Raw genomic sequence first — 72,089 nt, 5'->3', positions numbered from 1 at the left:
AGGCGCCGAGGACCTGGGTTTGATCCCGGTCTTGGGTCATTCTCAGTGTGGAGTTTGCACATTCTCCCTGTGTCTGCGCGGGTCTCACTCACACAACCGGGGGCAGCACGGTAGAATTGTGGATAGCGCAATTGCTTCACAGCTCCAGGGTCCCAGGTCCGATTCCGGCTTGGGTCACTGTCTGTGCAGAGTCTGCACATCCTCCCCGTGTATGCGTGGGTTTCCTCCGGGTGCTCCGGTTTCCTCCCACAATCCAAAGATGTACAGGTTCGGTGGATTGGCCATGGTAAATTGCCCTGAGTGTCCAAAATTGCCCTTGGTGTTGGGTGGGGTTACTGGGTTATGGAGATAGGGTGGAGGTGTTGACCTTGAGTAGGGTGCTCTTTCAAAGAGCTGGTGCAGACTTGATGGGCCGAATAGCCTCCTTCTACACTGTAAATTCTATGAAAACCCAAAGATGTGTAGGGTAGATGGATGGGCCATGCTAAATTGCCCCTTAATCTGAAAAAAAAAAGAATTGGGCACTTTAAATTTTAAAAAAAGACTGAGATTGATGTATCAGCAAGGGCCACAGGAGAATAATGCACAAAAACAGTGTTGAAGCGGAAGATTTGCCATGATCATATTGACTGGTGGAGTGAGCTCGAAGGGCTGCATGCTCCAATCCTCCTCCTATTTAGGAAAAAAGTAGATGAGTCTGGCGAAGGTGCGTAAATAGTCTGGGTCACATTGAGATCAAAAAGGAGGAGATGTTGGGCGTCCTGAAAAACATTAGGGAGATAAGCCCCCAGGGCCTGATGGGATCAACCCCAGAATACTGAGGGACGGCAATTGTTGGGGCCAAGACAGAAATCTTTGTATCCTCATTGACTAGAAATGAGGTCCCAGAGAACTGGAGAATGGCTAATGTTGTTCCTTTGTTTAAGAAGGGTAGCAAGGATAATCCAGGAAATTACAGGCCGGTGAGCCTTACGTTAGTGGGATGGAAATTATTGGAGAGGATTCTTGAAGACAGGATTTATTCCCATTTGGAAGCAAGTGGATGTATCAGTGAGAGGCAACGTAGTTTTGCAAAGGGGAGGTCATGTCTCACTAACTTGATCGAGTTTTTTGAGGAAGTGACAAAGATGATTGATGAGGGTAGGGCAGTGAATGTTGGCTACATGGACTTCAGTAAGGCCCTTGGCAAGGTCCCTCATGGCAGACTGGCACAGAAGATGAAGTCACACAAGAGATCAGAGGTAAGCTGGCAAGATGGATACAGAACTGGCTCGGTCATAGAAGACAGAGGGTAGCAGTGGAATAGTGCTTTTCTGAATGGAGGGTTGTGACTAGTGGTGTTCCACAGGGATCAGTGCTGGGACATTGGCTGTTTGTAGTATACAAAAATGATTTGAAGGAAAATGTAACTGGTCTGATTAGTAAGTTTGTGGACGACACAAAGGTTGGTGGAATTGAAGATAGCGATGAGGACTGTCAGAGGATACAGCAGGATATATATTGGTTTGAGACTTGGACGGAGAGATGGCAGATGGAGTTTAATCCGCAAAAATGTGAGGTAAAGCATTTTGGAAGGCCTAATATAGGTGTGAAATATACAGTAAATGGCAGACCCTTTAAGAGTATTGCCAGGGAGAGGGATCTGGGTGTACACGTCCACAGGTAACTGAAAGTGGCAACGCACATGGAGAAGGTACTTGAGAAGGTGTATGGCATACTTGTCTTCATCGGCTGGGCATTGGGTCTAGAAATTTGGACGTCATATAGTGAAGTCAGCTATATAGAACCTAAATTCGACTACACTTGTAATATAGTGTTCAATTCTGGTAACCACACTACCAGAAAGATGTGGAGGCTTTGGAGAGGGTACATAAGAGGTCTATGTACCTTGATACGTTGTGTGATATAAAGGGCATTAGCTATAAGGAGAGGTTGGAGAAACTCGGTTTGTTCTCACTGGAATGACAGAGGTTGAGGGGTGACCTTATAGAAGGCTACAAAACTATGAGGGGCATGGACAGGGAGATAGTCAGAAGCTTTTTCCCAGGGTGAAAGAGTCAATTACTAGGGGACGTAGGTTTAAAATGCAAGGGGCAAAGCAGATTTTCGAGGGACGTTTTTTACATAGAGGGTAGTGGGTGTCTGGAACGTGCTGGCATAGGAGGTGGGGGGATGCAGGTGCGATAGTGACGTTTAGGGGGCGTCTTGTCAAATGCATGAATAGGTCGGGAATAGAGGGATGCAGGCCGTCGAAGTAGAAAAGGTTTTAGCTCAGACAGGACGGATGGTCAGTGGTTCATGTTCACCGGCCTCTTGATCATATCGAGGCCCCACTGTTGTTTGGGTTGCACAAGTCATTACTCCTCCTGGCCCTGTGCCAACCTGTGTTGCACCCTACTTGCCTTCATCTGGATGACAGCCATTGCCAAGGTAGGGTTGCCTGTAGCCTGTACCACTTGGAGGGCTGAGGGGCCTGTTCTGTGATATACTTTTCTTTGTTCTTTGTTCTAAAAACAGGAGGCATGTTTGGCATATTGGTCTGACAGGGCAGTGCCTCATAGAACCGGAAAGTCCAGCTCTTGAACTCAACAAGAAAGTGAAGCCCCCCCCCCCCCCCCCTCCCCCCCCCCCAACCATCATCACTAGATTCCCAGATAGTAGGACCTCCCCTCTCTCAATGGAGTTCCCAAGAGGCCCTACCCCTGGTGGCCCGCTCTCTGGCAGTACCAACCAGTCAGTGCCAGATGGCAGTGCCAGGCACTGCCCAGCCATGTCCCTCACTGTCCGAGGGCTATACTCACCTGTGAGCCTGGCGTGGTCATCATGGCTGATTTCCATTTTCGGAAAGCAGTAGTGATTCATGCTGATGTGTCGCCATGCAGGTGGGGTGGAACATCCGACGATCGTGGAAGCAACAACATTCCCATTAAGCATATTCAAATATATGATGATCAGGTTCCTTCCCTTGCTGGACATGACCCTGATTACTTCGCTGGCGAGGGGTGGGGAAAATCTCAAACTGCGATTGCTAGCTGTCATAATGGGGTTGGCACCTGTGGCAAATGGGCCCAGAAAGTTGCAGCCAGTGGCTGCTGGTAAAATTTTCCATTCTGGAGATTAAGCGTGGTAGCAGGCGAGAAAGTTGGCATGATTCCGGCTGAGTGGTGAGGCGGATGAACACATGTGATCTTCTGCTTTTCCGCTCATCAACTTTGCATCTGCGCGAAGTTAGGAAAATTCAATAGCAGCATGGGTTGGAGGTCAACCGCCCTGCCGTTATCTCACAGGATCAAAGCTCTTGGCACCATATTCAAAAAGCACACAGACAGACATTCACTCACTGCAAGCCTGGAATTCCGGATTACTCCTTCAAAGTCCTGGTGACTTCTGCTCGTAATGGAGAAGCTTGCCGATGTGAGCAACCGCATTCCAAGATATACGAGGGTGCCTCCAGCATTGCCTTTTGCTCATCTCTAGATAACAGCATTGCTATCAATACACCCATAGTACGACAAATGCTCACCATTGTGTGGTTCATGTTCACCGGCCTCTTGATCTTATCGAGGCCCCACTGTTGTTTGGGTTACACAGGTCATTTCTCCTCCTGGCCCTGTGCCAACCTGTGTTGCACCCAACTTGCCCTCATCTGGATGAGAGCCATTGTCAAGGTAGGGTTGCCTGCAGTCTGTACCACTGATGCCTCAGTGGAAGTGTGAACAACTTGAAGTGAAATATTAATCAAAGATGTTCTTTACAGGTTTTCCGCCATATCAAAGCGCTGAGCACTTCACCTGGCCTCCGTCCAGGCATGACATCCATACTCCACCCCTTGCAGGGAAAAGGCATCCTGGAGGACCAGATATGTGAGTTCTCCTGTATATATTTAGTGAGGGCTGCATAGAATCCAGCATGAGTTTGTAGAGTCAAACAGAAATTAATTTTATTTACAACAATATGTGCACAATACCAATAGTTCACTCCTGGTTCCCTCTCTGGCAGATACCACACTGGCCAGCTCTATTTACACAGCTGCACTGCTAATGATTTCCCCATCCCCCTCTCTGGGGGAGCTCATAGAATCATAGAATTTACAGTGCAGAAGGAGGCCATTCAGCCCATCGAGTCTGCACTGGCTCTTGGAAAGAGCACCCTACCCAAGGTCAACAGCTCCACCCTATCCCCATATCACAGTAACCCACCCAACACTAAGGGCAATTTTGGACACTAAGGGCAATTTATCATAGCCAATCCACCTAACCTGCACATCTTTGGACTGTGGGAGGAAACCGGAGCACCCGGAGGAAACCCACGCACACACAGGGAGGATGTGCAGACTCCGCACAGACAGTGACCCAAGCCGGAATCGAACCTGGGACCCTGGAGCTGTGAAGCGATTGTGCTATCCACAATGCTACCGTGCTGCCCCCTCATATTCCCCTTGGAACATGGCGCAACCAATTGTCCCCAGCCAATAGTATCCGGGTAGGTTTGATTTGATTTCATTTGATATATTGTCACATGTACCGAAGTACAGTGAAAAGTATTTTTCTGCGGCCGAGGGAATGTACACATTACCACATGTACACGATGTAGACAAAAGAAAATCAACAGAGAACATTGATAAATGGTACATTGCCAAACGGTGATTAGGTTACAGTGCGGAACAAGGGGCCAAACAAAACAAATACATGAGCATGTTATAACAATATACATGAATTGGATATGGAGACATTGCTCTTTGACCAGAGTGGGAAATGCCATCCACAAGAAGCCTCGAGTGAACACTTTTCCACTTGCCTTCACAAGTCTCAATATTCCACAGAGACCATTGCCTTGGCAGCATTGAAAGACTAATCACATGATCCCTTGTCTGCCATGACTAATCATCCTTTCTGGGTGTTAATAGTCACATAAATTCTGGAAGCATCATTCAAGTCCAACTATTGATATGCATGGCTCATATCTAATGTTGCATATGACTGTCCTCCAGCCAGTCTTGTATATAAATCCTTTACCTATTGGATAGGCTATCTGTGCAGCTTTGCTGATTGGTATGCTGTTAATTGATAGTCCCTGCAGATGCGGACTGTTTTTAATCGGGTTTTACCACAGGCACTATCCGGTTTGCCCATCCTGCAAACTAGACTGGATGATACCCAGTTCTTCCAGCCCTTTTAGCCCAGACTCGACTTTCTCCAACAAATCATATGACAGAGGTCAAGCCCTGAAAAATATTGGGTGGCTTCTGGATCCACATGAATTTTTGCCTTTTAGTCATTACTTTCTCTTTGTTCATCTTCAAAAATGCCCTGATACCTCTGGATTACTTCATGCAGGCCTCCTTCCTTAATTCTGAAAATTTACAACCAGTTGAGTTTACTTTCTTGGAGCAAGTCATGTACCATTAGACTTGGTCCTGACACCCCAATTGATGGACGTTGGGCAGATTATTTCAATAGCTCACAAGTTTTTAGGTCATCCCCACTATCTTAAATGTTTTAAGATAGTGATAGATAGTTTTTTGAAGAATAAAGGGATTAAGGGTTATAGTGTTCGGGCCGGACAGTGGTGCTGAGTCCACAAAAGATCAGCCATGATCTCATTGAATGGCGGAGCAGGCTCGAGGGGCCAGATGGCCTACTCCTGCTCCTAGTTCTTATGTTCTTATGTTCTTAATGGCCTCCCATTAAGGTAGTCAATCTAATTGATGTGTTTTGCAAACTCAGAGGCTGAACCCTTCTCAAAGATATCTGTAGGTCTGCTCCCCACGAAGGTAGCAGACATTCCATAGAATTCATAGAATTTACAGTGCAGAAGGAGGCCATTCAGCCCATCGGGTCTGCCCATTGGGTAGGGTGCTCTTGGAAAGAGCACCCTACCCAAGGTCAACAACTCCACCCTATCCCAATAACCCAGTAACCCCACCCAACACTAAGGGCAATTTTGGACACTAGGGGCAATTTATCATGGCCAGTCCATCTAAACTGCACATCTTTGGACTGTGGGAGGAAACCGGAGCACCCGGAGGAAACCCACGCACACACGGGGAGGATGTGCAGACTCCGCACAGACAATGAACCAAGCCGGAATCGAACCTGGGACCCTGGGGCTGTGAAGCAATTGTGCTATCCACAATGCTACCGTGTTGCCCCTTTCTGCATCCACATCCATTCTTATATTTGCCATTGACCAATAATGCCACTGTAATGTGGCTTCCTTGCCTATTTTCACATTATTTATCTGAAGAACGTTCACAGAAAGATTTTCAACACTCTGGACAGATGGTGGACTGTTCACTTTATTGCGATGAGGCAGGCTCTGCTTACTCTTGTCTTTGTGCCTCAAATGACCCTTCAGGTGGCACATGAAGCATTCCTCTTCCTTGAATCTGCTGATCTCTGGGGAGTGATTTTCCCCACACCTGTAACCACTCTGTACTGATCCTAGGCTGTTGATTCATTCTCCTGAGTCTTCTGACTCGATCAGCTTCTGTATTTATTCCTCTGTTTAGCCTGGCATCTTTGTTTTTGGTGCCACTACTGTCTGCAGCTTCCTGCCCTAACTGATGGACCATGCCACTCTGCATGCTCTGAAGTTCATGGGCACCCTTCTAGTGCTCTCCATCGCTAACACTATTTCCAGTGTATTTTTAAAATTAATTTCATTTTTTGCAGAAATCTTCTCTCTATGGCCTCAGCAATGATTACACAAACATATCATTTAGTTTTTTTTCCCAAAGTCACAATCTTAAACAATTTTCCCAAGCCTTGCTTTGTAGGTTGAAATGGTCTCGCCTGGGCTCTCCCTATGGAATTGATTTAAATCATTGTATTGTGTGACAACTGATTAGGATTTATTAACAACAATCTATTAGGACAATTAGCACTTACTCTAAGGGAGTTTGAATCTATACAGTGTAGGATAGTATACAAAAGCAATTTTCATAAAGATGTTAGCTAAAAGCTATTGTGGCACCATCTGCAGCAGCTAGCATAAGGATCAAGCAATATATTCTAGTCAACTCAGATTTCAGTGACTTTGAACAGTTGTTCTAAGACAGTCTACAACAGTCAGCATAAAGGTTAACAAACATGTTTTCCTAACTCGACCTAAGGACCAGACACATCTATTTGGTCCAGCACCAAGTAGGGAGGTTAGGGAGGGATCCATAGAAAAATGTAGGGTAGATAACACTCACTCTGCCTTATTGCACATGCATAACTTGTTTAATGTAAATATTTAAAACTGATACGATCCATTGTAAACAATATCCTTACCTACATAGCTACACTTTTTTATAAATGTCACCTGATTCTTTACGTTGGCAGAGTCAGCGCCAGAGGTATATCTCTGAAGCTGGCCTCTCCCAACGTATTGGTCAATAAACAATTGTTCTGTACCCGAGACTCCTCCGTTTATTGTGTGGAAAAGAGAAAAAACACGATAATTGGCACTGCAAGCAGGGTACTCATATTGTTTCCTCAGGCTCTGCAAGAGGCCGAGCATATTTTTATCTATCGCCCATAGTTAGTGCAGCAGGCATGTCTACAATGATCTGGATGAGTATCAAATAAAAATCTGTTTGGGAGGTCTCAGAGCAGTGAGAGGTGCCAAAGCAGGTGGTAGAGCTGTGCATGTGGGCTTGCGGAGCCAAAGTGACACAAGTCGGCCAAAGCCACTGCTGAGTATAGGGTGGACATGAGGGGCAGAAATTAAGCTGCACAGGCATGTTAACACTCTAATTAGCGTCAGTGAAGCTGCTCAGACATAACCGCGGCAATTGGAAGCCACATAGGTGTAGTCCATTCAGAAAGCCACACAGTCAGCGCTCATAGGAGCATCCATTCAGTAGCCACACAGGTGTAATTGGCACCACTGGAGCTGCCACCCGAGAGCAGGAACATAGACATTGTGACGGAGTTGAAGCCACGCAGGTGTAACTGGGACAGCCACAGTCCATGCAGGCGGGATCAGCGCTCACTCGAGCGTTTGATCCCACTGTGCAGGCATAGCTGACATCACCAGAACTGCACGAATACTGCATCTTCTTACCTTATAGATTGCTGTAGAGGTAAAAATTTAAAGTAAAAAATCACAGAGGGATATGCGTGAGAGTGTCCATTTACCAAATCTATGATCTCTATAAATGAGCTTGCATAAGACATGTTTGGGGATATAAGGTGTTGTGGAAATTCTAATAAAGGCAAATTCCTCGAGGTTCGATTTCAGGAAATTTATTTACACAAGTATATTTGCGGAGAGAGAGTGTTCTGGCTGCATAGCCAGTGTACCGTACTCTGAGATTCGATTGAAGGAAGCATATCTTTATAGTCTGAAATAATAGTTAGAAGTAAACAGCCATGTTTATATTCAATAGACCCTGGAAAGTACGAAAGATGAAATACGTAGTACTTGTTCTTGCCCTTGGCTAAAAACAACTCGAGTACACATTTTGTTATCTTTCGGAGGACAATGTGTTATCATAATAAGGCCAAGACCAAAATATTAAGCAGTATTTTGTTTATGTTACCTGACCTACTTATTTTCGTTCAAAATCAGTGTTCACCTATATAGTCAAGCATTTCCCAGCATGCTTCTAAGTTGGCTACTCATTAATTTCCCTTCCACATAAGGCTATAGATTAAGTTATAGGCTGAATAATATCTCCTTCTTCTTTCCCTCCACATATCCTCCACTTGCTTTGAAGAAAAATTCTAATCACTCAACATACTGTACCCAATCTTCAGCAGTGGCACCAAAGGGATTCACTGTACCAAATACAGGCATCTCTGCAGCTCTTGTCTACTTCACAAGCTTGACTTTGACTAGACCAGTTTCTGAGATGATGATCTTGCAAGTGCACTTGCTGCTTTTTTTTAACCTGTAGTAGAACATAGAACATAGAACAGTACAGCACAGAACAGGCCCTTCGGCCCTCGATGTTGTGCCGTGCAATGATCACCCTACTCAAACCCACGTATCCACCCTATCCAAGTACCTTGGGTCTACCAGCGATGAATGGACTATAAACATTTATTAATACTACAACTATTTCCAGGGCGAAGCTGATTCAGTGATATCAGTCATGTTTCTGGGATCTAACTGAACAAAAGCCTGCACTCTGCTTGGATGATTCCGTACGCTTGTTACCGATTGGATGAGCAGGTCACCTGAACCTTCAATAGATCGCTCCTTAAAAGGGTTAGCTACCACAGAATGGGTTAAGTTTGCCTGAACTAAATGTCCCCACTTCTGAGTCTCTGGCACCAGTGATCTTAATATGTAATGACAATTATAATTTCCTTGACAGATCCCTTTTTGAATTATGGAGTATCTTTTCTCTGGGTGGAGGAGTTACACTTTGTTCCTCACATTAGAACAGGACAGGGTAGTAATGGATACTTTACCACTCTGCCCAATTGAAGGAAAATCAGGTGGGTTGGATAAGGCAGAAGATTCATTCATATCCTTGTAGTTTCCACTATTCCCCATTGCCTCCATTTAAATCGAATTTTATCCTCCTCATCTCAGAGAATATTTGAGGAAATTAATTTCAGATAAGGCAAGGAAGACTGAGTGACACATATCCCAGATACTCAAACCGATCATTTTCTGATTGCGCGTCAGATGCTCAGTTGCACTTCAATGTTCTTTCTTGGTTCTATTTAAACTTGACCACTTAAAATGCTCTGTAAGTAATGAAGTAATTCGATGCTCCTCTCCTCCTGATCAATCGGTAGTATAATGTCAGATTGGGTCAGACAGCTTCCTGCAATACATGGTGTGACACAGACACATTAATTGTGGCATTGCTATATTGATTATCCACCCTTTTCACGTTCCCCTGCGTGGTGATTTTTGGGGGTAATTATGTGACCTATTTGAGTCAATCAGGCTGAGTCCACAGGGATCCATGTGAAGTGACATTGGTCATCAACACACATTAGATACAAATTGTACACTACAAAATGATAGATTTCCTGTCTTGAATGGTGAAAGGCCCTCCGAGTCAGAACAGTGGCACAGAGCGTCCTCAATCCATCATTGTCCCACTCTGACAATTCAAAAGCCTATTCCACTTCGGCAATGGATGTTACTTACAAAACTGAGCTGCGTATTAAAATCTGAAAAAACACAATTAATGCTGGAAATGCAAATTGTGTAATTCCAATTAATGAAATGTGTCCTAACTTGTCCATATTCGGACTTCTCTCTGTAAGAAACTCACCCTTCAAATAAAAAGTGATTCCTTTTTTAAATAAATGTAAATTGGGAACATCTCTGATAAGTTTTCTGCCAGTGACGAAACTGTAATTTTGTTGCAAAATGTTTTCTCCACCGACCTCAATTCTGGCCTCTTTTTGTACCCATGTGTACAGTATGTTTATCTTTCTTTTGTTATCTTTTTTTCCCTAAATTTAGAGTACCCAATTCTTTTTTTTCCAATTAAGGGGCTAAATTTAGCGTGGCCAATTCACCTATCCTGCACATCTTTTTGGCTTGTGGGCATGAGACTCACGCAGAAACAGGGAGAATGTGCAAACTCCACACGGACAATAACCGGGGCCGGGATCGAACTGGGTCCTCAATGCTGGGAAGCAGCAGTGCTAACCACTGTGCCACCGTGCTGTCCATTTTCATTTCTTAATGAGATTATGCAATTTTTGATCTAAATTATTTTTTGAGATAAGAACAACTTGCGTTGATTTCAACAGAATCGAAAATCTTATGATTTGCTTTTCAACTATCTCCTGCTTTGCAATTTCAGTCATTCCATTTGTCTATTACATGATGTAATTCCCTTCCTTATAATACAGTGGGCGAAATTATACAGAGGCTTCATGGCCCCCACTCCAACGCTAAAATGTTGAGGTGGGAGAAGATGTCCAGGGGAAGAATGGCTGTCCTGCCACCATTTAATGGTCAATTTTCCGCTATTACACTGTGGGGGCAGAAATTCCGCCCCTCAATTACAGAAGTTTCACTTCAGAGAGTTGCTTGCCAATCAGAGGCAGGTAGCTCTCAAGTATTGGCAGCACCAACATGAGCAGTGGCCAATGCTGGTACTGCACTTGGAACTTGAGGAATGGATCAGAATTTTGTAAAATTCTTGGGATTCAGCAGCGGGGCGGGGGGTGGGGGGTGGGGGGGGGGGCTTGCGCAGGAGCTGTGGTGGTGGTCACCGAGTGTGTTAGGGATGGGGCTTCATCAGCCATTGGAGTGGAGGAGTGGAGATTTCAACCATGGGCGGGTCCTCCAATGGGCATAAGGGATTAGTTAAGAAGGGAAACCTTGCTGCCCACTACCAGTTCATTCAGGGAAACCTGCCAGGTTGGCTGTTTCGCATGGTCCTCCTGCCACTCGGTGGTAGCCATTAACTGGGTATAAGTTGCATAGTTAAGGGCCTCAATTGGCCCACTGGCGGGTGGGCAGTCTGATGCCACCTTGTCACAGGAAAAACTGCAATGGGTAGGGGAGGGTGAGTCAGTGGCAGGTATCTACTGTATTTAACATGCTCTCTCCCCTCTCCCTCCCATCCCACCATTTCCTTCAAGTGCTTGGGCAGGGACTCATGCCTCACACATCTGGTGCTAATATTAATTAGTGATGAATGTGGGGATCCCCCTTCATTGCAACTTCATAGCTTTCTTAGAAAAAGAAATGGAAATTCGGCATTTAAATGATGGACTCTTTTGACCTAAACTCAGTGGTACAATTATCTCAATCAACCTATTCAGATATAAAAAAAGACAAAGTAGAAAAATAGGTACACATCAGAACTATATTCTGGGCCCATCTTACCAATGCGTGGCCCAATATATCACTTCACTATTTAAATCTCGAAGGAAACAAAGAAAAGCTTGAATTTAAATAGAGCCTTTTACAATCTCAAGATATTCCAAAATGCAGCCAATAATGTACTTTTGAATTGCAGACACAATTGCAGTGTTGGAAACAAAGGACTAACTATGTGCAACAACAATTATGAAATGAGTAACCAGATAAGCTTTTTTAAGCAAGTTAGATGAGAAATAATTGTTGTTGAGGACTCTGAGGAAGTCTCCGATTCGGGTAGTACATATGCATCCAGCTGAAAGGGCAGCTGGTGCCAGTTTCATCTGTTATCTGAAAGATGGCAGAGTACAGCACTTCCTTACTACTATACTAGAATGTCAGCCAAGATTACACGCTCAAGATTCTGGAGTGGAATTTGAACTTATACCTTCTGACTCAGAAGCCATGGGCGAGATTCTCTCAGCACGAGCCAGTTCGGAGAATTGGCGGGCCGTGCAGGATTCGCGCGACGCCGGTCCGCCGATTCTCCGGTCACCGGAGAATCGGTGTCATTGGCGCCGGCGCGGTCGATGTGCCGCCGGTCAGGGGCCGCTCAGCGCGAGACCTCGCCGATTCTCCGCCCGGCATAGGCTGAGTGGCCGCCAAGAAAGCCCGAGTCCCACCGGCGCTTGTCACATGTGGTCGTACCCGGTGGGACCTCGGCATTCATTCTGTTGGGGATGGCCTGGTTTGGGGGGGGGGGGGGGGGGTGGGGGGGGGGGGGGGTCCGACCTCGGGGAGATCTCCGCTGTGGCCTGGCCACGATTGGGGCCTACCAATCGGCGGGCCAGCTTCCCCTGCTGGGGGATCTTTTACTCCGCGCCAGCCCCTGTAGCCCGACCTCATGACCTCACGGGGCCGGCGTGGAGAAGGAAGCTACCGCACTTGCGCTCATTCACACTGGTCGCAGTGCAAATATACACATTCCCGATGGTCGCAGTGCACATGTGCAGACCCGCGGCATACGTTTGCCACTGGCATCGGCAGCTGGATCGGCGTGAGTCACCCCAGTGCCGTGCCGTTCTCCTGTAGGGCAGAGGATCGCAACACTTGGCGGTCCAATGACGCCGTCGTTAGACTGTCCAGTTTTTACGACGGCGTCAACACTCTGCTGTCAGAAGGGAGTATCCCGCCTCATAATGCTCCCATTCAGTCAAGACTGACACCTAGGGTGGGATTCTAGCAGCCCACGCCGGGCCGGAGAATCGCCGGGCCGGGCGCGAATCGCATGACGACGCCCTGACGCCGGGTCTGTCGATTCATCGGTGAGGTTTCAATGTGCTTTGATCTTCTCAAAATGGTTTTGTAACTGACATAAGGCAAAATAAATTTCCCATAATGCCAAAGAAGGAAATGTGAGGGCAGATGAATGGAAGCTTGGCCAAAGGAGATGAGTGAGGTGGAGCACTAAGGGAGGAAGTTCCAAAACTTCAGCACCAGACGGCTGATGGTATTACCAATATTTATCCCCAACCCAACAATATTAAAACCTGTGATCTGATCATTTACCACGAGTGAAATTTTATCGCCCCACTACAGAGTGAATGAGACCTGAAAATGTGGCGAGCCATTCAAAAGTCCGTTGACTTTAGTCAGAGCGTAAAATCCTGCTGGCAGAAAATTCCATCCCACATGGCTGATTGTAGGATCCTCCTTTGTACAAAAGGGTCATAATGTTTCAATGGTAAGACAGCTATTGCATTTTAAAAGTACTTAATTGGCAGTAGATCACTTTGGAACTTCATGAGATCATGAAAAGGACTGTATAATTGCAAATGCTTCTTGTTTTTGCTAATTGAATGTGATTGCATGAGGTTCCCTCACAGCTTAGCGAGTAATCGCACTGCTGAGGGTAGACTAAGAGGGTCAAAGTTTAAATCCTGGACATAGATTTATCTAGTTGATTCCCATCATGATAGCAGCAGGGTCTTAATATGTTGCCACAGTGTCCCTTGGCAAGAGAAAAGGAGAAACTGACTGAGGTGTCTTTTCCTGTGTGCTATTCAATATTGGCTTTTGGTAAGGGTGCTGCATGAGCAAGAGATAAAGGTGGAATTAAGCTGTGCTTTAATTTGTCAATGGACCACTGATGTTCAGGTCCAGATTTTCAACCACAAGGTGGTAGTAGGGCCATTTCCTGAGTTTATGATTCAACCTCCTGCACAGTAGTGTCAACCCATGCAATTTTTATCTCTGGGGTGAAGTCACAATTGCCATCTCATATCCCCTATATGCACTTATATTTCCAATGGTCCTCCATGTCCCGCATGCATTTGCCATACCCTGTGACAGTTGAGGAGTATTTATCTAAGATCTTCCCGATTAGTCAAGGTTGTAAGCTACTAGACAAGGTCTTCTGAATATCTAAAGTAAGACTCGCTATATGGGAGATCTAATTATAGTATACACAATGTGCCTTGCTTTCACTACCTTCAGTGTACAGGATAGACTGTGACTTAGATTGCTATCTTTTCCTTAACTTCAACTAAATATTTCTAATTCTTGAGGGGCATGGGCAAGTGACCCTCCAGATAGCCTCAGAGGGTGAGAATATGATGAGTCTTAGTTAAAAGTCACTCTTATTTATTGAAGTAGACACGCATCTATATGGCAAAATATATACGCAATTTATTTAAAGAAAAAATACAAGTGTTTTGATAAATGATACAGTTTGACAGATACAGGATACATGATGAGTTAGCCTCTGAGCTTCTTTAACTACACATTTGCTTAAACTACTAACATTTCATACTTACAATGACTAGTAGTTCTCGGAGCTCGATACTCAATAAAGAGCAGAGCTCCACGAGTCGAGATTGCAGTTTAAACACCCAGTAATATCCTAAACAGCTCTCCAAGCGAAACTCTAACTTTCACAGCTTTTGCTTGAATATTTATATTATTTTTACACACAGGGAGAGCTAGGGAGTTCGAGGGGAGTATTAGCATAGCCCCTTCTTTTGAAAAGCAAGTTAACTTCCCACAGTTATTTAGAGGCAAAGAACCGTCTCTCTCTTGGTTGGCAAGGCCTTAATTTCAGGGAGGCCTATCAGGGCACCTGTTTCAAAAGATACGAGGTTGATACCTTCGGTAGCTATCTCCAGAAAAACACAAGCGTCCTTTTTTGGCGGGGTCTCTTGCCAAGCAGTAGCCTCCCTTAGTAGCAAGGCCACTAGACTTAATGAGTTCACTGAATCTGGACTCTTACAAAGATAATACATGTTAAAAAACATTATTGCGATAAGAAATGGTTTACATTGAAAATGGACTCATCAAAAATCAGTTGTTAATATAGGGTTAAATACATGATTTAACATAGTATCAGCTGTGATCAGCTTTTAATTTAAAATGAATATATTATTTAATATAAAATCACAGCAGCACGGTAGCATAGTGGTTAGCACAATTACTTCACAGCTCCAGGGTCCCAGGTTCGATTCCCGGCTTGGGTCACTGCCTGTGCGGAGTCTGCACGTTCTCCCTGTGTGTGCGTAGGTTTCCTCCGGGTGCTCCCACAGTCCAAAGATGTGCAGGTTAGGTGGATTGGCCATGCTAAATTGCCCTTAGTGTCCATAATTGCTGTTAGTGTTGGGTGGGGTTACTGGGTTATGGGGTTCTGGGGATAGGGTGGAGGTGTGGGCTTTGGTAGGGTGCTCTTTCCAAGGGCCGGTGCAGACTCAATGGGCCAAATGGCCTCCTTCTGCACTGTAGCTTCTATGACAGTTCTGATCAGCCTTTAATATAGGTGGATACCGCCACAACACACTCACCCAGTATCCACTTTGGGCAGAAATTACTAGCCCTTTAATTATGCTGGGATGTCTTTTAAATGCTCATAAAGCAGTCAAAATATAAAAAAAAACAGCCATTCAAATTCCCCCTTGAAAATGATTTAAATCTTTCAAGTGTTCAGAAAAGTATCGAAATAAACAAACGGGCATTCCAAAACCACTTCAAAGAAAATGATACTCTCAAAAGCCCATAAAACTGGTTTGGATTTGTTTATTGCCACGTATTCTGAGGGTCAGTGAAAAGTATTTTTCTGTGTGCAGCTCAAACAGATCATTTAGTTCATGAAAAGAAAAGAAAATACATAATAGGGCACCACAAGGTACACAATGTAAAAGAGAAAGGTTAGTGATAGTGTTAGTGTTAGAATTACATTTTAAGAGAAGAGTATGGTTATAAGAGATGGAAAAAGAAGATCATACATGCCTGCTATCCTGGGAGTGTGGATGCCAGCTAAATCCTGACGCACCTGGAGATCCCCATCAAGGTGCACCCCAGGATGTCAGGCTGGCTCGTGGGGGACAAGGGCTGACTTCATAGCAGATTAAATCAGTGCAAAGGCCTGAGACCAAGGTGGAGGCCCGGTACAATGAGGTTCACATTGCCATTCATGCTGTCATTGAGCGGTGCATCGGGCTGCTAAAGATGCGGTGCTGCAGCCCGGACCGTTCTGGCAGGGCTCTACAATGCACCCCCGAGAGGGTTTCCCACTTTGTGGTGGTCTGCTGTGCCGTCCATATTTGGGCACCGCAGTGGGGCAACAGGCAGGTTGAGGAAGAGGAACATGCAGCCTTATCTGAGGAAGAGCAGGAGACCCAGGAGAGGCTGGAGGACAAGTCCGAGGAGGAGCCGGAGGATACCGGATGGGCGGCGGCAAGGGTCCGACATGCAAGGAGGACCAGCGAGGCCCTTATAGGTGGCAGATTCCCCTGAGACATGGCTGCACCATCAGCTCAGCATCCCCCCCCCCCCCCCCCCCGCAATCACACTCCTCTTCCCCAGCCATCCAATTTCCCACTCCAAGGTTCTATGCAACGTCACTCCAGAGTGATGGGCCTGTGTTGGCACTGTCAGTGGGTCACTATACAAGGCAGGTGAGTGATGGCCACTCGCTGTGAGTAAAACTATGGCGCTCCTCAGGATCTGATTAAGTCTGACTCCTGTCTTTCTGCTGACAACGCGCTCACACCCTCATGTTGGAGTCTGCATCGGGGTCTTTTGATCTTGGAGCACTGTTGAGGGTGGGGGCTTTGGGTGTGAAGGAGTGGAACAGGGGTGGGGTGCATACAGGCCCACTGTGAAGAAAAAAGTGATTGATGTATCAGGTGAGAGCCAGCACGGGGGCACAGTGGGTAGCACTGCTGCCTACGGTTCTGAGGACCCGGATTTGAATCCCTGCCCTGGGTCACTGTCTGTGTGAAGTTTGCATATTCTACCCATGGGTGCGTGGGATTCACCCCCACAACCCAAAGGTGTGCAGGGTAGGTGGATTGGCCACGTTAAATTGCCCCTTAATTGGAAAAAAATAATTGGGCACTCTAAATTTATTTAAAAAAAAGATGTATCAGGTGTGACATGTTTTAATGGAGAACATTTTAATGTGACAGATTTCCATTCCCTCGAGCAATGGATAGTGACCACGCCAGGCCCACTCAGTGCTCCACACCCTTTTTGATCCTCCATGGTCTACTGCTACATCTAGGTGTGTCCCCAGAATGCACAACAGAGGTGGAGGCAGCCTGCTGCACTCCATGCCCCGTGGCTTTTGATGCCCTTAACGGACATCCTTTCGAGGCGTCGCCGTGCCACTCTGTTCTTGCTACTGCCCTTGAGATGTGCCAGTGTCAGGAGGGGAGCTTCAGAAGAACAGGAGACCACCTGCTTAGACATCTTGGTGCAAAGCGCCGGGATGGTTTCCAGTGTTTCTTCCTCCCTGAGGGTGCCCAAAGGTTTTTGGGTGACTGTATGAAATGGTGGGGCAGTTGGAGTGAGCTCCAGAGCCTCTGAGCCAGCTGGCACTGCTAGTCCAGGAGGCTGCCCATTGTCTGCACCATGGTGTTGATGCCCTCAGCAATGGTCCTCAGTGACTTGGTCACACTCGAGAGTGCCTCGGCAATGTCCACCTGTATTTGGGACATGGCCCTCATTGACTGGGATATGAAGTCGAGGCCTCAGCCATGATTGCCACAGATTGAACCATGCCATGGACACCACCATTCAAGGTGCACATGTTGTGCTTCAGGTTTTCCACTGGGGTCACCACCCTGGCAATGTTAGCCTGGGTGCAACACATTGTCGGCATCATCACCTGCATCTGAAGGATTTTAGACTCCTCCAATCGGCCTTTTAGTCACTTAAATGTCACTGATACAGCCTCCTGAATGTCACAGCGGTGTCCTTTCATATGCAGCTGCTCTTGGAGAATCTAGTCCAGAGGTTCAACACCTGGGCCGGGATTCTCCCTTACCCGGCAGGGCGGGGGGGTCCTGGCGTGTTGGAGTGGCATGAACCACTCCGGCGTCGGGCCACCCCAAAGTCTCCGCATCTTTAGGGGCCAAGCTCTCACATTGAGGGACTAGGCCCGCACTGGAGTGGTTCCCGCTCCGCTGGTTGACGTGAACGGCCTTTGGCGCCACACCAGCCGGGCCGAAAGGAGTTGGCTGGCCGGCGTAAGTCCGCGCATGCGCCGGAGCGTCAGCAGCTGCTGATGTCACCCCGGCGCATGCGCAGGGGAGGCGGTCCCTTCCGCCTCCGCCATGGTAAAGACGACGGCGAAGGCGGAAGAAAAAGAGCACCCCCCACGGCACAGGCCCACCCACTGATCAGTAGGCCCCAATCACGGGCCAGGCCACCATGGGGGCACCCCCAGGGGTCAGATTGCCCCTCGCCCCCAGGACCCCGGCGGCCCGCCCGCGCCGCCTGCTCCCGCCGGTAAGGTAGGTGGTTTAATCCACGCCGGCGGGAGATGCTTGACAGCGACGGGACTTTGGCCCATCGCGGGCCGGAGAATCGCAGCAAAAGGGCCAGCCAACTGGCGCGATGTCCGCCCCCGCCGAATCTCTGGTGGTGAAGAATTCAGGACACTCGGGGGCGGGATTGACGCCGGCCCCGGGCAATTCTCCGACCTGGCGGGGGATCGGAGAATCCCGCCCCTAGTTGGGACCCAGTTGTGTCCTGGGATCCAGCAGGCATCCAACATCAATAATGACTACTGGATGACAAAGAGGCACGTCATTCTGCCGCTCTAACACATTAGATCTGAAAATAAATAAGGAGAACATGTGCTGACATGAGTGCTATGGTCCATTTGTCATGGAAGTGTACCACGAACCAAGTTCATGATGATGGGGAAGAGAATTGTATGAGTATGTTCTTGGTAGTCCCACCAAAAACACAGGAAAGTGAAGATAAATTTGGGTGGGCAGCTGCTGTGCCTAATCTGAAAAAAGCACATGATGGGCTGAGGAGATGATCCATCTCATCCTCAGCTTGTTCCATCCCACCTCACACTTACAGTCCTTTCACAGGAAATGCCACTGACGCTGCAGCGGGTATTGCCTTTCGTATTTGGAAATTAAACTCCAGAATGAGGAGAATCCAACTCCTAGACCCTCCTCCCACTTTCATCAATGATCTTTCAGGGTTTTGTGAAAGATTTGTCTCCACAGGTCTGTACTGAAAATGTTTATGTGTCACTGCTGAGTTTGCTGAATTCCCAGTGGACTTAGAACAAGTACAGTCATTTATGTTTTATTTGATTGTGCATGCGTACATGTGACTTCTGAAGTGGGAAGTTACAAATCTGAACTCATTATATATTTGGTACCCACCACAATTGGCTATAGTGAAACCTTTGTTTGTACTTGTAAAACCTCAAATACTTTTGACCAGTTTATTTACTCAAACGTTTTACCTAGGTGTCTTTACTAACAAATTCCAGTTCAACAATATATATTTAGCACAATTAATCCGTACATTACCCACAAAATATACTCGAGGTACCCAAAATCAGTTTATACTACCCACAAAGATGGCTTGGTAGGGCTATGGATTCAATCATTCTGTCCCTTTTTTCCATCTTCATGAAGATTCTCCCTGGCAGTCTCTTCCTTCCTTTCTCCTCTGGTTTGGTCAAGGTCACCTGCCACACTGAGTCTTTGCTACTGATGTGCCTTGGGCTTCCCACCCTTTTCCCACTTCCTGTGGCCTTTTGCCAATGGGGTATCGAGAGGAGGTTTTAGTGTCCAATGATCCAATTGATGCCCAATTGTCAGGTCACCTGGGCCCACCGGGAACTCAAGGCACCCGAGAGTCTGGCCTAGCCTGGGTTTACAACAATAGACCGGTGCTTATCAATCAGATCAATTATCTCTTGATTGCCAATTGACAGGGCAGGTCCAGAGATGTCTTGCCAGCCTGTCTGACCTTTAGTGTATTCTAAATTGGCCAGTTCGAATTCTTTTGGGGCTGTGTTCGAATGACTGAGGCATGTTTTAAAGTGTCCGATTCTTTAATTTAAAATGGCCAATTTTAGCCAGGTCTAAAAGCTAGGCCCTGGTAAGTCATCACACCTTTTACATGGACTTGTGGATAGGTTGCTTGCTCACTGTCTCAACCGATGGATGTGTGGTTTGCAGAAACCGTAAAGAGAAAAGAGCCATAAAATGGCATTTTTTATGTGCAAAAACTCACAAGTCAAAAAAAAAGATAGAACTTCCATGAACTACCTAGAAATTAAAAAATATATATAGAATATAAATGTGATTTTACTTCAAAACAAGGTGTAAGGCCAGTTATCTCTTACAGTCAGAGTGATTCGGAATAGAACATTGGTTGGAAAGGAATTAATTTTTCTTTGTATCCCTGTTCAATGAATGATTAGTGTCATGAAAAATCCCTGAATTCCTGATTAGGAAGTCTGGTTCAGAGATCATACTGTTTAAAACAAAACCTCTGCCTGAAAAAGCTCAGACTTAAGTCTGTGTAATGAACTGCGCTGAATCTCACTGAGTGACCTTGTATAGGAAATAATCGTTTGAGGCTGGGAACTTTGTGCTGAACTCATCTGCAGGGTGAGAACACTCGTTTAGAATAAAACAGCTCATAATAGGTACTGAGGTTGGAACTCCATATTCTCAAGTACAACTATTATCTTCAGCCAATGTTGAATTGAATGACTCTATTGAATAGAATTGATAATTGCAGGAAAAATGAGAAAGGAATGTAGACATTAGGGAAAACCAAATAAAGATAAGGAATAAGGTTTATGATAGAGGCAATTTTAGTGAATATGACAATGGGGATTCTGAGTGCTAAAGTAGTTTCATTCAGCACTGTAACCTGAATACTAGTATCAGCAGATGTATGTTTTGACTTAAATATATTAGCATTAGATTAATTCCCACTGTCATTATGAAGTTGGAGAATGCTTACTTAAGACATTTAAAGCTGACTCGCTGCTCCCTTCACCTACAAATAAGTAGGCCTTAAAGATTAAAAGATTACATTGAAAATGGCATAAAGAGTGCTCCGTTCAGAAGCCACATAGGGGAAAAGGAGCCACTCTTTGCCTCACCATTGTATTTCATTAATCCATTTATTGAAGGAATCATGGTTTGCTTTATTGATTTGAATTCATGTAAAACTGACACCGAAGATTTAAAGTTCACATATCCTTTGGTAGGTTCAAGGAGACAAAAGCAACAATAAAAACTGCAGAAAATCAAAGAGTAATGAAAAGAGCACAGCACACATTCTTCATGTCTGCACCTTTTCAATACTTGATGAGCAAGCTGCTCAGTTAAAACAAACAATAACAATGCAGTAGACCTTCCAGCACAGGCCGATGTTTCACTTATTCAACAGGAAAAAAATGATGGCATACTTAACGGAATAGCAAGTCATGCAATTACAGGCATAAACTATAAAGCAACATTCTGAAGTAAATGGAAACCATTACATTGGGTAGCATAGATAATCAGATAGGAAATCATTTTGAGCAGCAGGAAAGAAAAGAGGAATTTTCCCAGGTTAGCTTCAGGCTATATTTATTTATATAATAATTTAACAGAGAACATGCTGGTGAAGTACTCATACAATCTTAATGTGCTAATCATATTATAAAACAGATTAAATACTTTGCAAATATTTACTGTTAGACAAGGATGGCCTTTAGGCATGCAGGAAGCATCTAAAGATCACAGATCTCTGTTCGTCTAGCAGTTGTTCCACATCCAGTTTATAATCCTGCGGTGTTGAGCTCACAACAGAGACACTCAGAACCCCATGGGAAGGCCATAGGCAATCTTACATAAGTGATATAATTCTACCGCTTTGCAATCAAGGGCGATTTTACAGCATACCCAACACATCCTTTTTATGACAGTAATAATGTTATATTGCTCAGCAGAATATTAGTCAAAATTGATCCCTATTGGTGAGCCCCAGCTGCAGGAAACACTTGCAATCACCACCAAATGGATGATTTGTTTTGTCACTTCTCATCTGGGCTGCTGGGTGAGGTTATGATTTATCCAATCATAAAGCAAAGCTTACATGGTGTTGCATCCATCCAGAGGTGAGGAGAATCCTGTGTTGTATTTGCCTAATACATAAGAAAGCACAGGAGAGAGTGGTATAAGGGAGATGAGAGTGGCAAGATGGCCACTGAAGAGCGTAGTATCTCCTACTCCTGAGCAGACTGGTCCATTGTCTTTATGGGGGTATTCCATTGTGAATTGACTTTGAAGGGAAAAACTAACAGAAGATACATTTGCAACCAATTACATATCAAGCACAGATTGTTGAATAAACAAAGTGATATATGAAGAAAGAATGTGAAGAAAATTATGGGGTAAACTTCTTCGGGATTTCACCTTGCACCTTGCAAAGAAAGGTGAAGCTAAATGACATTTGTCCATTTAAGCATTTCCTAATGGCGTATAGCTTATCAAAATTGTTTACCACATAAGACATTTGGCTTCATAGAAAGTGAACATGTTTAGATTGACAATTTTGAACCATACTGGAACTATAATTGTCCTCAAAACGCCCAAAACCTGAGTTGTTGCATGTTTCAGAGTGTCTGTCACATTATTGAGAGGAAGTTACAAAAAATAATGATGGTAGACTCTATCGCTCAATATAAATACTCTTGTGCCAACATCAATGATGAGCAACACTGAGATTCCCGCAATCCCCACTGTATAATGAAGCAGTCTGTCACTGCTTGCAGCAAAACCTGGACAACATTTGGTCTTCGGTTGACAAATCCCAGGTAATATTCGCGCCACACAAGTCCAGGCAATGGCCATCTTCAGCAAGGTAGAATGAATTAATCTCCCCTTGACAATGCCTTAACCCCACTATCAAAATTCCAGGGAATATCATTGACAAGAAACCTAACCAGATCAGCCATATAAATATTGTCAGGCAAAAGCAGGCAAAGACTCACCTTCATGAAATGAAAATCGCTTATTGTCACGAGTCGGCTTCAATGAAGTTACTGTGAAAAGCCCCTAGTCGCCACATTCCGGCGCCTGTCCGGGGAGGCTGGTATGGGAATTGAACCGTGCTGCTGGCCTGCTTGGTCTGCTTTAAAAGCCAGCGATTTAGCCTGGTGAGCTAGACTCACAAAGCCTAGTCCACTATCTACAATGTACAAGTCAGACCTCTAATGGAATACCTTCCACTTTCCTGAATGAGTGCACCTTTTATCACACTCAAGAAGCTCAACACCATTCAGGAGAAAGGAACCTGTTTAATCAGTACCCAATCCATCATCTTATACATTCACTCTCTCCTATTCTGGTATGTAGTGGCAGCAGTGTTTTTAGCCTACAGTATGCATTACAGCAACTCACCAAGTTTCCTTTGACAGCACCTTCCAAGCCCAAAACTTGTGCCACCGAGAAGAACAAGGGCATTGGAATTGTACCACTTGCAAATTCCCCTCCAAGTCATCGACAACGCTTTCAAGTAGCACTTCCTCAGCAATAGCCAGCTAACGGATGCTCAGTTTGGTTCCGTCAGGTTCACTCAGCTCCTGACCTCATTAAAGCCTTGATCCAAACATGGACAAACTAGTTGAACACCAGAGGTAAGGTGAGAGTACCTAAACGTCAGGGACTGCAGCGGTTCAAGAAGGCAGCTCACCACCACCTGCTGAAGGGCACCTAGGGATGGGCAATAAATACTGGCCTAGCCAGTGACACATCCCATAAATTAGTTTTTTTTTAATTATTGGGTGACAGGAAACAGAGAATAAGTAGTAAGTAGTCTAATTGGCATGATGTGCCTATTGATGTCCTGCAAGGGTCTGTATTGGCTCTCCCTGGTCAGCTGAATATTTTCAAGGTGTTTGGTCATGGTATCTTTAATTCTACTGTCAAGAAAATTTCTAAAAATACCTCGGGCTGTATTCTACGATTCTGGGGTTATGTCCTGACGCCGACGTGGGAACGATGGCGTTTTACGCCAGAGAAAATGGCACAAAATGGCCACCGATTCCCTGTTTCTCTGGGGGCTAGCATGCCGGAAGCGGGTTCATGGCCGTCCATGCGCACGCTGGCGGCCTGCAGTGGGCGCGCTGTGCTCCATGGTGCCGGCCACTCGCAGGCCCGGCCTGCGAAATAGTCCCCCCCTTCGGCTGGCTCACGCACCCAGGACCACCCCCCCCCCCCAACAGTGCCCCAGCCCCGAATAATATCATAATAATCTTTATTGTCACAAGTAGGCTTACATTAACACTGCAATTAAGTTACTGTGAAAAGCCCCTGGTCGCCACATTCCGGCGCCTGTTCGGGTACACAGAGGAAGAATTTAGAATGTTCAAATTAACTAACGTGACTTGTGGGAGGAAACTGGAGCACCCGGAGGAAACCCACACAGACACGGGGAGAATGTACAGATTCCACACAGACAGTGACCCAAGCCAGGAATCGAACCTGAGACCCTGGAGCTGTGAAGCAACAATGCTACCCACTGTGCTACCATGCTACCCAATGTCCCCCCGGCCTGCGGATCAGCCCTCCCCAGACTATGGCGGTGCTGGACTGGGTCCGCAGCTACCACGCCGAGATCCCGACGGGTGAGAACACACATGTCCCATGCCATCGGGAACACGGCCGGTCGGGAGCAGAGAATCAGGGATGGGCCTCAGGCAATGTCCTGAGGCCATCGATACATGGCACGGCGCACTCTGTGAATATACCGCTTTGGAGCATCACAAACGTGATTTCGGCAACCGGAGAATCCAGCCCCCCAACTTTCAAAAGTCAAACCTTTCAGGTACGGTGAGTCAATATGAGGCAGTATTAGGTCATATAAACAAACATTTGGTCAAAAATATGAAATCAGTTTTAAAGATTCAGGGAAAATCACAGACCACTTTCCTCACAGTGCAGTCTTCTGATCCGTATTTAATACTTACACTGGGATCTAAAATGTAGGGTGGGATTTTCCAGTCCAAATCCTGATCGGAAGGTCTTTGAGCCCTTTGCAGTTACCCCGATAAATGTAAAATTCTAAATCATAAAAAAGCCCATTTCTCATCCCCCTCCCACCAGATTGCAGCAGTTCTCTCTCCCGCTCCCCTCATCTTTCGCTCCTTACTCCCATCTGCTGAAGGATCAGTGAGGTTTGGAATTCAGCAGCATCAGTGGGGCCCAAGGCCCCGAGACTGGAGGGAGCATGGTGAGTTTGGAGATTAGAGATAGGGGAGAATTTGGAGACTGGAGGGGGAGAGGGGGAAGTTTGGAGGCTGGAAGGAGGGGCATCTTGGATAGTGGAGGGACGGGGGGGGGGGGGGCATTTGGATACTAGAGGGGCAGAGGCATAGAGTATGGAGACTGAGGAAAAGAGAGTTTTGGAGACTGGAAGGAGAGGGGGTGGTGTGTTTTGAGAATGGACGTGGTGGGTGTAGTTTGCCGATGGGAGGGAGAAAAGTGGAGTTTGGAGACAGAGGGGAGAGAAGTGGGGTTTGGAGATTGGGAGATGAAGGTTTGGAGAGAAGGGGAGTTTGAAGATTGGAGGCCGAGGGGAATTTTGTGACTGCAGGGAGAGGGGAGAAGAATGGAGTTGGAGACTGGAGGGAGAGTTTGGAGACTGAAGCGAAAGGGGGGGATGGAAATTGGAGACTGGAGGGGGTTGGTTTGGAGACTGCAGGGAGAGAGGAGAGGAGGTAGGAGACTGGAGGGAGAGAGGGGTGAGAACTTGGACACTGGAAGAAGGGGCAATTTCAAAACTCCGGGGGGGGGGGGGGGGGGGGGGGGGTAGTTTGGAGAGATGGGGAGCTGGATCTGGCATGCACGTCTTTTGTACTACTGTTGGAATATTCTCAAGGCTCATAGCCTTTGCAGTTCTCAATGCCTCCAACAGTTCCTTTATATCATGTGGAGTGAATCAATTTGGCTGAAGATTGGCATTTCTGATCCTGGGGACTTCAGGAGGAGGGCAAAATGGAGGCCAGGTCTTGTAGGATTGGGGAAAGATGCTGTGGTTGCAGTGAAATACAATAATGTCAGACGTAGTAGATTCAGTTATGTCAGCTTTTCCTAATGCATGTAACAACCAGAACAAATTTCTCATCTAACTGGGCTCCAACCTGGCTATCTAAGCAGCAGGATTCCTTTGAAATAATATTCCAATGAAGGACCAACAGAGCCGGGAGGAAGATAAGGGAGGAAGAGGGAAAACTAATGGAGAAAAAAGTTGTCGGCTCTTCAAATTCCAATGATTCATGATAAGATGTTTGCTTCGACAGAAAAAAAATCAAATTTAATCTGTCTTTTCTTATGATCATTCTATTTTACTCATACAATTCCTTCTCTTTCTCAATCTTATATTTCTTTTGTTTTTATTTTAATAATGCACCACTTTCCGAGTGACTGACTAGTTGTACTCTCACAGGCGGAGGATGCCAAACAGCTGTCTAACACTGTTCAGGAATTTCTGTTCCTTCTATCTCCAGAATGGAAATGTTCAAATTTAAAAATATAACAAGCAAACTTTAAAATTAATATAATAATCTTGACTGTCGCAAGTAGCCTTCCATTAACACTGCAATGAAGTTACTGTGAAAAGCTCCGAGTCGCCACATTACGGCGCCTGTTCGGGTACACAGAGGGAGAATTCAGAATGTTCAAATGACCTAACAGCACGTCTTTTGATACTTGTGGGAGGAAACCGGAGCACCCAGAGGAAACCCACTGACATGGGAAGAACGTGCAGACTCCGCGCGAACAGTGACCCGAGCCTGGATTTGAACCTGGGACCCTGGAGCTGTGAAGCAACAGTGCTAACCCTGTGCTAACATGCCGCCCTAAATACGCATAATTTAGGATTTGTTTACTTTTCATCTGAAAAAAAAACATTGCTTTGTCAAGCTAATCTTCTGCCGCTGATGGTGCAACGCAAATCTGTATTTCTGGTTTGCCAGATTTTTGACAAAATGCTTCTCTTTAACCAATTTGGTGCATGACCTCCTGGAGGACTAATTACAGAAATTTATGCCAATTTTATAATGTTTTCTTGGGCACGACTAATAATACAGGAACTCTCAGTTACTGAAGCAATATGGTTAATTATGAGGTATTGTATAAGATAATGGAAGCCAGCTGCTAAATAACTGCCAAGGCTAGAGCATTACGCATTTATACAGTAGAGCAGGAAGCTTGTTTACTAAGCATGCTACCTCATCATAGACCAAGATACTGCAAAATGTCCCAGGGAGGAAAAAAATTAAACTGTTCTGGAGAAAGTATATAATTTATCATTTTTTTTGCATTTCACCTTCCAAGACACGTTAATGAGTATTGGGATGGATAAAATCACAGATAGAACTGTAAATGCAAAATGACTGGCATTCATTCAAGTTGAATAGAGCTCTGATTTTTGGATGATGTTGATTTGAATGTTCTGGCAGTTCACTGAAAACTGAATTGATCTTTGACTGTCATTGGTCTACTCTGAGCAAATGTAATGCTATTTTGATTTAATATGCAAATACGTTTGAATATTATATTTCTCCACGTGTTATTAGTGTCACCAGGATTCTTGTCAACAGGATTCTTTGTAATTTTTGGAATTTACTTGTACCTAATCAACCGATAGTCATATGGCAAATTATTGAAGACATCTATTTACTACACAAAATTGTTGGGAGAGCGCATCTGTTCCAGTCCAGATAAACCTTCACCAGAAACACAACTAGAGACTGCCACTCTCATACTGTCCCTCTCACTGTACACGCAAAGGTCAGTATAGTTACAAGTCAACTAATTTAAGTATTTTGTTAAGTAATTTAGGTATTTTGGTGGCATGGAAGGGGGGGGGGGGGGGGGGGGGGGGGGGGGGGGGGGGAGGGGTTCCCTGCTGCCAGATTCCCTGCACCCAGTGAAACCTGGTAGCCTCCTAACAGATTCCAGGTGTGGGTCTTCTCCTTTTCAAGCATTTCATGGCCCTTGGAAGAGCCCCCACATCTGCAATATTGTCCCTGCACAAAAACCCAACTGCCGGTTGCTTGGCCCTGCTTTACTGGCCCTGGATTTCCCCTAATATCTCTGATCCCTCTTTCCGGATGCCTCAGCCTTTGTGGTTCACTTTCCTTGCAGTGGGCAGCACGGTAGCATTGTGGATAGCACAATGGCTTCACAGCTCCAGGGTCCCAGGTTCAATTCCGGCTTGGGTCACTGTCTGTGCGGAGTCTGCACATCCTCCCCATGTGTGCGTGGGTTTCCTCCGGGTGCTCCGGTTTCTTCCCACCGTCCAAAGATGTGCAGGTTAGGTGGATTGGCCATGATAAATTGCCCTTAGTGTTGGGTGGGGTTATTGGGATAGGGTGGAGGTGTTGACCTTGGGTAGGGTGCTCTTTCCAAGAGCCGGTGCAGACTCAATGGGCCGAATGGCCTCCTTCTGCACTGTAAATTCTATGATCTATGAACTGCAGCCTCAACAATAGCCGCTGCTGTTGGTGATACTGTCAAGGTTACTGAGCTCCGAGTCCTGTGACTGTATCCGGAGTTCTCGGAAGCAGTACCCCATCCTTAACTAGGATGGTAATTCCATCAGATGCCACTTAATTGGTCACTATCAGGACAATGTTCTCCAGGTCCTGCTATAGGCCCAAGCAGTGCCACCTGCTGCTTTCGGGCACGGCAGCGGAAATTCAGCCACAGTGAAGAAGTTCTGCCCTGGAAATCTTTTCTCCCCAAATTGGCAATGTTACACTATTATTCCTTCATTTGAAATGAGCAAACTACTATCTGGTAACTAGAGGTAGCTCTATTGCTGCGATATGAATATTTAAAATTAAATATACTTGGAACATTATTAAGGGCGTGAAATGATCCCACAGGACACCAACATCAGATAGTTTTTTAAAAATAAATTTAAAGTACCCAATTAATTTTTTCCAATTAAGGGGCAATTTAGCGTGACCAATCCACCTAACCTGCACTTCTTTGGATTTTGGGGGTGAAACCCACGCAACACGGGGAGAATGTGCAAACTCCACACGGACAGTGACCCAGAGCCGGAATCAAACCTGGGACCTCGACGCCGTGAGGCAGCATTGTATCATATCATATTGTATAAAATTCCTCTCCCTACAATTTTAGTTGCGTTTCCAACCTATTTTCCTGAAACAGGGTAATGTCCTGCTAATGTAGTGGAGAGGTGTGTCCGATGAAGATTCTGAGTATTTGCATGCCACACCATTATTTCAGGGCCAAAATCTTTTAAGAATTTACCTTCACCCTATCTATCTTAGCTTACTTCCTAATTTTATCAATTTTTTCTCTGATTGAGGGTGGGATCTCCTGCCCCCTCCCTCTGCTGCGTTTTCTGGCTGCAGAGGTGGCTTGCCATTGGCCTGCTTGTGTGATTGGCTGGCCCCACCAAGGTCTTTTGCATGGCTCACCCACCCTGCCACTGGGGAATCCACTGGGGGTAGGTAGTGTCGCCTTTGTCTGCACCAGAAGATCCTGCCAGTGGAAAGAGCGTGAAAATGCCACTCTGCGTGTGAAAGTGCCAACTTTGCAAATAGGTGGTACTCACGGGTAAGGAAATCTTGCCCATTGGTCGCCGCATTAAGAAATCATTGGCAATTCATCCTAAAGGGCAGGGGTCTCTCTCCTCGGATCAAACTTGAAAAATCAATCTTTATATATAAGTAGACCTGAGATCTATAACAATGATGTCCTCAGTCAGCTTGATTTTGTAATGCCATATTTAAGTCAATAAACTGCAGATCACTGTGACAGTTTTCTTAAATCAGATGGTTGTGAGTATAACACCTTTAAAATTGCTGAAGGTAAATTATAATTACCTGATAAATTGTGGTAGGCTGCATTTGTACTTGTTAGATGAGATCTTACTCCATGAGTCTCAATGTCCAGAAGGTGCAGCACACATCAATTGACCCTGTTTTTTTAACCATCATTTGGATCGCCATACAAAAGTCAGCCTTATTCCAGAACTGGGTACTTAATATTGGGTCAGAAACCCGAGCAAAGCTGGTGACGTGGAGAGCATAAACCAGGATGCCACATGCACAGTCAATCATTTTGAGGCAGGAGTGTACGTATGATTTGAACTTCATTCATTTACCTAAAGCCACCTTGCCCACAGAAGTCCAAGGACAGATGTTGTAGCACTGTCTAACAGATACCACAGTCATGTGGAGCATTGGACATGTGATGTGAAATGAAGAAGCAGGAGTGGATGGGGTTGGGCACCCGTGTTTGCACGAATGAAAAAACAATCAAACTGTGATAACACAGTAAGGTTGTGAGTTGTTTGGTGGTGAGCATTGTGGTTGTGTGTCCTTCTCTCCAAAGTTATGGAATTCGGGTGAGAATGTGGGATTTTTTTTAAAAATCACTTTTTGGATATGAAGGGTTCAATAAAGTATCTCTGTTAACTTAATTATATTTGAGTGATATCACCAGAAGTAAAGGAATATCTTGTTTGTCTTTACTTTTTAAATGGTAAGCTTTATTATCTGATCAATAATGGCAGGACAGCTGTGACCTCTCAAATGCACATCCTGTGGGAACTTCAGGATGCTGCCATGTCTTCTATAACCATTTGTATTTCAATTCATTCATTCATAGGAAATGGGTGTCATTGGTCAAGTCAGCAGTTATTGCCCATCCCTATTTGTGCTATTTTAAAAAATCATTATCTTCATCACCACATGTGCTCTTCAGGTCAGAGACACAGCCCTTGGCTCATAGTATTCTCCAGGCCTTTGTCCTGTGCCACTCTTTTCATTTTCCAATAACTTTCTTCAATTTGCAAGTCATTCAGCATTGATATTCTTTTCCTTCCTCTTCTTCTGTTGCCTTGAAATCTTCGCACCATAATGTCTCTTACTAGTCCACTTCTTCATAAGATATGTTCTGCCCCGTCTCTCTGCATTTTTCCTGCTGAATTTAACTTGATTAAAATTATGATAATGATGGGCGGGACAACAGCGGGATTAATAGATCCCACTGGCAAGCTGGTCAGTAAGTCCTACTGATAATTATGGTTTTTGAACTTTCATCTCACAATGGGAATGAAGCCAAAAATAGGGAAAAGAAATGCTCCCTCAGTCCGATAAATTGAAAATTAAGAATTGAGTTTTCAACTTCAGTGTGATTTTGAACCAAAAGCCAGAGGAAAGCCACTCTTTGGTCTAAAAGGCGTTGCCACTGCCTTAAAGTTGCATTTTTTCATGTTTGTGAGCTGTGTGAATGTTTGTTGATGCTTGTTTCTATTGGCTGCTGTTGTTGTTCCTTACTGTGTTTTAATGGGCTGCTCCATTTCCCTACATAACAGTAATTACATTTCAGAAGTAATTAATTTCCTGTGGAGTGCACTGGGACGTCCTGGGTGTATAAAAAGCTGCTGTCTGAATTCAAGTTATTTCTTCATAGGTCTCCCACTGGTGCACCAACACCCACAAAGGATAATTGTTTCTCCATGAGTTGAAGAAGCTGCTGATTCATGCAGAAGTGTGTATCGTGGGGATTCTGCCAATAACAATGTTGTATAACATACATCAGACGAACAAGATGATGGCGACAGCAATGCAACAATACAAGCAAAATATTGAGGATGCTGCAAATGTGAAATAAAAACAGAAAATGCTGGAAATACAAAGTAGCTCTGTCAGCATCTGTGGAGAAAGAAACAGACATTTTAGGTCAAGGACCTTCCTTAACTAATAGCAACACTTCCTTCAGTATTTATTTTTGATATTGAAACATCTCAACACACTTTCTTGCCTAGAATGCTGAAAGAACATTTAAAGCACTTTAGGTGGCATGAGATCGTTTACATCGACTTGAGCAGGCAAATAAGTTCTCTGTTTGGTGCCTCAACTAAGCATCTGACTGGCAGAAATCCCAATCTCAGGCATGCAGTCAAACTTTATGAATAACTAATATCCTAGGTCAGGGGTCAATTTATAAACTTCAGAACCAGATGCAAAAATTCCATCAAGTCAGTAAAGCCCTTCCCTTTCTGTCATGTTGTTCTAGCTTCTAAATCATTGCCTAGAACTGTACCAATGTGGCGAGGGTCCTGACATCAGGATAAATTGTGGGAAATGAGGCTGTGCGGGTCGACATAGGGCAGGTGGAAGACATTTTACTGGCAGCAGCTAATTAAGAGAGCACCAATCGGACTACTGTCCAGTAAAATATGCTAACCTGCTCTCTAATCAAGGAGCCTCCACTGGGAAACCATTGGGAGGATGCCTCAATATGGCTGGTGAGCACGCCATGTGACAGGGGCCATTCTGACGCACGCAATATCTAGGTAGGCTGATAAAATGTCTACCATTAGGTCAAATAACTGCCTTAAATTGCGTCATGCCTGTTTAGTTGGTGGCCAAGCCACTTCCATTTCTGTAACCAGGAATAACATCTTATGGCAGGAACATATTGGGCTTCACTTACTCCCCTCCAACCTCCTAGTCCACGTCCAAAGGGCTGATAAAATTCAGCCATGTTTTAACATCCCAAATACTGGAGCTCCCTGGTGAATAAATGTTTAAGCCATCCTTTCCACATGCTCCATGGCCCAAATAAATATTCCCCGGTAAAGCCGCACCCTTGGCTCCAAAGTCACTGCTGGAGCATAGATCCCCCAAGTGTCAGAGTATGCTTGTCATAACTATTTTGCTGGTGCTTCCAGGGTGCCTCAACATGGTGGCATGCTCTCCTTCACACTGCAGCCCCAGCAGCCACTAAGATGGCTGCCAGCTTCCTGATTAGAGAGCAGGTTGCCTTAATTTATTGGACAGCAGTCAGCTGGTGCTCTTAAGGCAGAGGTTGAGAGACTTAAGCTGATAGAATCCCATGGGAGACTTCAAGGTGCCAACTGCATACAGATACAGGATGCTCATGATTTTTACTTCAACAGAAAGTAATGACTCACCTTTCAAAAAAAGGTTTTCATGGAACAGTTCTCCCATCCTGTAATTTCCTCCCTAAATCTTTCTAATCTCCACTGTCTCTATTTATTTATGATGTGGAAATGCCAGCGTTGTTTATTTAAGGTCTATTTATTTAAGGTCCTTCTTAACAGCTTTCACTTTGATCAATATTTTAGTCACATCCTTTAAATATCTCTTTCTATATCTTAAGTGTAACTATTTGGTCAAATTCCCTCATAAAGGTATTCGAAAAATGAAATTTGTTACTTTAAAAAAATAACACAAATGTAAATTATTGAATGCCACTTTGGTTTTAATCTATCTCCATTCAATTTATGCATAGTTTTGATTGTAATGAGAGATTCAGCAGAGGTCATCAAAATCATGAAGAGTTTTGATTGTTTACATGAGGTGAAACTGTCTCCTGTGGCAGGACATTGGGAGTCAGGCAACAATACGTGCAAGCAAAATCAAAGAGAACGCAAAGATATCTGATCAATACAATAGGATTAAGAGGATAACTAAGGAAAGAGTAGGATCCCGAAAGACCAAAGGGTAGCCTGTATGTGGAGGGGAAAGATCCAAGTATTGTCCTTAATGAATATTTTGCACTCCTTGTATGTGGAGGGGAAAGATCCAAGTATTGTCCTTAATGAATATTTTGCACTCCCTTCACAGAAGGGGTGAAAATTCAGACACTGTAGCTAAAAAGGAGGAGTATGAAGAACTGGATGTGATAGACATAGGGATAGTGGAAGTACGAAGGGGATTATCACCCTTGAATGTGAATAAACCATCAGGATGGGATGAAATGTACCCAGGTTGTTAATAGAAGCCAGGGAGAAAATTGCAGAGGATTTGCAATTGAAGGTTGGGTTAGTAAATTTGCTAATGACACCAAGATTGGTGGAGTAGTGGATAATGTGGAGGGCTGTTGTAGGTTGCAAAGAGGCATTGATAGGATGCAGAGCTGGGCTGAAAAGTGGCAGATGGAGTTTAACCCTGATAATTATGAAGTGATTCATTTTGGTAGGACAAATTTGAATGCGGATTATATGGTTAACGGCAGGGTTCTGAAGAATGTGGAGGAGCAGAGAGATCTCGGAGTTCATGTCCATAGATCTCTGAAAGTTGCCACCCAAGTTGATATAGCCGTGAAGAAAGCCTACAGTGTGTGAGCATTTATTAACAGGGGGATTGAGTTTAAGAGCCGTGAGGTTATGATGCTGTAACTGTACAGGACCTTGGTAGCATTTGGGGTATTGTGTGCAGTTCTGGTCACCTCAGTGTAGGAAGGATGTGGAAGCATTGGAAAGGGTGCAAAGGAGATTTACCAGGATGCTGCCTGGATTGGTGGGTGGGTCTTATGAGGAAAGGTTGAGGGAGCTAGGGCTTTTCTCATTGGAGTGAAGGAGGATGAGAGGTGACTTAATAGAGGTGTATAAGATGATGAGAGGGATAGATAGAGTGGACGTTCAGCGACTTTTTCCTCGGGTGGATGTAGCTGTTACAAGGGGGCATAACTATAAAATTCATGGTGGAAGATATAGGAGGGATGTCAGAGGTAGGTTCTTTACTCAGTGAGTGGTTGGGGTGTGGAACGCACTCCCAGCTATGGTAGTGGAGTCGGACACTTTAGGAACTTTCAAGCGGTTATTGGATAGGCCTATGGAATGCATTAGAATGATTGGGAGTAGGTTGACTTGATCTTAGTTTCAGACTAGATCGGCACAACATTGTGGGCCGAAGGGCCTGTGTGCTGTACAGTTCTATGTTCTATGTTCTATTTTCCAATCCTCACTGGACGCAGGTGAGGTGGTGGAAATCTGCTAATGTTGTACCTTTGTTTAAAAAAGAAGTGAAGTTTGCACATTCTCTTGTGTCTGTGTGGGTCTCACCCCCACAACCCAGAGCTGTGCAGGGTAGGTGGATTAGCCATGCTAAATTACCCCTGAATAGGAATTTTAAAAAAGAGTGAGGGCTAGACCAAATAATTCCAGTCTGATCTTGATAGCGGGCAAATTATTGAAATCAATTCTTAGGGACTGGATTAACGGTCACATAGAAAGGCATGGATTAATCAAAGACAGTCAGCGTGTATTTGTATCGGTAAAGTCATGTCTCACAAATTTGATAGAATTGTTTGAGGACGTAATGAGGAGGATTGATGAGGCTAGTGTAATTGAGGTTGTCACCATTATTTTAGCAAAGCTTTTAGCTAGGTCACACTTGGCAGACTGTTTAAAAAATGAAAACACATGGAGCCCACGAGAATTGTGCAAGCTGGATACAAAATTGGCTCAGTGGCTGGGAACAAATTGTAATTGTTGATGGATGATTTTGTGACTGACAGGCTGTTTCCAGTGGGGTTCTTCAGGTTTAGGTTCCTCGCTTTTTGGGATAGATATTAATGATTTGGATGTAAACATCAGGGGGATGATCAAGGAGTTTGCAGATGACACATAAATTGGCCACGTGGTAGGTAGCGAGGAAGATTATTGTAGATTGCAGGATGATATCAATGGACTGGTGAGGTGGGCAGATAAATGGCAAAATGGAATCCAGCTCAGAGAAGTGTGAGTTGATCTATTTGGAGTGATCGAAAAAGGCAAAGAATTACACAATAAATGGGAGGTTACTGAGAGGTGTAGAGGACATGAGAGCAGGGAGGTTTTGCTGGCACTACATAAAACATTTGTTCGCCCACAACTTGAGTACCGTGTGCCATTCTTACCACCTCATTACAGAAATAATTAATTGCACTGGAGAGGGACGGAGGAGATTTTTACAAGGATATTGCCAGGACTGGAAAATTACAGCACCGAAGAAAGGTTGGATAGACTGGGGTTGTTCTCCTAGGAACAGAGGAAGCTGAGGAAAGATTTGATTGTAATGTACAAAATTGTGAGGGGCTTAGATAGAATGGATGGAAAGGGCTTATTTACCTCAGCAGAAAGGTCAGTGACTAGAGAGCATAGACATTAAACGATTCATAGAAAGATTAGAGGGGAGGTGAGGAAAAATATTCACTGAGGTTTTGTGGGTCTAGAACTCAGTGAATGAAAGGGTAGGAAAGGCAACTGCTCATTTATAAAGGTGTCTGGATATGCATCTGAGGTGCATCTGCTGGACTATGGAGTGCTGGAAAGTGGGATTAGGATTGTTGACTCATTTTTGGGCTGGTACTGAAAGGATCGGCCAATTGGCGTCTTTCTGCGGTGTAAACCTTCGATGGTTCGAACACAGATTTAAGGTAATTGGCAAAAACAACACTAGGACACCAAATGGAAAAAATAAAAGTCCTCAGTGGGTGGTTAGGATCTTGAATGTACAGCTTGAAATAGCAGTGGAAATAGATTCCATAAAATATTGTTAGACTATGGGGAAAAGCTGGAGAGTGAGACAGTCTAGTTGGATAGCTCTTTCAAAGATCTCGGAGAGGCACAATGGGCAAAATCATCTCCTTCTGTGCTGCATTATTCAATAATTTTAAGTGTAATTCACCCACTGCTGAGCTGCTGGGGGACTCCTGTAGTTTTCCATCATTCTGAGACCCAACTACAGGACTCTCACTTTTTAGAAATAAACTTTATCTGTTTACATTAAAGAAAGAAAGAAATTCTATCCATATAACTCATCTTGAACCTTTCCAGGATACGCTAGTAAGACCCTGCTGCGAGCTTGGTGGGAATTAATTAACTCAGCAATTCTTAGTCCAAGTGGCTGAGTTCTATCCCACTTGCTTCGCCACAAACCAGTGAAAGCACTAAGCTTGTAATGTTGCAAGCTCCCTAATTTCTTTGAACCTGCAAGCACTCTTAAGGGTGGCTTCTACAAGTTGAAACATACCTCCTTCAAGCTCCAAGATACCGACAAGGACCTAACAATGAAGACCAGGAATAGTATAACAAAAATCATATGACGACCGGATATGTCATTGAGCTTGCTCAAGTAGACTCATGGGGTCATATAGTAAAGAAGAGTCCCTTCAGTCCATTGAATCTGCATCAGCAAAACTGTACTAAATCTACACTAATCTCACTTTCCAGCACTTGGCCCATAGCCTTGAATGTCATGACATTTCAAGTGCTCATCCACGTATGTTTTAAAGGGTGTGAGGTTTTCAGCTGCTACTACCCTCCCAGGTAGTGCATTCCATACTCCCACCACCCTTTGGGTGAAAATTGTTTTCCTCAAATCCACTCTAAACCTCCTACCCCTCAACTTTAAATTATGTCCCTTCGCCATTGACCCTTCAACTAACGGGAACAGCTGCTTCTTATCCACCCTCTCCATACGCCTCATAATCTTACGCACCTCTATCAGGACCCCCTCAACCTTCTCCACTCTAAAGAAAACAACCCTATTGAGCCTTTCTTCATAGCTAAAATACTCCATCCCTGACAACATCCTGGACAATCTCCTCTCCACCTACTCCAGTGGAATCATGGCCGGGATTCTCCCTTCCGGGGACTAAGTCCCCACACCGATGGGAAAACCAGCGCTAATGACTCCAGCGTCAACGGGCACCCAAGATGAGGAATTCTCACCTGTCTAGGGGGCTAGGTGGATGCTGGAGGGGTTGACGCCGTTCCAGCTGGCGCTGAAGGGACGGTGTGAGTTCACGCATGCGCAGAACGGCCGTTGTGAACTCACGCATGTGCAGAACCACCGGCATGATTCGGCACATGCGCAGTACGGCCGTCGTATTTTTCCGCATGCACAGCGGTTCTCTTCTCCGCGCGAAGCCCCACAAGGGCCCAGCATGGAAGGAAGATCGCGGGCCAGGCCACCGTGGGGCTCCCCTGGGGTTGGATCCCCCTGTGCACTCCCCCATCCCCCCCTCCCCGAGGAATGCCCACGCCGCCTTACCTGCCAGGTCCCGCCATGTGGGACCATACGTAACCCATGCCGATGGGACGGGCCATCAGGGCGTGGAGAATCGCCAGCGGGGGGGGGGGGGGGGGGGGGGTGTGTGGGGGGGGGGGGGGCGTGGCGGCGCTCCCACCCCCGCCCGAAAAACGGCGATGGAGAATACGGCAGCTGGCGTCAGGGTGGTGGAGTGGTATTCTCGCCTCCACCTGGGGATTCTCCGACCCGGCAGGGGGGTCGGAGAATCCTGCCCCACATCTTTCCTGCAGTAAGGTGACCAGAACTGCACACAGTAATCTAGTTGTGGCCTAACCAATGTTTTGTACAGCTCCAACACAACCTCCATGTTCTTATAATCTATGCCATGACGGAAAAAGGCAAGTGTCCTGTCTGCCTTCCCAACTGCCCTATTAACCCATCCTGCTGCCTTCAGGGATATGTGGACAAGCACCTCAAGATCCCTTTGTCCCTCTGAGATTTCTAGTGTCCTGCTATTCATTGAGTACTTCACTGTCTTGGTACCCCTTGCAAAGTGCATTACCTCGCACTAATAAGGGTCAAATTCGTCTTCCACTGAACTGCTCATCTTCCTGCAATCTACGACGACTTCCTCACTATTAACCACCCTGCCACTCTTTGTGTGATCTGTAACCTTACTTATTCACCCCCACATTCTCATCTGTACTATTTGCATATATATCGTGCACAATAAGGGATATAGCACTAATCCCTGAGGTATGCCACTGGACACCGTCCTCCAGTCACACAAACAGCCCTCTGCCACCACCCTCTGTCTCCTACCGGTTGTGATGATATGCATAAACACTTATACAACTATTAATAGATATGACCTCCAAACAACAGGTGGCAGTAAAGAACAACCACGTGACACTTGGGGGAGTCTGGAGATAGTCGTTGTAGTGGACAGTCGCATTTGCAATACTACTTATATAATTTTATAATAGTTATTTAACATTTAGTCGGTTTAGTAATTTCCATATTGTTACCTGACCCACATTATTGTTAATCAATAAACATTCATGGCAGCACGGTGGCACAGTGGTTAGCATTGCTGCCTATGGCGCTGAGGACCCGGGTTCGAATCCCGGCCCTGGGTCACTGTCTGTGTGGAGTTTGCACATTCTCCCCGTGTCTGCGTGGGTTTCACCCCCACAACCCAAAGATGTGCAGGGTAGGTGGAATGGCCATGCTAAATTGCCCCTTAATTGGAAAAAAAAATCAATAAACATTCAACTAGTAACAAACTAGACGTTTTCTAGTGCATTAATTCCGTCCAGCCAAGCACCAGAATGTAGCACCTGTCAGCCAGTTTTAGATCCAACTTGCCAAGTCACCCTGGATCCCAGGTGCTTTTGCTATCTTTATCAGCCTTTCATGTTGGTCCTTGTCAAAGACTTTGCTGAAATCCATATAAACTACATCAACTGCACTACCCTCATCTACACACCTGATCACCTGCTTGAAAAATACTATCAAATTTGTTAGGCATGACCACCTCCCTCTGACAAACCCATGCTGTCTAACCCTGATCAAACCTTGCCTCTCCAGGTGGAGATTCATTTTCTCCTTCAGATTTTTCTCTAATAGTTTCCCTACCCCTGATGTGAGACCCACTGGTCTGTAATTCCCTGGTGTTTCTTTACCACCCTTCTTGAACAGTGGAGCTGACTGTCCTCCAATCCTCTGGTACCACACCTATAGCCACAGAGCAATTAAAAACTTGGGTCAGAGCCCCTGTAATATCCTTTCTTTCCTCCCACAACAGCCTGGGGTACAACTCATCTGGACCTGCCAATTTGTCCAATGTTTAGCCCGCGAGAACCTCTAATAATAAGGGCAGCACGGTAGCTTAGTGGCTAGCACAATTGCTTCACAGTGCCAGGGTTCCAGGTTCGATTCCTGGCTTGGGCCACTGCTTGTGCGGAGTCTGCACATTCTCTCCGTGTCTGCGTGAGTTTCCTCCGGGTGCTCCGGTTTCCTCCTACAGTCCAAAGATGTGCAGGTTAGGTGGAGTGGCCGTGCTAAATTGCCCTTAGTGTTCAAAATTGCCCTTCGTGTGGGGTGGGGTTCCTGGGTTATGGGGATAGGGTGGAGGTGTGGGCTTGGGTAGGGTGCTCTTTCAAAAAAAAAGCCGGTGCAGACTCGATGGGCTGAATGGCCTCCTTCAGCACTGTAAATTCTATGGTTCTAATACCATCTCGCTTCCAATGTCAAACTGTTCAAAAATCTCAGTCCCTCTACCTGAATTATCTTCCTTTTCCTGAGAAACTTGTTTAACACCCTACCAATGTCCCCCCTGCTCCACACACGTCATCCCCATGGTCCCGTATGGATCCTACGCTTTCCCTGGTTATCCTCTTCCCCTTAATATACTTATAGAATATTTTGGGATTTTCTATAATCCTACCCGCCAGTGCTTTTTCATGCCCACTCTTTGCTCTTCTAATTGTTTTCTTCAGTTCCCCTTGCACTTTCTATACTCCACTAAGGCCTCTGTTGATTTGCTTCTTTTGTAGAGGCTAAAAGCCTCTCCTTATTTCTTATCCAATCCTGAATATTCCTTGATACCAAGGGTTCTCTTTGATTGTTGCTTCTATATTTTGTCCTAAAGAGAATGTGATGGGACTGTACTCTCCCAATTTGCTTTTTGAATTCCCCCCAATCCTCTCCTGTAGGGTTTCCCACCGGAATCTGTTCCCAGTCTACTTTGGTCAAAATCCTGCCCGTTTCTAATAAAATCTAAATTCCCCCAAATCAAAACCATTTTTTGCAAGTCATCTTTTTCCTTTTCCATAACAATCTTAAATCAGACTGTGTTGTGGTTGATTCCACTAAAATGCTCCACCACTGCCATTTCAAACACCTGTCTGGCTTTGTTTACCAAAATTAGATCCAGCACTGCGCTACATTTAAAAATATTTGGTCATGGGACATGGGTGTCACAGGCTGAGCCAGCATTTATTGCCTATCCCTAATTGCCTGTGAGAAGGCAGTTCAGAGTCAACCACATTGCTGTGGATCTGGAGTCACTTGTAGGCCAGGCTATGTGAGGATGGCAGATTTCCATCCCTAAAGGACATTAGTGAACCAGATGGGTTTTTACATCAATTTACTATGGTTTCATGGTCATGATTAGGCTTTTATTGATTTTTTGTTGAATTCAAATTTCATCATTTGAAGTGGTGGGATTTGAACCTGGGCCCCCAAAACATTAATCTGGATCTCTGGTTTACTAGTTGAGTGACAATACCACTATGCCACCGCCTCCCCCATATTGACATAAAAAGCTCTTCTGAGTACATTTCAAGAAATATGCCCCCTCTAAATCCTTTACAATATGACTGACCAATTACTTTTGGGGAAGTTGAAATCTCCAATCTAAGTACTCTTTCATTATTTTAACACACTTCAGTAAATTGTCCTCATATCTGCTCCTCTATTCCCAGCTGACTGTTTGGGGGCCAACAATACACTCCCAGCAATGTGAATGCCGCCTGGTTATTCCTAAGCTCTGCATACAAAGCCTCAGCCGAAGACCCTTCCAAGATATCATTCCTTCCTACTGCAGAAACGGACTCCTTAATTAATAATATGGCCCCACCTCCTCTTTTACACCCTCCTCCATCTCGCCTGAAGACCCCATACCCCAGAATATTGAATTAACTGCTCCTCCCTCAACCACATCTCTGAGATGGCAACAATATCACAATTCCATGCATTAATCCACACTCTATCTCCAGTCTTATCTAGAATACTCTTAGCATTAAAGTGGAAGCCATCCAGCCTCATCTTACTCCCTTGGAACTCAACATGGCTGTACTCCATCTGTCTTGGTTCTCATACTCTCGTAATGCTGTGTCCCTATTGTACTAACACTCTTTGGCCCCTCCCCCTGCCGAACTAGTTTAAATTGCTCCCAACTGCACTTGCAAACCCACCCGCAAGGATGATGGTCTCATTCTAGTTCAGGTGAAGACCGTCCCACTTGTACATGTCCCACCTTCCCTTGAAATGGTATCTGGACAGATCTGGATACTCGCCAGCCAGGGCTTTCAATGATTGATCATCCTGTACTGCACTGTGCACAACAGTAAGGAGTGGAAATAGAAGGTGGTGTTCACACATCATCTGTGAACAAATTCCATCAAGAGGAGAAGGAAGAGGTTGAAAATGTCAACTCCAACTTAGCACCAAGCACTCACATTGCTGACTGGGATGTCTATAATTTCCTTATAGCCACTTTCACTGGACTGATGAAACAATCACATTCAATGACCACTCACCCAACCCCCTGCCCTTCCCCCACTCACCCCAATCCTACAGGCAGTCATATTACCAATCGCCTACATATGCCATCAATTCATAACTTTGCTTTTTAAAATATATTTATTGTTGCTGCAAAAAAAAAGTAGAGGTGCTACATTTCAAATTTGTAAAAGTTGTGCAGGGTTTATTAAGAGATGTTGCTTCCATCGGGTAAGATCGTGAACTCTCCAAAAGCCCGCAAAATGTTCTATTGCCATGCAATGTGAGTGGTTGGTGCGAAGTTGGAGTTGACATTTTCAACCTCTTCCTTCTCCTCTTCATGGAATTTGTTCACAGATGATGTGTGCTCAGCACCTTCTATTTCCACTCCTTACTAACCTTAGTTAGGCCACACTTGGAGTAGAGTGTTTAGAACCTTAGTTAGGCCACACTTAGAGTATAGTGTTCAATTCTGGTCGCCACACTACCAGAAGGATATGGAGGCTTTAGAGAGAGTGCAGAAGAGATTTACCAGGATTTTGCCTGGTATGGAGGGCATTAGCTATGAGGAGCGGTTGAATTAATTTGGTTTGTTCTCACTGGAATGACAGAGGTTGAGGGGCGACCTGATAGAGATCTACAAAATTATGAGGGGCATAGACAGAGTGGATAGTCAGAGGCTTTTTCCCAGGATAGAGGGGTCAATTACTGGGGGGCATAGGTTTAAAATGCGAGGGGCAAGGTTTAGAGGAGATGTACTAGGCAAGTGTTTTTACACAGAGGGTAGTGGGTGCCTGGAACTCGCTGCCAGAGGAGGTGGTGGAACCAGGGACGATAGTGGCATTTAAGGGGCATCTTGACAAATACATGAATAGAACATAGAACATAGAACGATACAGCGCAGTACAGGCCCTTCGGCCCTCGATGTTGCACCGACATGGAAAAAAACTAAAGGCCATCTAACCTACACTATGCCCTTATCATCCATATGCTTATCCAATACACTTTTAAATGCCCTCAATGTTGGCGAGTTCACTACTGTTGCAGGTAGGGCATTCCACGGCCTCACCACTCTTTGCGTAAAAAACCCACCTCTGACCTCTGTCCTATATCTATTACCCCTCAATTTAAGGCTATGTCCCCTCGTGCTAGCCACCTCCATCCGCGGGAGAAGGCTCTCACTATCCACCCTATCTAACCCTCTGATCATTTTGTATGCCTCTATTAAGTCACCTCTTAACCTTCTTCTCTCTAACGAAAACAACCTCAAGTCCATCAGCCTTTCCTCATAAGATTTTTCCTCCATACCAGGCAACATCCTGGTAAATCTCCTCTGCACCCGTTCCAAGGCTTCCACGTCCTTCCTATAATGAGGCGACCAGAACTGTACGCAATACTCCAAATGCGGCCGTACTAGAGTTTTGTACATCTGCAACATGACCTCATGGCTCCGGAACTCAATCCCTCTACCAATAAAGGCCAACACACCATAGGCCTTCTTCACAACCCTATCAACCTGGGTGGCAACTTTCAGGGATCTATGTACATGGACACCGAGATCCCTCTGCTCATTCACACTACCAAGAATTTTACCATTAGCCAAATATTCTGCATTCCTGTTATTCTTTCCAAAGTGAATCACCTCACACTTCTCCACATTAAACTCCATTTGCCACCTCTCAGCCCAGCTCTGCAGCTTATCTATGTCACTCTGTAACCTGCAACATCCTTCCGCACTGTCTACAACTCCACCGACTTTAGTGTCGTCTGCAAATTTACTCACCCATCCTTCTGCGCCCTCCTCTAGGTCATTTATAAAAATGACAAACAGCAACGGCCCCAGAACAGATCCTTGTGGTACGCCACTCGTAACTGAACTCCATTCTGAACATTTCCCATCAACTACCACTCTCTGTCTTCTTTCAACTAGCCAATTTCTGATCCACATCTCTAAATCACCCTCAATCCCCAGCCTCCGTATTTTCTGCAACAGCCGACCGTGGGGAACCTTATCAAATGCTTTACTGAAATCCATATACACCACATCAACTGCTCTACCCTCGTCTACCTGTTCAGTCACCTTCTCAAAGAACTCGATAAGGTTTGTGAGGCATGACCTACCCTTCACAAAACCATGCTGACTATCCCTAATCATATTATTCCTATCTAGATGATTATAAATCGTATCTTTTATAATCCTCTCCAAGACCTTATCCACCACAGACGTTAGGCTCACCGGCCTATAGTTACCGGGGTTATCTCTACTCCCCTTCTTGAACAAAGGGACCACATTTGCTATCCTCCAGTCCTCTGGCACTATTCCTGTAGCCAATGATGACCTAAAAATCAAAGCCAAAGGCTCAGCAATCTCTTCCCTGGCTTCCCAGAGAATCCTAGGATAAATCCCATCCGGCCCCGGGGACTTATCTATTTTCACCTTGTCCAGAATTGCCAACACTTCTTCCCTACGCACCTCAATGCCATCTATTCTAATAGCCTGGGTCTCAGCATTCTCCTCCACAATATTATCTTTTTCTTGAGTGAATACTGACGAAAAGTATTCATTTAGTATCTCGCTTATCTCCTCAGCCTCCACACACAACTTCCCACCACTGTCCTTGACTGGCCCTACTCTTACCCTAGTCATTCTTTTATTCCTGACATACCTATAGAAAGCTTTTGGGTTTTCCTTGATCCTACCTGCCAAAGACTTCTCATGTCCCCTCCTTGCTCGTCTCAGCTCTCTCTTTAGATCCTTCCTCGCTTCATTGTAACTATCAGACGCCCCAACTGAAACTTCATGCCTCATCTTCACATAGGCCTCCTTCTTCCTCTTAACAAGAGATTCCACTTCTTTGGTAAACCACGGTTCCCTCGCTCGACCCCTTCCTCCCTGCCTGACTGGTACATACTTATCAAGAACATGCAATAGCTGTTCCTTGAACAAGCTCCACATATCCAGTGTGCCCAACCCTTGCAGCCTACTTCTCCAACCAACACATCCTAAGTCATGTCTAATGGCATCATAATTGCCCTTCCCCCAGCTATAACTCTTGCCCTGCGGGGTATACTTATCCCTTTCCATCACTAACGTAAAGGTCACCGAATTGTGGTCACTGTTTCCAAAGTGCTCACCTACCTCCAGATCTAACACCTGGCCTGGTTCATTACCCAAAACCAAATCCAATGTGGCCTCGCCTCTTGTTGGCCTGTCAACATATTGTGTCAGGAAACCCTCCTGCACACATTGTACAAAGAATGACCCATCTAATGTACTCGAACTATATCTTTTCCAGTCAATATTTGGAAAGTTAAAGTCTCCCATAAGAACTACCCTGTTACTTTCGCTCTTTTCCAGAATCATCTTCGCCATCCTTTCCTCTACATCCCTAGAACTATTAGGTGGCCTATAGAAAACTCCCAACAGGGTGACCTCTCCTTTCCTGTTTCTAACCTCAGCCCATACTACCTCAGAAGAAGAGTCCCCATCTAGCATCCTTTCCGCCACCGTAATACTGTCCTTGACTAGCAGCGCCACACCTCCCCCTCTTTTGCCCCCTTCTCTGAGCTTACTAAAACACCTAAACCCCGGAACCTGCAACAGCCATTCCTGTCCCTGCTCTATCCATGTCTCTGAAATGGCCACAACATCGAAGTCCCAGGTACCAACCCATGCTGCCAGTTCCCCTACCTTATTTCGTATACTCCTGGCATTGAAGTAGACACACTTCAAACCACCTACCTGAACACTGGCACCCTCTTGCAAAGTCAAATCTGTGCTCCTGACCTCTATACTCTCAATCTCCCGTACCCCAAAACTACAATCCAGGTTCCCATGCCCCTGCTGAATTAGTTTAAACCCCCCCAAAGAGCACTAACAAATCTCCCCCCCAGGATATTGGTGCCCCTCAGGTTCAGATGTAGACCATCCTGTCTATAGAGGTCCCACCTTCCCCAGAAAGAGCCCCAGTTATCCAGAAATCTGAATCCCTCCCGCCTGCACCATCCCTGTAGCCACGTGTTTAATTGCTCTCTCTCCCTATTCCTCATCTCACTATCACGTGGCACGGGCAACAACCCAGAGATAACAACTCTGTTTGTTCTCGCTCTGAGCTTCCATCCTAGCTCCCTAAAGGCCTGCCTGACATCCTTGTCCCCTTTCCTACCTATGTCGTTAGTGCCAATGTGGAATACGACTTGGGGCTGCTCCCCCTCCCCCTTAAGGACCCGGAAAACACGATCCGAGACATCACTTACCCTTGCACCTGGGAGGCAACATACCAAACGTGAGTCTCTCTCGCTCCCACAAAATCTCCTATCTGTGCCCCTGACTATTGAGTCCCCAATAACTAGTGTTCTACTCCTTTCCCCCCTTCCCTTCTGAGCAACAGGGACAGACTCCGTGCCAGAGGCCCGTACCCCATGGCTTACCCCTGGTGAGTCGTCCCCCCCACAAGTATTCAAAACGGTATACTTGTTACTCAGGGGAACGACCGCAGGGGGTCCCTGCACTGACTGCTTCTTCCCAGTCCCTCTTACAGTTACCCATCTATCTCCAATCTTTGGTGTAACTACTTCCCTGAAGCTCCTATCTATGACCCCCTCTGCCTCCCGAATGATCCGAAGTTCATCCAGCTCAAGCTCCAGGTCCCTAACACGTTTTTGAGGAGCTGGAGTTGGGTGCACTTCCCACAGATGAAATCAGCAGGGACACTGATGGCGTCCCTCACCTCAAACATTCTGCAGGAGGAGCATTGTACTGCCTTCCCTGACATAACCTCTAGATTTAAAAAATAACAAGAAAAAGAAAAAGAAAGGAAGAGCTTACCTGATATTACCTCAAACCCTGCTCCCGCTGAAAGTTAAGCAAATTTAAAGGCACTCACTCACCTTCACGACAGGCCCCTGCTCCCGCTTCCCAACCACCGTTGGGAATAGGATGGGAATAGAGGGATACGGACCCAGGAAGTGTACAAGAGTTTAGCTTAGATGGGCAGCATGGTCGGCACAGGCTTGGAGGGCCGAAGGGTCTGTTCCTGTGCTGTACTTTTCTTTGTTCGTTGTCCTTTGTTGAAATATCACATGACATTTCACCAACCAATAGTGTTATTTGAATACATAACATCCCTTTATTCCTTTAGTGCCAAAGACTTTTTTTTAAAACACTTAAGCAACAGACACAGCACAATATTCATTGCATTACATCAGCATGTATCAGAAAGATAGTCTCTTTGCAGATATCTGTCTTGAAATGAAACGAAAAATGAAAAATCGCTTATTGTCACAAGTAGGATTCAAATGAAGTTACTATGAAAAGCCTTTAGTTGCCACATTCCGGCACCTTTCGGGGAGGCTGGTATGGGTATTATCTTATTTAGATAGTATCCGACATTCAGGGAACTGGCTCTTTGAGGGCGCAACCAGAGTCCGAAAGAATTCAAAGTATTGTGAAGTACAATAATTTTTTTATTAAGCATTACAACAAATATGAGTGTTTAATGTTGAATGTTTAGATACTCAATTCATCCATGAACCCCAGGTTTTAGCTATATGCTCTTCTTAAATTTCATACACATGCTCCTACACAGTGTTCCCCTGTGCTTGCAGCTGAAGTGGAGGTAAGCAGCTAACCTTGCAGCCCCATCGCCTGGGATTAACTCAGAAACCCCATCACCCTTCGAGCCTGCTCTGTCATTCATGGCTGATCATCCAACTCAATAGGCCAGGGGTTTTCACAGTAACTTCATTGCAGTGTTAATATAAGCCTACTTATATTAAGATTATTATTATTATTAATCCAGCTTTCCCCCAAAATCCTTTGATCCCCTTCACCATCAGTGCTATATCGATCTTCTTGAAAATATTTTTTTTAACTAAATTTAGAATACCCAATTATTTTTTCCAATTAAGGGTCAGTTTAGCATGGCCAATCCACCTGCCTTGCACACCTTTGTGTTGTCGGAGAGAATGTGCAAACTTCACACGGACAGTGATCCAGAACTGGGATCAAACCTGGGACCTCGGCGGCCTGAGGCATCAGGGCTAACCCACTGCGCCACCATGCTGCCCTTCTTCTTGTCAACATGAGCTGGATTCTCCATTCCTGCGGCTATGTGCCGGCTCGAACGTAGGATCCGCGGGAAGCTCGCGTGAAAAAATCGGCGTGAACCCCTCATTGATTCTGCGACTGAAACATCCACCTCCCGCTCTGGAAATGGCCGGAGAATGGTCGGGTCCCGTCCAGGCCAGACATTTGCATGGCTGACGAGCTGCAATGGTTGCTCCGTACAACAAGGCAACGGCCATGCGTGGACTCAACCTTTCATCCACGACCCCACAGCCCACATTCTGGCCAGCTCGCACCAATCCCCCCAGTCCTCGCAGAAGCCCCACCCCCGCTATTGGCACAGATCCCGGCCGAGTGTGGCAGCACTGGCACAGTCCACAGACGGCACACTGGGTTCACGATTTCGTAGAATTTACAGTGCAGAAGGAGGCCATTTGGCCCATCGTGTCTGCACCGGCCCTTGGAAAGAGCACCCCAGTTAAGCCCACTCTTCTAACCTATCCCTATAACCCAGTAACCCCACCCAAACCTTTTTGGACACCGAAGACAATTTACCATGGCCAATCCAGCTAACCTGCACATCTTTGGACGGTGGGAGGAAACCGGAGCAGCCGGAGGAAACCCACGCAAACACGGGGAGAACGTGCAGACTCTGCATAGACAGTGACCCTAGCTGGGAATCGAACTTGTGATGCTGGAGCTGTGAAGGAACTGTGCTATCCATGTGCTGCCGTGTTTCCCACAAAGATTTCTGGGACCACACATGTCCCGCACCGTCAAGAACTCAATCAGGCGCCAACGGCATTGTGACTGCACGCGTCACGATGACGCCATTTCAGAGGCGGCAGAGCATGGCTAACTGGCGTCAAACCAGCGCCAGTCCCGATTTCGGCATCGGAGCCCAGTCTCCGCCCGATTGCCAAAGACGCTTTCGACATTGAGCTATGGAGAATCCCGCCCACAAAGTTTTGGCCACAACTACGTCCTGTGGTAATGAATTCCACAGGCTCACCACTCTCTGTGTGAAGAAATTTCTCCTCATCTCTGTCTTAAATGGTCTACCCCACATCCTGAGACTGTGGCCCCTGGTTCTGGACACACCCATCATCGGGCATAATCTTCGTCCATCTCCCTTGTCTCGTCGTGTTTGAATTTTACAGGTTTCTCTGAGATCCCCGCTCGTTCTTCTGATTTCCAGCAAATACAATCCTGACCGATTTAATCTCTCCTCATTTGTCAGTCCTGCCATGCCAGGAATCTGTTTGATAAACCTTTGCTGCACTCCCTTTTGAGCAAGAACATCCTTCCTCAGATAAGGAGAATAAAACTGCACACAATATTCCAGATGTGACCTCACCTGGGCCCTGTATAATTGCAGCAAGACACCCCTGCATCTGTACTCGTTACCTCTCGCTATGAAGGCCAACATACCATTTGCCTTGTTTACCACCTACTGTACCGGCATGCTTAACATCTGGTGTACAAGGACACCCAGGTCACATTGCACATTCACCTCTCCTAATTTAAGGCCATTCAGATAGCTGTCTGCATTCTTTTTGCTACCAAAGTGGGCAACCTCACGTTTCTCCAATTTATCCTGCATCTGCCATTCATTTACCCACTCACTCAAATTGTCCAAAAAACCTTGAAGGAGCCCTGCATGCTCCTCACAGCTCACTTTCTCACCCAACTTGGTGCCATCTGCAAATTTGGAGATGTTCCTTTTTGTTCCCTCATCGAAATCATTGATAGATATTCTGAGTAGCTGGGGTCCGAGCACCAGTTCCTGTGGTACCCTACTAGTCACTGCCTGCCACTTTGAAAAAGACCCATTAATTCCTACTCTTTGTTTCCAATCTGCCAACCAGTTTTCTATCCATCTCAGTTCACTACCCCTAATCACATGAGTTTTAATTTTACACACTAATCTCTTATGCGGGACTTTGTCAAAAGCCTTCTGAAAGTCCAAATATACCATATCCACTGTCTTCCCCCTCATTAACCTTGACAGCTGTCTGCTGGATTCCTGAGGTCTGGAGGTCTCTGGAAGGCTGAGGAGCTTCTGCAGATGTGTACAGGATCCTCTTCCATCATGATGGTTATTTGAGGCACTGCTGTCACTGGCAGATGGGCTGAGGAGCCACCGTCCATACTCAGAATGTGCTGGGCAAAGCCCCAGAATCAGAGATCTTCCCTTCGAAGGCACACCTGCACATCTCTGCTGATCTGAGAAGGATCAGCACCTGGAGGAAACTCCTCACTCTTCTCTCGGCTTGCCTCTGCTCACTTGAGCTCATGAACAAGGTGATGGTTTGTATGGCTGCGTGTATTTCCAGTACACACTGAATGGTCTGCTGGATCAGACTCTGCATTAGAAATGCCAGCCTCTCCATGCTGGAAGTTAAGTGCGCCCGCACCTGAGACATGACCGCACTCATGGCCTGGATAAAACATAGAACATAGTCTAGTACAGCACAGAACAGGCCCTTCGGCCCTCGATGTTATGCCGAGCTTTGTCCAAAACCAAAATCAAGCTATCCCACTCCCTGTCATTCTGGTGTGCTCCATGTGCAGCATGGTAGCATTGTGGGTAGCACAATTGCTTCACAGCTCCAGGGTCCCAGGTTCGATTCCGGCTTGGGTCACTGTCTGTGCGGTGCGGAGTCTGCAAATCCTCCCTGTGTGTGCGTGGGTTTCCTCCGGGTGCTCCGGTTTCCTCCCACAGTCCAAAGATGTGCAGGTTAGGTGGATTGGCCATGAGAAATTGCCCTTAGTGTCCAAAATTACCCTTAGTGTTGGGTGGGGTTACTGGGTTATGGGGATAGGGTGGAGGTGTTGACCTTGGGTAGGGTGCTCTTTCCAAGAGCCTTCGTCTGCACTGTAAATTCTATGATAATCTATGTGCCTATCCAATAACCGCTTGAAAGTTCCTAAAGTGTCCGACTCCACTATCACAGCAGGCAGTCCATTCCACACTCTAACCACTCTCTGAGTAAAGAACCTACCTCGGACATCCCTCCTACATCTCCCACTCCGAACCTTATAGTTATGCCCCCTTGGAACAGCTACATCCACCCAGGGACATAGTCTCTGAACATCCACTCTATCTATCCCCCTCATCATCTTATAAACCTCTATTAAGTCGCCTCTCATCCTCCTTCACTCCAATGAGAAAAGCCCGAGCTCCCTCAACCTTTCCTCATAAGGCCTATCCTCCAATCCAGGCAGCATCCTGGTAAATCTCCTTTGCACCCTTTCCAATGCTTCCACATCCTTCCTATAATGAGGTGACCAGAACTGCACACAATACTCCAAATGTGGTCTCACCAGGGTCCTGTACAGTTGCAGCATAATCCCATGGCTCTTAAACTCAAGCCCCCTGTTAATAAACGCTAACACACTATGGGCCTTCTTGACGGCTCTATCCACTTGAGTGGCAACATTCAGAGATCTGTGGACATAAACCCCAAGATCTCTCTGTTCCTCCACATTCCTCAGAACCCTGCCATTGACCATGTAATCCGCATTCAAATTTGTCCTATCAAAATGAATCACCTCGCACTTATCAGGGTTAAACTCCATCTGCCACTTTTCGGCCCAGCTCTGCATCCTATCAATGTCTCTTTGCAGCCTACAACAACCCTCCACCTCATCCACTACTCCACCAATCTTGGTGTCATCAGCAAATTTACTGACCCACTCTTCATGAATCCGTGTTGAGTATCCCGGATTAAGCTGCATCTTTCCAAATGGTCATTAATCCAATCCCTCAGGACCCTTTCCATTAACTTACCGCCCACCGAAGTAAGACCAACCGGCCTATAATTATGAGGGTCATTCCTATTCCCTTTCTTGAACAGATAGACTCCTCTATTATCCAAATTTGGTTGTGTTTGGCTTCTGGAAGCACCACATATGTTCCCTTACATCTCTCTGCAGCTGCAACATCTGTCATCTTGCCGCCAGCTCCAGAGGGAAGTGATCAGCCTGGGCTCAGCATCGGCCTGGCTCGCCATGGTTTCTTTCAGCTGCTCAGAGCATCTGTGATTTGCTCACCAGATTGCTCACCCTGATTTGGTTCATGTAAATACACAATGATTTACATAGATACATAGAAGATAGGAACAGGAGGAGGCCTTTTGGCCCTTCGAGTCTGCTCTGCCATTCATCACGATCATGGCTGATCATCCAAATCAATAGCCTAATCCTGGTTTCTCCCCATAACCTTCGATCCCATTCACCCCAAGACCTATATCTAGCCGCCTCTTGAATATATTCAATGTTTTGGCATCAACTACTTCCTGTGGTAATGAATTCCACAGGCTCACCACTCTTTGGGTGAAGAAATATCTCCTCATCTCTGTCCGAAATGTTTTACCTCAGACTGTGACCCCTGGTTCTGGACATAGCCACCATTGGGAACATCTTCCCTGCATCTACCCTGTCTAGCCCTGTTAGAATTTTATAAGTCTCTATGAGATCCCCCCTCATTCTTCTGAACTCCAGCGAGAACAATCCTAACCTAGTCAATCTCTCCTCATATGACACTCTTGCCATCCCTGGATCCAGTCTGGTAAACCTTCACTGCACTCCCTCGAGAGCAAGACCATCCTTCCTCAGAAAAGAAGACCAAAACTGCACACAATATTCTAGGTGTGGCCTCACCAAGGCCCTGTATAATTGCCAGGATGTGGAGATGCCGGCATTGGACTGGGGTGAGCACAGTAAGAAGTCTTACAACACCAGGTTAAAGTCCAACAGGTTTGTTTCAAGCACGAGCTTTCGGAGCACTGCTCCTTCCTCAGGTCCTCACCTGAGGAAGGAGCAGTGCTCCGAAAGCTCGTGATTGAAACAAATCTGTTGGACTTTAACCTGATGTTGTAAGACTTCTTACTGTATAATTGCAACAACACATTCCTGCTCCTGTACTTGAAATCTCTCACAATGAAGGCCAACATGTCATTCGCCTTCTTTAGCGCCTGCTGCACCTGCATGCTTACCTTCACTGACTGGTGCACAAGGACACCGAGGTCCCGCTGCACACTCCCCTCTCCCAATTTATAACCATTCAGGTAGTAATCTGCCTTCCTGTTTTTGCTTCCAAGGTGAATAACCTCACACTTATCCAAATTATACTGCATCTGCCATTGATTTGCCCACCCCCCCCCCAACCTATCCAGATCTGTAGGATCTCTGCATCCTCTTCACAATTCACCCTCCCACCCAACTTGGTATCATTTGCAAACTTTGAGATGTTACATTTTGTTCCCTCATCCAAATCATTAATATACATTGTGAATAGCTGGAGTCCCAGCACTGATCCCTGTGGCACCCCACTAGTTACTGCCTGCCATTTGAAAAGGACCCATTAATTCTTACTCTTTGTGTCCTCTCTGCCAACCAGTTTTTTATCCACCTCAATAAACTTCCCCCAATCCCATGCGCGTTAATCTTGCACTTACGCAGGACTTTGTAAAATGACTCTGAAAGTCCAAATATATCACATTGACTGGCTCACCCGTGTCAATTGTACTAGTTATTTCTTCAAAGAATTTGAGAGTAACTGTGTTGGTGGAGGATGAGAGTGGATGGTGCGACAGTGCGCCTTCTGAGGACTTTTCCAATTCTCTGCCCTTTGACTTGAACCCTGCCCTGCTTGGGCCAATCCTCTTGAGTGGGCACACCTGCCTTACCATCAGCAATGGAGTGGCCACTCTGCTGCCCGACAAGTTCCAAGGTCTTCTCCCTGGGGCCGAAATAATACTTCTCCACCTATTTTGGTTATTTAGATTGTGAACTATATTCTTCTTCAACACAAAGATGAACACTATTAATTTCTCCATGAGACATGCACTACAAGTATCCTAGAGGAGGCCTCGTGAACATGATGGTGGGCATAAGATGATGCGTATGTAATTATTTCCCATTAAAATTGTTAATTAATGCAGCCCTTTATTTTAAATCTAATGCATCGTCATGATATTATATGCAATGTGTCTTGAAAATATTTCTGCATATTGAACAGAATCACTAGTTATTCATTTTGTCAATCTGTCTTTCACTGTTCTGTTTACTGAGCTCATGTATGGCATTGTTGAATTTTCTAACCTAATAATTAATATGCCTAATTTTGAAATGATTTTTTTGCCCTTTGTGCAGAGCCAATGTTGTCATCACATCAGGCCACTTGCCACTCCTTCATCTGCTGTTCAGATAGGCCCAGGCTTGTGCCAGTTTCACCAGGTGTCAATGTCGGAAGTTCTTCCATTGCAGCTCCACCTCTGCTGAGGAAATAGTGTCCTCAGCAGCAGGGCCTCGAGAGCGAACATAGTTTCATCTGGAACCATGTTCATCAACTGACTTCAGAAAACTCAACATCAGGATCTGAGCACAAGCAGATTAGAACAATAAATTTACAGAGTAGAGTATGTTTGCTTTGAGACCTTCGAGCTACATCTGCAAGAGATTAGAAGATCTGTTCAGATCAGAGGAGGAAAGCAAAGCAGTCAGCCAGTTTCCACACCTGAAAGCTATTTGTTTTAAGTGTTAAATGTCAAGTGCTAACTTCTATCTGATTGCCAGGAATTTATTGAAGTTACATTGTCTGTCTGTAGCCAAACATGCTTCAAATGGAATGTTCAAAATAAATTGTGCAGTCCACTCTGGCACAAACTGAATCTATTGTATTATGTATTTGTACCCTTTCATTTGCTGCATAAAAATACCTGACTTGTGGCTTTCATTTTGAGCTGCAAAAACATTTGTGTTATTTGTGAGTTTCTCTCAACCTTTTTATCATTGGAGCAATAACACTGCAGCAATTCTGCTTGCTCTCTCATATTTACAAGCTGAAGACTTGAGGTTTGACAAAACACAAGCAAGTGGAAGGCAATCAGGCAATGCGGCAAAGCATGAATGAGCTCTGGGACCATAGGACATCAGTCATTTGAAGGTGCTCAGGGAAAGATAAGTAACATGTAGCAGACGGTTTGAAACTTCAATCAGATGAAGTGTTAGAGTTGAGGATGGAGGAACATTTCAGAATCCAGTAATATACTTGAATTTAGCTACTATTAGAACATTGCATTCACCACGGTATTAATGGTGGGGTTGATAATGGCGAAACCATCTGGGAAAGTGGAGGCCATCTGAGAACAGGAGGGGAGTGTGTTTCTGAATTTGGGAGTGGGAAGACAAGCCCTGATTGAGATGAGGGAGAGAGGCTGCGGTTGGGGGGGTGGGTGGCAGGGGGCGAACAATTGAAAGGGCTGAGCGTGGCTAACAGTTTGGCTTTTTTGAGTTAGAAGGCTGGTGATCTTGGCTGGGCAGAGGTTAGAGGCCTCTTTGAAGGATCTGAGGTGGTCCAATCCCGCTTCTCCTGGCCAACAATGAGTGCTGAAGCATTCATTACCTTGTGAAGCTGAAACTCCTATCACCAGTTCACTGCCGAGTTTCTTGATTCCTGTGAAACCGGCACAACAGCAACTTTTAACAGGCTCGCAATCACGTGGTCGTGGTTCAATTTATATATGCTAATTAGTGCCCCACCTCTCTACTATACGACACATGGTCACCCTGACATCTATCATCTTTTTGTAGAATCATAGAATCATAGAATTTACTGTGCAGAAGGAGGCCATTTGGCCCATCGAGTCTGCACCGGCCCTTGGAAAGAGCACCCCACTTATGCCCATTCTTCGAATCTAACTCCATTACACAGTAACCCTACCGTACCTTTTTGGACACTAAGGGCAATTTAGCATGACCAATCCACCTTTGGACTTTGGACGTCTTTGGACTGTGGGAGAAAACCGGAGCACCCAGAGGAAGCCCACGCAGACACGGGGAGAACGTTCAGCCTCGCACAGACAGTGACCCAGCGGGGAATCAAACCTGGGACAGAATTCTCCGACCCCCGCAGGGTCGGGGAATCGTCCGGGGCCAGCATAAATCCTGCCCCCGCCGTGGCCAGAATTCACCTCGGCATGCCCTCCGCACCGATCGGCGTGCCTCCCGCGGCGATTCCCGGGCCCGCGATGGCCCAAAGTCCCGCCGCTGACAGGCCAATCCCGCCAACATGGTTTAAACCACCTCTGTGCCAGCGTGATTGGCGGCGCAAGCTGGACCCCGGGGTCCTGGGGGGGCGGGGGGCGATTGGACCACGGGGGGTGCCCCCACGCTGGCCAGGCCCACAATCGGGGCCCACCGATCGGCGGGCGGGCCTGTGCAGTGGGGGCACTCTTTTTCTTCCGCCACAGCCACGGCCTCCACCATGGCAGGGGCGGAACAGACCCTCTATACCGCGCATGCGCCGGTGGTGACATCAGCGGCCGCTGATGCCCCGCGCATGCGCGTACTCATGCCAACCGGCGAAGGCCTTTCAGCCAGCCCTGACGCCGGAGAATTCCGCACCTTTGGGGAGGCCTGATGCCGGAGTGGTTGGCGCCACTCCACTACGCCGGAACCCCCCGCTCCGCCGGGTAGGAGAGAATTTTGCCCCTGGTACCCTGGCGCTATGAAGCCACAGTGCGAGCCACTTGTGCTACCGTGCTACCGTTGACCAGCTGTCTGCTGCAAAACTCTCTCACTTGATCAGGTTTAAATTCTTCCTTTATTGTCAGCAATATGGTTGCTACTTTTTTTTCATTGAAATAGCTGGCGCTATTGTCATCATAAAAAGCTTCAATTTTGTCTGAAAGAATAAGTAATGACTGAAAACCTGAAACAAATATGAATGATTTGTTCACAATTTAAAAGACTGGGTGAGCAGGGGAAAGTGACGTGTAGAAAAGAACATTCTGAGACTGAATGAAGACCAAAATAGAAATAGAAATGTATGGAAAGGGCAGAAATATGGAGCGGAATTCTTTGTTTCGAAAACCAAGTGTTGACCCCGGGACAGGATTCGTGGACTTCCACAACAGCAAAACTGGCGCCACACCAGGGCCAATTCAGCGACTGTTGAGGGGCTAGCACCGGATCCACATGGAACACAATCGATTCCAAAGAGAAATGGTGCCGGATTCGCTGGATTCGCGTTTGTCAAGGAGACGCATGTGTACCTTTCACTCCCCACACACAACATCCCAACCAAAAGGATGCCAGCGAGGACAGCGGCACCAACATTCGTAGACACCAAGCTTGAGGCCCACCCGGACACTGTGGAGGAGAGACAGGCCATTCTGTTCCCTGCCAGGGAAGGACACTGCCAGCTGCCACCATTCATTGTGCCTGGGCATAGGTGGAAGAGGCAGTGAGCACTACGAGCAACCGCATTCTGTATGACCTCCTCAGGGGCGGCCAGGGTGAGTAGGCAGCACTGTGCCTCTGGCACCAACCCTGGTCCCACAAACACAAAACCATGCCCGCTTCCCCCCCCACCCCCCCACCACCAGGAGGGCGTCCGAACCCCCACCCTGAATTGCATGCCAACACCCACACCATGGCCGGGTGTCCTGGCCACCGAGGACACCAACTACCTATGCCCAGGGCTGCATGCGTCGGACTGTCTAACACTGTCATTTTCTGTTTCTCCACGCCCAGGAGAAGGCCATCCGTAACCGCCGGGAGCAGGCGCAGACTGGAGGAGGACCGCCAGACCTGTGGCCCCTCACCAGGCCAGAGCAGTGGACCCTGGATGTGGTTGGTAGGCCCGAGGAAAGGGCAGTCTCAGGGGTGGAGATCGGCCTCGGGCAAGGAAGTGAGACCCCGTTGAGTTGAAGTTCCCCATGACAGGTGAGTCACCTCCCTCCCAACACCCCCTCACCTCCATACCACCGTCACCCCCACACCACTCTCCCACCACCCTCACCCCGACACCACCATCAGTCCAACACCATCCTCAACCCCACACCGCCCTCACACCACCCCACACCCACACCACCCCACTACCCGCACCCCCTCACCCGGCCTACTCATATGTCTTGTCTTATGGCATGCAAGACTTGCTGGTGATGGGGCGGATATTTTTGGTTTCCCCCACCCTTAGCCACAGCCAGAGCCCCTGGTGCCGAGCAGCGAGGAGGATACTGACACAGAAGGACTTTATATACCGGAGACGCAGGAAGCCCTGCAGCCCAAGTCCGCGGATAACACAGAGTTCCTGTCGTACCTGTTTCCAACACCCTCCACTATCCCAGAGACACTCACCTCGGTTGGACACTTGAGTGAAGGAGTTCCTCGGGCACCATCTAGTGAGCACCACACAAATGCCCCAGCACAGCAGATGGAGGTAGGACCTCAAGAGGGGGTGGATAGTCGGGGACGGGCCGACCCCAGGGACCAGCTGGCGTCCAGACAGGTTTCAAGCTTCTGCAACGGACAGTCCCATTGATCATGGAGATGCAATCACAGAGGCAGGGAATGCATAAGGGGCTGTTGGCAACCATCTAGCACCTGCAGGTAGAGCTGTCCAACCACAGGCAGGTGCAAGAGGTGGTGCCGGCCATGCGTCCCACCCCAGCCGACACCACACGGGTGGCGTGCATAGTGGAGTCCTTGAGGGCGGAGGTTTCGGTCATGGATCAGCATCAACGATTTAGCGTTAAACCAGCGCCTGCCATGATTTCGGCATCAAAATCAATTCTCCGCACAATCGTATTTTCCGATTCCAGTGTCAGCCGACAGAGAATCCCACCCCAGATTTTTTGTTTGAAGAATCAAAAAACCTGCTGATTTATGAAGAAAATAACATGAGATAAAAAATGGAAAGTGTAAACAGAAAGGCAACAGGAATAACAGTGGGAAGTAATCCATGACGTTATCCTCAGATTGCTACATAATGGGCGGGATTCTCCCGTACCAGGTGGGGCGTGGGGTCAAGGCGGGACAGAGTGGCGGGAACCACTCTGGCGCGGCCAGCCCCAAAGGTGCGGAATCCTCCTCACCTTCAGGGGCTAGGCCGACGCCAAAGTGGTTTGCGCCCCGCAGCCCGGTGTGGAAGGCCTTTGGCTCCGCGCCAGCCACGGCTGAAGGGACTCTGCATGCCAGCGTGGTGCCACGCATGTGCGGGAGCGTCAGCGCCTGCACAGGTGGGGATTCACCTACGCATCGGCCATCGTGGACGCTGACATGGCCAGTGCGTAGGAAAAGTGTGCCCCTACGGCACAGGCCCACCTGTGGCAGGCCCGCACCGCCAGGTCCCGCCAGTAGGGGACTTAGTCTAATTTACGCCGGCGTGACTGGCAAAGAACGGGCGGGACTTCGTCCCATCGCGGGTCGGAGAATCGCCGGTGGGGGCGCTGCGAGCGGCCGCCGACCGATGCGGTGCAATTCCTGCCCCCGCCAAATCTCTGGTGCCGGAGAATTCGGCGGCTGGTGGGGGCAGGATTCACAGAGCTCCCAGGCAATTCTCCGACCCGGTGGGGGTCAGAGAATCCCGCCCAATAACTGGAACCAAGGCCGGGATTCTCCCGTACCCGGCGGGGTGGGGGATCCCGGTGGGATAGAGTGGCGTGAACCACTCTGGCATTGGGCCTCCCCAAAGGTGCGGAATTCTCCACACCTTTAGGGGCTAGGCCCACGCCGGAATGGCTCTCGCTCCGCCAGCCGGCGCGAACGGCCTTTGGCGCCCCGTCAACCGGCGCCGAAAGGCCTTCGCTGGCCGGCGGATGTTCGCGCATGCGCCGGTGCGTCAGCAGCTGCTGACGTCATATTGGCACATGCGCAGGGGAGGGGTCTCTTCCGCCCCCGCCATGGTGAAGGCCATGGCGGGCCGAAAGAAAAAGAGTGGCCCCACAGCACAGGCCCGCCCGCTGATCGGTGGGCCCCGATCGTGTGCAAGGCCACCGTGGGGGCACCCCCCGCAGTCAGATCGCCCCATGTCCCCCCCCCCAGGACCCCGGAGCCCGCCCGCACTGCCAATCCCGCCGGTACCAGAGGTGGTTGAAACCATGCCGGCGGGAAAGGCCTGTCAGCGGCGGGACTTCGGCCCATCGCGGGCCGGAGAATCGTCGCGGGGGTCCCGCCGACCGGCGTGGCGCAATTCCCGCCCCTGCCGAATTTAGGTGGGAATATATATTTATTTGACAGTTGACAATCTCAGTAAAAGGAAGATAAATGCGATATCTCTTTGTCTAATGTGGAATCTTCATATTTCGACACCACTGGCTTACATTTAGCTCTTCATGGTTTGCCAGTTATTGACACTATTGACACTAACCTGTATCTTTACTGTTTGAAAATGATAACTCATCAAACCATCTGTTAACTAACTCTAACATGTATTTAAGGGCTGACTAGTTACAAATGTAGAGGTTGGGAAGGGAACTTGTATAATGGGGATGGTTTGGATGGATATGTGGTTGTGATTTATGTCTCGCATGCTTCATAATGAAACTTCTGTGCCCTGAAGTTCCATTGTTTTTATTTGGAGGGGGGGGGGGGGGGTTGGCGGTCTGTAAGGGTCCTTCCTATTTGTTCCCTTAATTCCCCGTTCTTTTATTTTGCTGTTGCATTTTTGATTCAAGGATGATTATTAGACATGTCACTTTACGACAAGAAGCCTGCACCTTGAATTCAAAAAGAAAAATCCGGAAGACTGTTCTGGTTTGAACTGGTGAGTGCAGACTGGCTGGTATCAATGAGGGCTTGGTTTGATTGTTTTGGCTGGTGGCCAATAAGTGGGCCTGGAGGGCTGTGCTCTGCCTGGTAACAGGTGGTGATTAGTTGTTATTCCACTGGAAAATTTTCAGAATCCCGAGGTTCCAGTTTGGTTTTAGTTTTGTTTCTGGCGGCCTGATGAAGGGGTGTAACTAACTCTCTAAAATGTTCCAACCAAATCTCTCCAGAAGGCCCCTGTGGGGGCTTACTCTCTCTCCAGCAAATTTGGGTGTCATTCTCTTGAGATTGCAGAGGCCTGAAGTCAAACCACGAGCTAAAAGCAAGGTTTGATGCAAACTAAAGTGTCCCTACAGTTTGATGAGAAATAAGGGGTTGGATTCTCCGTTTATGAGCCCAAGTGTTGATGGCAATGGAGAATCCGTGGACACTTACGACAGAAAAACTGGCGCCGCATCTGGACCAATTCCGCTACCATTGAGGGGCTAGCACTGGTGCTGCATGGAACACACTCGATTCCACTGAAAAGTGTTGCTGGATACATTGGGTCCGTGATCAAGGCTGACAAGCTACAGCCGCATATACACTCCTTACACACCCTTATCCCAGCAAAAAATATGGGACTGGTTCTGCCGGAGTGCACCCATACAGCTGATGGGTCAGTTGCTCTGGGGGGACACCTATATGATCCATGGCACCAGGTTCAAAGTGGGCTGTTAGCGGTGTGCACAGGTGCATGGCTGCCTTGCTGGCTGCAGCAATACTGTTCCATGGCTGTCCATACCAACCCTACAGGCCCACCTCCTGGCCACCCTCCCACTACTCCCCCCAGTCCTGGCAGAAGCCCCGCCCCCCACGGCCAGCGGCACAATTGTCAGCAAATTATGGCGATGTTGGACACTTTCCGCAGGGCCGGCCCAAGGTACCGGCAACTCGGGCAGTCGCCCGGGGCGCCATGTGTTAATGGGCACCAGAGACTCGGGTCCCGCGCATGCGTAGTTGGGCTGGTGCCAACCAGCGCATGCGCGGTGGCCGCCCTCCCCAGGGCGGCCCCCTCCGGCGGCCCCTCCGGCTCCGGCCCCCCCCTCCGTCCGCCACCCTCCGTCCGCCCCGCCTCGGCCCCCCCCGCCTCGGCCCCGCCCCCCCTCGCCCCCCCCCCCTCGCCCCCCCCTTGCCCCCCCCCTCGCCCCCCCCCCCCCCTCGGCCCCGCCGGGCCCCCCCGCCCCCCCCCCCCCCCGGCCTCCCGCCCCCCCCCCCCCGGCCTCGGCCCCGCCCCCCCATGCCCGGCCCCGCCCCCCACCTCCCCGGCCCCGCCCCCCTGGCCCCAAGGGCGCTGAAGATCAGCTTGCCCGGGGCGCCAGCAACCCTAGGGCCGGCGCTGTCTTTCCGTACCCCCTCTCTCTCCCTCAGCAGCTGCCACACCAGTTTCACGATTTTTAAAAGCAGAAGTGAACCGCGCCGTCGGGAAGTCAGCCCATCGGAAGAGGAGATTCGCGGAGAGTACCGGTTGGGCCCGCTAATGATATGCAAACGGTGCCTACTGTACATGCGAAGCGAAATGCATTGACACCATTTTTGATGTGAGGGAGAATTGCGATTTTGGCGTTGGAAGCTATTCTCCGCCATTTCCCGATTTCGCCGTGTTCCCCGACTGGAAGGGAACATTCTTGCCTGCTGATTGTCGCACGATGTTTGTTCAACCTTTGTCGCAACGTCTGCATGGTCTCGCCAATGTACCACGCTTCAGGACATCCGAGCAGGAAGACCATTGGCGCGACAATCAGCAGGCAGGAATGTTCCCTTCCAGTCGGGGAACACTTCAGCAGTCAAGAGCATTCGGCCTCTGATCTTCAAGTAAGCGTTCTCCAAGGCGGCCTTCAGCACGCGCGACAACGCAGAATCGCTGAGCAGAAACTTGCAGCCAAGTTCTGCACGCATGACTATGGCCTCAACCGGGACCTTAGATTCATGTCGTATTACATTCACCCCCCCACCATCTGGCCTGGGCTTGCGAAATCCTACCAACAGTCCAGGCTTGAGACAATTCACACCTCTTTAACCTATGATTACCCCTCTCTCTGGATCTGTAAAGACTTAACTACCTGCAAAGACTCGCATTCAAAGTATCGTATTGCATCTTTGACTTTGTCCATATATATGTTTCTGGAAACCACCTCTTCATTCACCTGAGGAAGGAGCAGTGCTCCGAAAGCTAGTGATTCAAAACAAACCAGTTGGACTTTAAGCTGGTGTTGTAAGACTTCTTACCGTAAAGAAAAGGTTCACAGACTGGCTATGAGTTCAGAGTAGTGTTTGTATGATGGAAGAAGGATGGATGCGATACTTCCTAATTACATTAATACCTATTATGAAAGTGCTACTGTTGAATTAAACACAACAATTGGAATTAAATGGAACTGTGCATTGCAGCAAACCTGTTGAAACCAGAAGAGGCTGACTGAAACATAGAACATAGAACAGTACAGCACAGAACAGGCCCTTCGGCCCTCAATGTTGTGCCGAGCCATGATCACCCTACTCAAACCCACGTATCCACCCTATACCCGTAACCCAACAACCTCCCCCTTAACCTTACTTTTATTAGGACACTACGGGCAATTTAGCATGGCCACCTAAACCGCACATCTTTGGACTGTGGGAGGAAACCGGAGAACCCGGAGGAAACCCACGCACACAGGGGGAGGACGTGCAGACTCCGCACAGAAACCTGAAAGATAATCACAGCAGTACAGGAAGCAGTGCTTATATGGAGAGGCCAATGGAAGACAACTTGGGAATGTTTCAAGTGCATTATCAAGGCCCCCCTCCCGGACTGACCCCTCCTCCCATATCCCGGACTGAGCCCGTTCCCTCACTGACCCCCCTCCCTCCCTGGATTGGTCACGCTAAATTGCCCTGAACCAGAATTTTTTTTTCAAAAGTAAAACTTGTTGAATGTATTGCTGCACAGTAGTATCAAAGCATAGTACAGTACTTAACATCCACAATAACGATGAAGACCCTGGAACTGACACAGACAGATCCCTTTGCCTACCTACGGCTTTCAATCTCAGCCTGCTTCCCATTGGAAACCAGTGGGATTTTTCTTGAACTGTTCAGATTGGGTTCTGATGACACCAGCAAGGCTGACAGCCATTTTAAGAACACAGAATCCCTTCAGTGTAGAAGGAAGACATTCGGCCCATCGAGTCTGCACTGCCCCTCAGAAAAAGCACCCTACCAAGGCTCACTCCTCTGCCCTTATCACCTTATCCCTGTAGCCCCACCCAACTGCACAAAGTTGGACACTATGGGGTAATTTAAACATGGCCAATCCACCTAACCTGCACATCTTTGGACTGTGGGGGAAAACCAGAGCACCCGGAGGAAACCCACACAGACACGCGGAGAATGTGCAAACTCCACACAGACAGTCACCCAAGGCCGGAATTCAACCCGGGGCCCTGGTGCTGTGAGCCAGCAGTGCTAACCACTGTGACACCATGCCGCCCCTAAAACCTTTACGGAGTGGCCTACACAGGTAGCCATTATTGCTTCTGATCCTCCACCCTAGCACCCAAATCACCTTCGTGGTAAGAGGTTCTGGTGCCAGAGAGGCCCAAAAGGGAAGGTGACTTTATTTGTTTTACTTTCCTCAAGCAAGAATATTCCTTCTGGCTACACAAGTAAAATTTAGGCCCCTTTGTCCAGAGATTAACTCCCCTTTTCTCAAACCACTCCAAACCAGTTCTGTTGGGGATAACTGTTTTTGGTTCCTAGTGGTGGACTCCCACTGCTTAATATGATGTCAATGTTCAATGCTCAGCTCACCCTTCCCACCATGTTTGGGAATAAAATCTTCATGTACATGTATTGTCCTTCATGTATTGTCCCCTTGACCCCTCCTGACAGACTCCCGCCCCAAATGAAAATAAGCACGTCAGTCTCTATTGAGTTAGTCTCCAATGTCCCTGAAGGACATGGTTCAAACATTATTATGCCTAACTACCTATTTTAATGATTGGAAGTAGGGTGGTGGGGGAGGGGTAGATAAACCTGAAACATGTTTGCTTTATGCATTTAGTAACGGTAGCTGGAAAGACATCAGTGAAGGAATGTTGTGCACACAAAACAAGAAATGTATGTTGGCTTCATGTCTTCCCTAAAGTCAGGTACAATTTATACCATGGCGTAGTCTGTCCAATTTATTTGCTCTCCTATCAGAGATTAACTGCAGGTGGCACATTCAAAAGAACACACTCTATGAAAGCACTGAATGTGCTCCCAACATATCAATCAACAATTACAAATGTAATGTTATCTAAAACAGTAGCATTCCGTAATGCTAATAAGTGAGATGTTTCAATGTTGTAAGTTAGGACTAATGGTGTAGCTTTTAGCCTGTGGGGCATCTATTGATATCGAGCCAGCATTAGAGGATTTTGACTGAAGGCTTTGTGTACATTAAAACAATCTTGTTAGAACATTTGAAGCAGGATGATGCCCTGTTGCTTGACCTGAGAAGGGGTATTTTCCAATTAAAAATAAATCTGAACAACATCTGGTTTTACCTACTCCATGTGTACAGTTTAACATTTCCATGTGCTGCCATATGTTTTGTGTAGAACATTTCATTTTATTGAGATAAAGTCATGTTCCATGGTCCCTAGGAGAAAATCCAGTGAGTAAATATCGGATATTGCTTAATAGCTCTGTCATCTTTCATTTACGGTGTAAATACACGACTAAAAAGCTCATTGTGAATAGACTCCAACTTGTTTAAAGGGTTTTACATAGCTAATTCCTACTTGCTTTGAATTTTAATCCATCTGCTGTTCTTGCCTGAGCATTAACCAAAGCATGTCTAAAGAAAGTGACCCCACAGCAGTCATTTCATGAATGCCTATTCATGTGTGCATATCAAGATAAATTATATCAGTATCAGGAAGGGTATTTTCATTTCCGTTTTACTCCCAGTGCCAAGCTCTGTTGCTTCGCCACCCATTCCAAGTTAAATTTTAATTGGCTAAAATAGTTTTGCCTGTCCCAGGAGCAACAGTAACAAATTACATCACCCTGGCAGAGGAAAACAGAAGCAAAAATTAAATAAATAGCAGTTCGCATGGATCTCAAAAGAGTAGGTCATGCTTGACCAATTTTCTTTGAAGTAATAACAGAAGGTGTAAACAAGGGTAATGTAGTGGTCATGATATAATGCATTTTAGTTCTCAAAAGGCTTTTTGATAACATATCATGTAAAAAGACTCATGACAGGTCAGAGCATGTGAAATCGAGGAACAGGTGATAAGAGGAATGGATAGCAAGTTGGCTACAAAGCAGAAAAGAGTGAGTAGGTGTTCAGGGTAGCTACTCATTCTGGTGAAAGGTGAGAAGTGGTATTCTACATGTTACAGCCCTGGGACCACAATTGTGCACAAGTTGCATTTCACAATTCACAATTGACCCCTTGGCTTAATCACAAAAATCTAACTCGATACTCCCATGCGGTACTAAGAGAGTGTAGCACTGTTGGAGGTGCTGCTTTTGGATGAGACCTTAAACCAACCGGAACGTAAAAGATCCCATGGCAGTTTTTAGAAAAAGAACAGGGGAGCTTTTACCAGTGTCTTACTGAATAGTTATCTCTCAATACATATCACAAAAGCAGATAATCTGCTCATTGCCACATTGCTGTTTATGGGAGCTTACTGCATGCAAATTCACTGCTGAATCTAACTTACAACGGTGACAACATGTCAAAAGTACTTGACTGGCAGTAAAGTGCTTTGCGATGTTTGATTGTTTTGAAAGGAGCTATATCAATGCATGTCCTTCTTTTTATCTTTTTATATCTTTGACTTGGACCCATGAATCAAAAGAACAATTTCAAAATTTGCTTACAACAATAAATAAGAGGTAAAGCTAATGCACAGGTAGTTTGTAAGAAAACGCAGAAAGATATTCATACATTTTCAGAATGAGCATGCAATTGGGAAATAAATTTTAAAAAGCGAAAAGTGAGGTGATGCATTTGGTCGGGATAATAAGGTGATTATACATGGTTTAGATGATAAGACCTAACTGGTGTTGCTGAGCAATGGGATCTCTGAGTGCATTTACACAAATTAGTTAAGGTGATGACACAGTTTACTAAGGCCATAATAAAAGCAAGCCAAGCAGTCGGGTTCATTTCTGGAAGGATAAAGAGAAGTTATGAGAAACCTTTATAGAATCTTATTTTACAACAGGCTTGAAGGACTTCTTGGGTTGGATCCTCCGTTATAGGGACTATGTCACCACACAGCATCAAAACTGTGGGGATTCACGCCAGAAAAATTGGCATGAAAGGGCCAGGAATTCCTAGCCCTGCAGGGGCTAGCAGGGACCCAGCCTGGATCGAGCAGCTTTTGCTGCAGATACGGCCCCCGCACTTCTGGGCCGGAAGCCCCACATGTGCTCGGCGGCAGCCTCCAGCGGCCGCGCCGTGCTCCATGGTGGACTCAGACTGCAGAGCTGGACCCAAAAATTCAACCCCCCAATCGGCCGCGTGCCCGAACCTCAATGCCCGCACAAACATTTTGCAGCCGCCTATAAGGCTCCCCTGCCCTCCGATCGGCCCACCCTAACCAGGGTGGCTGCGGATTGAGTCCGCAGCCGCCATGTGAATATCCCGACCGGCTGGACCACATTAGATCCACGCCGTCGGGACTTTGGCTGGCCAGGGGCGGAGAATGGTGGAGTGGGCCTCCGTAAATGGCCCCAAGTAGGTCCTAGGCGGCACGGTGTACTCCCCAAGTACACTGCCTTTCAGAGCCCGCAGAATCGGGGAACGGGGCGCCGGTCCCAATTCCATGTGGGGTAAATGGATTCTCCGACCCACGCCGGCCATGATTTCGCCATCGGGGTGCGAAGAATCCAGCCCCTTGTCTCCATATTATACAAAAAAAATGATTGTCTGTGCCGAGTCTGCACGTTCTCCCCAGGTCTGCATGGGTTTCCGCCTGGTGCTCTGGTTTCCTCCCAGAAGTCCCAAAAGACACGCTGTTCGGTGAATTGGACATTCTTAATCCTCCCTCTGTATACCCGAACAGGCGCCAGAATGTGGCGACTCGGGTATTTTCACAGTAACTTCATTGCAGCATTAATGTAATCCTACTTGCGACAATAAATATTGTATAAACAAAGATTCTTATAAAGGCATTCTCGAAAGTTCAAACAAGAGTCACAGAATGATATCAGAGCTGAGAGGAGATACCCATCAGGAAAGACTGCACAGTCTGACATTCATTTTACTGGAAAAGAGACGGTGACCTAAAACATATCATTAAGGTGATGAAAAGGTTTGAAAAGCAGACGTAATGAATAGTTCCACTTCCGTGACTGCCCTAAACTACAGTCCATATATGTAAGTTAGTCACTTATAAATTTAATTGGGAATTCAGGAGAAACTTATTTACACAAAGAGTCAGATGAATATGGCATGTACTGCTCAAAGGAGTGACTTAAGCAAGTAGTATAGATACTGTTCGGGTTTTGAAAAGTAAGCAACCTGAATAACACCTCTGGCTTTCTGTGGTCAAGTGATTGTACAATGAAATGAAATTAAATTAAAATCGCTTATTGTCACGAGTAGGCTTCAATGAAGTTACTGTGAAAAGCCCCTAGTCGCCACATTCCGGCACCTGTTCGGGGAGGCAGTTACGAGAATCAAACCGTGCTGCTGACCTGCTTGGTGTGCTTTCAAAGCCAGCGACTTAGCCCTGTCCTAAACAGCCCCTAATGAGGTTGCCTCTGGAGGCAGACATCTTAGGACAGTTTGATTAGGACCTCTCACTGAACATACACTGAAGATTGCTATCCTTACACTTGAAACATTAGCCAGGGTTTTCTGTTGCGAGTTTGTCTCACTACCGCTGCTGGCGAGAATGGAGAATCTTGCGCTGAGCTAAATTTTTCATTCACTGCTGCAAGATTGAAGAATCCTGCTGCCGTGAATGGATGGAGAATTCCACTCATCGTGTCCTGGCGATGAGAAAAAACAGATTTTTGAACCATGAAAAGATGCACAGAAGACACTGAGAATATGGAAAGGTTCAAAATCTGCAACAATAAAAGCTACTGAAAAGAAAAAAGCAAAACAGGGAAAGGCTTCAAATGAAATACAGCTCAGAAAGGCACACAGAAAAGTACAAAACTACAAAAAAGCTACTAAAAAAAGGGCAAAAGAAAATGACACCAGGCTGCAAGTGAAATTACTGGCTGCAAAGAAAAGGACAAAGGAAAATACAGGTACAAAAGGACCTCAAACAAAGACTGCAAGAAAATGACTGAGTTAATTAAAAAACTAAAAATGAGCAAGTAAAAATGGCTGTAGCAGATTGTCCAAAATCATCTCCAGTAACGGTAGATGGTGATACGTGTAAAACTGGCAGTTTTTCAACTGACAGTGGCAAAATAATGAGATGAGCAAGCCTGAAACAATGAGAATAGCCATACTGGTAACACTGCTGGGAAGGGCTGTAGCGAAATGCATACCACCCTTAATCTAAGAGCAAAGAAAAAAGGCAACAGAGATTTTCCATGCCTTGAATGCACATTTAAACCCCAAGTAAATGTTACAGATGAGCATTATGTATTAACACCAGGGTTCAGAGTGAAAATGGGACTGTTGAATGGTACGTAATGCAGCTCACAGAATCTTTCGAATTCGGACAGCTAAAAGGTGGTCTGGATAAAGATGGATTGGTCTTAGCATTGAGCTAGCAGTGAGAACAACTCTGCTGAAAGATAAAAAACTGACACTAAAGAAAGGGATCAAAATGTGTAAAAATGAAAATATAGTGAAACAAACAGTTAGAGCATATGTATGGCAGAATAGACCATGGGATACATTATGCTGCAAGACAGTCCAATCCAAAAGAGCTGAGCAATTGCAGAGAAAGAGCAATGTGTAAATACTGTCCAGCATGGGGAAAGCAGTCTTTGTACTGAAAGAAGCAAATTAATTTTGCATATATTGCATTCACATAAACTTGGCCAGAATAAAACAAACCCCCCTGTACAGATGACCATTGGAGAGTATCAATAAATGATGAACAAGATAACAGTTCAGTCAAATCTATAGGAGACAAATGGTTTGTGACTGTTACCATGGTGAGAAGAGATAGAAAATATCAAGCTGTAGAAGAAGTGTCAGATAGACACTGCTGCATCATGCAACATAATGACCTTCACTGGTCTGTGTGAAGTGGCTCAATATAGGGATCCAGAAATGAAACCCTCGAAAGTAAGATTGAGGGCATATGATGGCACAAGACTCTTAGCGAAAGGACAAATTTATCTGACAGCCCAATACGACACCAACAAGGAAGATCTCGAGTTCCAAATCATTGCCAGGATTCAACGGCCACTTATCTCAGCTGGACTACTTTGGGTTGGTGACCCTGAACATGCCAACAAGGAAAGGTCAGCAAAAGACGACACAGAAAGAGTGGAAAAACACCCCAGCGAGAGGGAGTAAAGTACAAAGATGGTTGCCGATCACATCAATTCAATGACGTGCATGAGCCTCAGGTAAATGAAACAATTCTACAAGAAAATGTTAACACCAGTGCTAAACTGGAAGATTTGCAGGGTAAAATCTCAGCTAAGACTTTGAAAACTGAAGTCTTCAGTGAACCAAGCTGTGCAAGATCTGACCAAACAATTTTCAGGAACAACACAAAGAAACTAGGAGGAAAGAATGCCCCACAGCTGGCAACTTAAAGCAGGAGCAGAAAAAATGTCAACCAGATATACAGGTGCAACTGCAGACACAAATACTCAACTAGCAAAGTTGTTCCTTCACTGAAAAAAGGTGGTCAGGGAGGAAAGATCTCACAGGCATTCAGGAGTACAAAATACCATCAATCCCAGAGGTCCATGTGTGCCTGACAACTGCAAGAACAACATTCATCAAGGCAATTAGGGCCATGGAAAAGATATTCTGCTGACAAGGGACATCAACCAAACAAACAGCCAATGTCAATGCACAAGCATTCCATTCAGTGACGTGCATGATTTAAAGAATATGTGCAATGCACAGTTGCGAATGCATGAGAGTAATGGATATATAGTGGATAACAGGATTGTGCATGTAAATATGTCCTTTGTTTACTCGGCAATAGAGGTTGTTTGTATCTTTAGTACAATATGAAAAGGGATTGGAAATGTTACAATTCTGATCAGTAACTCTGGCGCTCCATAGTCTTATGATTGTGCCATGAGGCTGTCACTGGAGGCAGACATCTTTGGTCAGCACAATAAAGACTTCTTTCAGAATGTACACTGAAGAAGATTGTTGTCCTTAAACCTGAAACGGATACTTATGAGGAGAAGGCATTTATGTAAATGAGGGAGAAAAGAATAGAAGGATAAAGGAAGCAGGAGGAGACTCCTGTGAAATATAAATGTTAACATAGATAAACTAGGCCAACTGACACATTTCCATGTTCTACACGTTATTTAATGTTATGTAATTTTACCCTGTCCTGTGAAAAGCTTGACGTGAAGGGTAGTTTTTTTGTACAGCTAGGGAAGCACATCGAGAACAGAAGTCTCGACCAGCTTTGTAGTTCCTGCACAGAGTGGCCTTCATGTGTGCTGCTTTTAACATTAATGTTCTTTAAGCCTGGACAGGCTGTGCATTCCTGCATAGACAAGGAAAGAAGGGCAAGGAGCGCCATGGCTAGCAAGTGTCAGGTGGTGCACAAGTGAACAGAATAGGGAGAGATCCGAAAAATAAGTCCCGGGGCAAATATAGGCCAGCTAAGGTAATAAATAAGAAAGGAGCAGAGAAATGTACTACAATTTAGAAAAATACTGTGGGGGCAGATTGGAAGTAAAGAGGGCCACTGGGGTAAAGATGCTGTTATTAAAATGAAATGAAATGAAATGAAAATGAAATGAAAATCGCTTATTGTCACGAGTAGGCTTCAATGAAGTTACTGTGAAAAGCCCCTAGTCGCCACATTCCAGCGCCTGTCCGGGGAGGCTGGTATGGGAATCGAACCATGCTGCTGGCCTGCTTGGTCTGCTTTAAAAGCCAGCGATTTAGCCCAGTGAGCTAAACCAGCCCCTGATCCCAGCTGGTATTACTACAGGACAAGTCAGTTCCGAGGGTGGAACGAGGCTAGATAGATCCTAACTCTTAAATTTTTTGTTTAGAAACGTGGAGATAGGCCACTGAACAGAGTCACATAGTTTGCTGATTAATTTTTAACAAAATAATGAAACATT

This window comes from Scyliorhinus canicula, chromosome 14, assembly GCF_902713615.1.
Source record: "Scyliorhinus canicula chromosome 14, sScyCan1.1, whole genome shotgun sequence".
Classification (NCBI taxonomy): domain Eukaryota; kingdom Metazoa; phylum Chordata; class Chondrichthyes; order Carcharhiniformes; family Scyliorhinidae; genus Scyliorhinus; species Scyliorhinus canicula.
Note: the sequence above shows the minus strand (reverse complement) of the source record.